Source organism: Toxotes jaculatrix, chromosome 6 (genome assembly GCF_017976425.1).
Source record: "Toxotes jaculatrix isolate fToxJac2 chromosome 6, fToxJac2.pri, whole genome shotgun sequence".
NCBI classification, from domain to species: domain Eukaryota; kingdom Metazoa; phylum Chordata; class Actinopteri; family Toxotidae; genus Toxotes; species Toxotes jaculatrix.
The window spans coordinates 2,423,717-2,484,664 of record NC_054399.1 but is presented as its reverse complement, the minus strand read 5'-3'; the positions used below and the strand labels follow the sequence as shown (position 1 = coordinate 2,484,664).

General features: G+C 42.5%; 2 protein-coding genes across 3 annotated transcripts; one reads left to right on the top strand and one right to left on the bottom strand.

Moving 5' to 3' along the window:
* Positions 1-880: 880 nt before the first annotated feature.
* Positions 881-17,799, bottom strand: gabra5 (gamma-aminobutyric acid type A receptor subunit alpha5). The gene is made up of 9 exons (XM_041040202.1): positions 17,717-17,799; positions 17,382-17,506; positions 15,690-15,757; positions 15,109-15,329; positions 12,077-12,159; positions 5,676-5,819; positions 2,765-2,917; positions 2,193-2,404; positions 881-1,223 (listed from the first exon to the last, which is right to left on the bottom strand). The coding sequence occupies exons 1-9, from the start codon at positions 17,797-17,799 to the stop codon at positions 933-935; spliced, it is 1,380 nt and encodes a 459-aa protein (XP_040896136.1). The 3' UTR covers positions 881-932.
* On the top strand, positions 4,440-40,607 carry gabrb3 (gamma-aminobutyric acid type A receptor subunit beta3). 2 transcript variants are annotated; one of them, XM_041040200.1, is made up of 10 exons: positions 4,440-4,534; positions 20,406-20,453; positions 22,031-22,122; positions 22,242-22,309; positions 30,769-30,989; positions 31,971-32,053; positions 32,691-32,828; positions 34,576-34,728; positions 38,216-38,460; positions 40,260-40,607. In XM_041040200.1, exons 1-10 carry the CDS (start codon positions 4,440-4,442, stop codon positions 40,605-40,607), a joined length of 1,491 nt encoding a protein of 496 aa, XP_040896134.1. The 2 variants fall into 2 exon arrangements, with proteins under 2 accessions (XP_040896134.1, XP_040896135.1); XM_041040201.1 differs by lacking the exons at positions 4,440-4,534; positions 20,406-20,453; positions 22,031-22,122 and adding an exon at positions 39,137-39,223.
* Positions 40,608-60,948: the final 20,341 nt, after the last annotated feature.

Here is a 60,948-nt window from a genome sequence, read left to right as displayed (position 1 = left end):
AAAAGCGTTTCTAAAGCTCAAGCTATTCTTTTTTCAATAGCCAGTCAATGAAGCACTAGACTAGAGTAATACTGTGTATATGCATAACATAGAAGCTAACCTTACTGGCTTAGTGGTGCTTTTCTAAAAGCAGGGCATATATACATGTTTGTTCAACTACAACCATACGTACATACATACAGGATTCCTTTACATGGTCACCTGGAAACAGAAGCTGCCACCATCACTTTAGCTTGAAATCTGTCCCTGTTTAATATCTACATAAACAGAAAAATCAAATTAATGGACAAGTGGCCATTCTATGTCCAGAAAAGTACCACAAAATGAGCACAAAGAGACAACTGTTAAATGAAAGTTTTAAAACTGTCTTCTGAAAAAGTAATTGCAGGAGATTTCAGTGCATTCATAATGAGTTATCACACTCTGAAGGCAACACATTTAGCATGGCTATTCATCTGCTTTTAACAAGGAAGCAAAGTTCCATGTGCCTGGGCCCAGCCTCGCATACCTGGACCTCCAGCCCATTTGTACAAAGTAAGAGTTACAAAGATAAAAGCCGGTTTTGAGTAATAACACAGTAAAAATGTTGTTTTGCATAGCATTTGGCCTTGATTTACCATCATCTACTGTAGACTCAAGGAGAAAATATGAATGCCAAATGCTAATATTTCAAAAAAAAAAAATCTGAATTTGGCAAAAACTAATCAGTGATTGAGTTCTAAAATGAGATAAACTAATTTTCTTAAGGAAAAGTTGTTAATCCTACACTCAAGGCAAACATGGCAACATTTTCCTGAAGCGACAGACGTGCAGTGTAACCCAATGACCTACAAAACAACAAAAAAAAAAAACATCTATGATACAAGGACTAAGTGCTTGGCATTGTTTTTATAGCATTCCAGTTATCAAATGAATGAGCCTTATTGCAGAGCTTACACAGCTCCTTTGATCACTGGTTCCCTATTGAGATACGTGGCCCAGTACACCAGGTTGAAGGTCCCAAACAGCACTGGGAACACTATCCTGGACATCTTGTCAATCTTGCTCACACTGTTGTAAGTCTTTTTGGGGTCTGGGGCCTTGGTTTCAGAGGGTTTGAGCTGAACAGCTGTGCTATTTGAAATGGTGGAGATAGAAGTGTCCTTTGTAAGGTTGGTTGTGTAATTGACACCGGCTGAACAGGTGTTGTTTGGCTTTTTAGACAGAGCCAGAGGGTCTTTTTTCTGTGGAGAAGAAAGAAATGCATCGATTTAGGCTGCGCACACACAACGCTGGGCAAAAACGGTGCTGTACATTCACTGAACACTTAGTTAATAACACATTCGCTCACACATACACAAAAACACAAAGAGAACAATAAGAGATGGCCAGCGAAGGTTGAAAGTGGGGATCAATGTCCTCGGGCAATAATGAACTGGCACTGTGCCACAAAACTGGCAGACTGAGCTGGGAATTTATTGATCCACCCTTTACAAACTTCTACATCTTGCCTAATTCAACTCTTACTTTATTGTCATATGTTACATGGACTTTTTTTCCACTATAAAGTATTAACTCAGAGGAGACAGTAATCGAGCAGAGAAGAAAGGAAGAGAAAGTGGAGTCGATCCTGCTGCTGTGATAGTAATGTTACTACAGTGTTAGAAATCGAAGTGCTAGGTTCTGGATGGCCGAGGTCAGTAGTGATTCTTGGAAATTTACCATGATAATGGCAAATTTCAGAAGTATATGTGTGAATATGCTCGTAGATGTTTGTGTCTGTCTGTGGATGTGATTCAGCTGCTGGGTGAATCACTAACACAGTCATGTACCTGGCAGTGGATGTGAATACAGGCCTTCCTGCCACAGGCACCGACCCTTAGCTCTGAAGATGGTTTCCTCTTTTGTGATGGTGCCAAAGGTTTATTCAGGTTTTTTTCCTTATCAAATCTGGACCGATCAATCTTCTTATATAAACAATGGCTTAAATGATGCCTGTGATGTGTGTGTGTGCAAAGAGCTGCTCAGAAAGATGAACCCACAAAGAGTTATCATCCAACTCTACAGTTCCCCTCAGCTGGAGGGAGCTGTTCAGATTGTTGTAGCTCAGCTCTCATGGCTCTCATCAGCACTGTTCCAGCCACAGCAGGCAGCTGTGGCTGGAACAGTGCGACATCAACAAGGAAAAACACACACAGACCCACAGCACATACCTTGGGCTGTTGGGCCTCCATGGCCTTCTTTCCGTCCCAGGCCCAGCTCCTCTTGGTGAAATAGTTGACTGTAGCAAATTCAATGAGGGCAGAGAAGACGAAGGCGTAGCAGACTGCGATGAACCAGTCCATGGCAGTAGCGTAAGCCACTTTAGGCAGCGAGTTTCGAGCACTGATGCTGAGAGTGGTCATGGTGAGCACTGTGGTCACACCTGGTGGTGGAGAAAAGTGGGTCAGTTTTACTAACCAGACTTCTGACTGTTGTTATTCCAACAGATTAAACTGTAGTAAAAGCAGGGCACATTTCAGAGCATTACAGACACAACATAAGGTTGCGTGCGTGTATTAGTGGCTTGTTTTGATTCCATTTCGACTTTGATTTTTAGAAACATTCAAGTGTCAAGCACAAAATAAAACAGGTAAAGATATGTGATATGAAACCCTTCAGTTATTTACCACATATATTCTCACTGTCTGTAGACTGACTAACGTTGCAGTACCAACACGGTGAAATGTCAAACTCAATCCAAAGTTATTCTACTGGTCAACGTGTCTGCGGTTTCCAGACTCACCAAAGACGGTTCGTGCTGGCACAGACTCCCGGTTGAGCCAAAAGGAAACCTGGGACAGGATTACAGTCATGAAGCAAGGCATGTAGGTCTGGATGACGAAGTAGCCGATCTTCCTTTTAAGGTAAAAGTGAGCCATCATCACGGTGTATTGACCTGTATGAAACAGCAGAACAGAGGAGAAGGCCAGGATCAGTGCGTGAGCACATTGTAATCCCTGTTCTGAAGTTAAACTAAAATAACACACAGTTAAACCCAAGGAAATAGTATCTGGTGTAGATGTCTTTAACATTGTAGTTTTAACATTATATAAAATTAGTTTACTTAACACCTGTACAGCTATCACATCAGTCCCACGCCATCACAGTTCCTGTTGGCAGACTGTTGACACAGGCTTAACTGCTAAAATGCTACATGGGTAATTACAAGAAAACAAAAAGGTTGTGGTGCCAGTGCTGGTACTAGGGTTTACCAGCATAACTGGACTTATAGATAGAATGACAACTCACTGAATTATGGGAATGCTCCTCAGCAGACACAGCTGCATATTTCTCTAAGATAAAACTTAGTAAAAACTCAAGTTTTCAGTTCAATTATCAATTATCCATCAACAGGAATGATTGTTTAACTCATAAGATCACTGCAAATTCACTCATTTCACTTTACAAAACAGCGAGTTTATTCTCATTTTGGGCATCGACTGATGTTAAGTTTTGTGCTGAAATCCATAAACTGAACCTGATAATAGAACTAATGAAGGCACAGTAATCTCACTGAGATCTTTGGTAATTATTATTTGTGTTCTTTAGAAGAGGGATTCCTCTCTCTGAAACTCTTTTCAAAATCAATGTGACGTGCTTGCTGTCATTAAAAAATCTGTTTTGGGTTGCACTGTTTTCATTTCCTTTAGTCAGCAGGTGTCACAAAGTACTCTCAGACCCTAACTGTGATTAAGGACTTTACAAAAGAACTTTAATTGACAACCTCCAGGCCAGACTACAAAATGTGAAAGTGTGAGCTAAATTATTGAAAAACAGGTTGGTGGGGAAATCATCATATCCTGTTAACCAACTGAAGATTGCATTTGAAGGATTTTTTTTTTCTCAAAAATCCTGTCGAGCCATGGAGTCTGATAAACTATAGAAAATCCACAGATGACTGCTGCTTTCTCCTGGCAAAATCGGATTTTTCTGTCTCACTAATCCCTTGTCACAATCTGCATCCTGTATATCTCCCTCGCTCTCTCCTGCTCTCCCTCTGTCTCTGCCTCTCTCTCTTTCAATGTGTGTGAGTGTGTGTCTGTGTGTGTGTGTGTGTGTATGCCGCAGACAGTCCATCCCATTCTGTCAGGCCAGGCCACACTTGATTGGGGACATACATCCTTGCCTTGCCTGAGCTCGAGCACTGAAACAGACCTGGATCAGCGGCGATTACAAGCAGGTGCACAGATGACTGAAGCAGAGGGGGGCTGAGAGGGACCGGAGGGAAAAGTTTGGATGGTCTGTGCAATGCGACGACAATCATCATGTCCCTAATGATAAAGGCACCTGTGTTGCCTTCGCTCCGACGACTACTAGTCAGCAGCCCTGCTCTGTGGTGGCACGACCGGGCGAACCCCACTCTGATCTGACCGCCTGCTGGGTTTGGACGTGGATGGAAATCTCAGAGGCTTGAAAAAATGCGATTGTGGTGGATTTTACTGCTTGGTCTTTGGAGTGCCTGTGGGGAACTGCCATTCATAGCGGAGAACAATGCAGCTATGTTGGTCAACTGGTAGGTACAGATCGAAACCATCTGTTGAGCTTTGCCGCTTTCTATTTTCATCTGAAGGCTCTGATGTGTGTCATGTAATGAAATTGCAAGGTTTGCCTGTCGTCAGTTCAATTCCTGTGTCTATATTTTCATCCTCTTTGGCTTAACCTGTGAGGTCAAAGGTCACCTCACCCCAGTGTGAGCACCTTGCTGAGCTATTCTTGGCTTGTTAAAGAGGGTTTGTACCTCAGATTAGCAAGGCTAATTAAGGCCATGCTGGCTGTGTGTGTCTTCCCTCTTTAACTGGTCTGAGCACGGTGGGGTGGGGACCAGTAAATAGAGCAACCTGTGCGTTAATTAAGAACTTGTTAAGCGTTTTGAGCGTGGGCGTTCCACCAGAGCGGCCGGATTTTCTCCTGCGACGTAAACAGCATCAAGGCATGCTCAACGGCAAATGTTACGTTATCCGGTGTCAGCACCATCTTTTTCCGGCAGGATACACCGACTGTATCTGGATACAGCACAGCTATAGGAACTTCTCCCCTGTAATAAACTCACTCCCAACGAGCAGCAGAATTGTATTATCATACTTCTTTACATAACAGAATTAAGCAGATGCTGTTTGCCCCCTCCCCTCCCCAAACGTGTCTCCGCCCCAGCAGCCAATCCCTGAGCCCTGACGTCACTCGGTAAAAGCACAACTGATGGGCCTGTGTACGGATTAACCCTACAGACCCAATGGCTCAGACCATGGATAAGTGATTTTTTTGCCCCCCCACCCCACCAACCCTCAACTACCCTCTCTTGGCAGCCCCAGAGACAGCTGGCTATGTGTGGGAGGCATTCTCAAATCCTTGTGATTCATTCATTGTCTCTATCCAGCTTGATTTGAAAACATTTTCTTCTCACAACATCTTTGGATGGCACACGCTGTAATAACACAGAGCTGAATAATAGAAGCAGGAGCTTAACATCCCTGCTGCTGCATGAAGCTACTGTATGTGACGAGTGTGGTAGGAGAGAAAGGAACGTAAGGTCGATGCAATGTAAAATCCAGCTAAGACGTAAATGGCTGCGCGTATGATACTGAAGGATAAGTCATCTGTAATCCCAGGCCTCGTCGTCCGGGTTCAGGTGGGAGTTCACTCTCGCTTCACTGTACCTCGGCTGGTGTATATGTCCTCTGTCCCTGCGGTCTGACCAATCAGATGATACTGATTGAGCCGGGAGCCTTCCTCTGCCACCACCACTGACTTGGCGGCTCCCTGGGTCCACGTATAGACCACCTCTGAGACTGGATAGGCATCTAAGAAAACAAGGCAAACAAACAATTTTAATTTGTCCCTTTAATTTAGCTTGTGATATCAGGAGGTATGTCACAGAGGAGCAGATCAATAAATCTCCATTAATGGACACGGCTGATTTACAGCCACACAGAGGGAGTTTGACAGGGAGAGAGTGAGACTGTAGAGACAGACAGAGACAGACAAACAGAGATAAACACAACAAAGATCTTTAAATCATAAAGTACGTGTTGGAAAGAGAAACAGAAACATAATCAAGAAAATAATCAAACATCAAAGAATCATTAGTAACAGCACTAAATTGGACACCAGTGCTTTTAACCGTTAATTGTAGTGTTGGTGGTTCAGTTCCCGGCTCCAGGAACAACACATTGCTCCTGATTTGTGCCGGGAAATACTGAATGTCACTCAGCAAAATGTCAAAACAGAAACACTGTGCCCGTGCACACACATTCACTCACGCACATTCAGACAGCAGTGGCTGAAAGGTAAAAAGCAGGTGATGGCCTCCAGCCTCAGTGCATGTTCAGTATATTATTTTCATGTTCACGGTGAGCTTTTGTTGTTACTTCCTCTCAAGCAAAGATGAGTTTTTATAAACGACATGTTATGTGAGTGAAATTATGCAAGAGTTACATTTTCAGTCGTGTTAGTTTCCAGGTGCAGGTCCTGAACTCTGATATCACAAAGAGCTTCACTGTTGAGCAGATAAACTCACACAGTTCATCGATTTTGCTTTTAGTGCTTAAAAAGCATCGGACACGCCACTTTACTCTTCTTAGCTCATCAGATTCGAGAAGTATAACCATGAAAGTGAACAGCCGAGCACGCTCACTGACCACACAGACCTGACACAGAGATTAAATCATGTAGTCCCACAGCTGTTTCCATATAAACTACACTGTCAGAGATCATTACTAAGTAACATGCCTTTCAACGCAACTGCAGCACGTGACAACAAAAGCTTCAACAGGAAGATTTCCCCGTGGATCTTTTCACTCGTCCTCTCTCATGTTGCTGTTACTCTGCTCCTCATCGTCTCACACGATGCTAGCTAAGAAATGTGGCGTGGCTGTGATACAACACTTGACCTTTCACCCACTTTGCTTCATTACACAGAGATTAACTTGTCACTGTTAAGAGCTCGTGTTTGGATCTGATGTAATCAGGGTGAGTGTATCACAATATGCAGATGTTACTAATGGTATGATATGATGTGTGAAGGTTGGCACAGTTTGCCCACAGGTTTTCACCATTTAGCTTTCTATAGGTAATGTTTCACTGTTAGCATGAGCACAGCTCAGCGAACGCCGATGTGTTTCAAATACACTGTGAATGAACAGTCTTTCATTCATTCAAGTTCATTTTGGAAACCAGTAAGTCACGCAGAATACAAACCACACACATACTGCAGCTGCACTAAATCTGTGTGTGTGTGTGTGTGTGTGTGTGTGTGTGTGTGTGTGTGTGTGTGTGTGTGTGTGTGTGTGTGTGTGTGTGTGTGTGTGTGTGTGTCTCCCTCCCTCAATTGTACTGCAGTGCAGCGTCCAATCTAACAGTATTGCATTAATCCAGCAACTGTGGTGTTAGAAGACTTCACAGCAATTTAGACTGACCCCAGTCAACCAGTCTGTGGATTATTGTCTCAAAGACTCTCCACATTGTCTCAAACATGTCTTTGTACAACTGTGTTACATGAGCAGCTGAATTTTTTTTTTTTTTTTTTTTAGAAACACTCATTACTTGCAGGTTATATCACAAAATTATGCAAAAAAATAAAAATTAAAAATTAAATCACAGTTGTCCAGTAATATTTCTCTTCTTATTAGCTCTTGGAAGTGAAAGTGAATAAGCATATTTCCTAAAATGTTAAACTGTAGTAGAGCCATTGGAAATACAGGAAACTACATCAGGCTGTTACTACAAATTACTGTACTGTACTGTAGTAATCTCACCAGAATACCTTTGTTTATGAGACCTCTCTTTAATAATCTTTATAGTCAGCTTTAGCAAGAAAACTTTGCTGTTAAACTGGACAGAAAGCTGCCTGACATGCCAAACAAAGATTTGAGTCCATGTATGGCAGCACTGACAGCTGGACTAGCCAGACACCAGTAGTAACCTTTCAGTTACTTTAAGTTCAGTTACAGTTAAATTCAGTTCGTTCAATACAGTATGGTGTTCCAATAATGATTAATCATTAGCATTCAGGGACAGTCCCTGATTGAAATGTTGTCTGTGGTGGTTACGTCTACCATCAGTATGTGACCTGACAGACACTGACGAGCATAGTTAGCATATTGTTGGTTATAAGGCATCCTGAAGAGAAATTCAAGGTAAATGTTGCTATGAAGATGATGGGGGTCAGTACTTATGTTAAAGAACCTCTTACAGTAAACACAGGATTAACATCTATATCTACAGTAAACAGTAAGTTTGATATTCAGAGTAAAAGATTGAAGTGTGAGGTGGGTTGAAATGTCAAATGTCTGATCCTTGCACTCTGTATATTTTGGCTTACCAGCCAAAGTGACTGCGAGCACTTACAAATTTGCAGACACAAGCTTTTCCCAGGTCCCTGCTTTATTTCGAGTGTTTCTCCTGCTGTGTGCCTTTTCCTCCGTCCCCCCCACAGGCTATTTCACAGCACTTCTCAGTGACTAGTTAAAGCTGCCTTTGCTCCAGCTGTTGAATGATGATACATGTCTTACATTCCCGCCCACTTTTTCTGTCCATCATCTAGTGCAAAGAGACACATGGGCTGACATACTCAGCGGTTTATCTGGTAAATTTGAGCACGGTCATTTGCAGATGTGCGAGATGGGCTTCTGCTATTCCTTTGTAAGATGAAAGCTATTATTTTTAGCTATGAATCAGCAACCTGCAAGAACACAACATCAAAATTAGCATTTTATTGTGATATAAAAGAAATATAATTCAGAAAAGTCCTACAAATGGACCAATAGGTTAGAAATGGCCTGTTGTGTTCTTATAATTGAATTTTCAGTCAAGAGTTAGATGAGAAGATTAATAGTGTCTGCGCAATAAATATGAAGCTACAGCCAGGAGACAATTAACATTAGCTTAGGTTAGCACAAAGAAGGCAAAGGAAAGTTTTTTCCCCTCATCTGTCTACGCTCAAAACAATGAAGAAGTAAAAACAGAATTTTTGAATTTTTTGCAAATTTAGTAAAAAGGAAAAACCCAAGCCATGAGGCTGAAGGAACTCCCTGCAAAGCTCAGAGGCAGGACTGTGTCGAGGACCAGATCTGGGGAAGGTTACCAAAAAATTTCTGCTACATTGAAGGTTCCCAAGAGCACAGTGGCCTCCATAATCCTTAAACTGAAGATGTTTGGAACAACCAGAATCTCTTCCTAGAGCTGGCTGCTCCCCCAAATGGAGCAATCGGGAAAGAAGGGTCTTGGTAAGAGAGATGACCAAGAACCCCATGGTCACTAAGCTCCAGAGACCCTGTGTGGAGCTGGGAGAAACTTCCAGAAGTACAACCATCACTGCAGCACTCCACCGTTCTGGGCTTTATGGCAGAGTGGCCTGATGGAAACCAGGAAAGACAAGTGAAAGCAACTTGGAGACTGTGAGAAACAAGATTCTCTGATCTGATGAAACCAAGATTCAGTTGTTTGGCCTCAGTTCTAAGTGTCATGTTTGGAGGAAACCAGGCACTGCTCATCACCTGCCCAATACCTTCCCGGTGGGGAAGCATGGCGGTGGCAGCATCACGCTGTGGTGATGATGGGCTGTTGAGGGAAACCTGAAAGGAGCCAAGTACAGAGATATCCTGAAGAAAACTTGGTCCAGAGCACTCAGGACCTTAGACTGTTGGTTCACCTTCATACAGGACAATGACCCTCAACATGCAGCCAAGACAACACAGGAGTAGCTTAATGAGAACTCTGTGAATATCCTGGACCAGCCACAGCCCTGACTTGATGCCAACTGAATATCTGTGGAGAGACCTGAAAACATCTGTCCACCACCGGTCGTCATCCAACCTGGCAGAGCCTGAGAGGATCTGCAGAAAATCCTCAAATCCAGGTGTGCAAAGCTTGTCATGTCACACCCAAGAAGACTCGAGGCCATAATCTCTGCCAAAGAAGGTTCAACTAAGAGTAAAGTGTCTGGATATGAGCACTGAATGTAGACTGATGGGGGTAAAAATGAATTTAAACTATTTTAGAGTCAGGCTACAACATGATAAAATATGAAAAACAAACAAACAACTAAAACCATAATTGAGAAAAACATTGGACTGATTGGGCGAGGTGTAAACCAAACCTCATCATGTCAGACTTTTTCCTGTAAACAAAAGACCCACTGCCAGAGGTTAAATGTAAACTAGTGAATAAAACAAATGTATAGAGCTATTACTCAGACCTAGCTATGTGGCCACCATGACACAATACTCAAATTCAGCAAGTATAATTTTTTGCCTAATTTCAGTGTATTTACATAATTCAAACACGTTACATTCATCATACACTTCCTTTAACTTGTACCAAAGATACAATTATATTTTGTTGCAGACCGTTTCGAGCTAAAGTAAAAGAATCATGAGGCAGAAAACCAGACTGATGGCAGAGTTCAGTCCATGAGAGGTGATTAACACAGCGGCAAAGGGCAGGTCTGCTGGAGCTTTCAAAGCCTTGAGCTCATGGGTGAGTGCTGTCCATTAGGTCAAAGGATTAGCTAGGGTTAATGGAGTCGGAGAAAACAGGATAAACCCCACCACTGTAACTTTTACAACTTATAACCTTTCTGTTTTTTTTCTACTGTCACATTAGGTTTTAAAAGTTGTTTTACGGTAAACAAAGTACTTCTTATTCTTCAGTTAGAAACCTATGTTCCTTCCATTGTAGATAAGAGACAATATTGTCAAACAGTTCATCAAAGCCTTTAAATGGAAATACAAATGTGTCGAATGGCTAAATTGTGTGTTTTTAAATGACTGTATTATAGTACATTTTTGGTTATTTACATGTACTTATTACTGATTCCATGTATAGTTTCTAAGCTTACAGCCTCTGTTTTGTTTTTTTCGCTTTGTGATTAGCATTAGCCGAGTTACCAACCAAATGGTTTCTACTCCATTATGCACAAATCCAAAACATGAATATAAATGGATGGAAATGCACGTCCTGTGTTTTCTTTCCTCCCCTATGTTTGTGCATATTTATTGAGCTGGGCTGTGTGCTTTTGTACGCAACTGCCGTTGTAGAGATAAATAACGTAGTACTGAATTCAAGTATATCAGGCAGCTGTAATCTCAGTCACTGAATCTGCATGATACCGTGTAAAGATGTCTGTATTTAAATTTTGTTTAATTAACTCAAGCAGGTTTTGACTCTCTGGGCTCCCAGCTAAGTTAATGGACACTGAAAGCTTGGTGTCAAGTACAATGTAGTCCCGCTTAGTTGCTCTGATTATCCCTCCATCAAAGGTCTCAGCTGGAGGTTGAGGTGACCAAAGCAGGCGTGGGAATGGCTAAATGTCATGACACAGGGCATGCAGCGTGCTGTCGCTCTGCCTCCGAGCCCAGAGAGTGCTGAGGCCTGAGCTAACCCTCCATACGTCAGCGGCAGGGAAGACCTCAAATGCTAATCTTAAGCTTACATGACAGGAGCTCCCCAGATATTTTCGTACCACCGGAGCTGTGTGAGGCAACTTAACTAGCTTATAAGTCATGAGGAAGGCTAGGCGTAAGCCACAAGTGTGGTTTAGCTGTGTATGTCCAAGGTGTAGGATTAGATTTTTAAAGGTTACCTTGGTGGTAAATGTAGGTTTGGCTGGTGTGTGTGTGCGTGCCCATAGCTGTTTCCACTGTGTGCATTTCAGATATTTCCCATTAAATGTAGCTGAGGCGGTGAAGGATGCAGGAGAGAAGCCCTGACATGTTGATTAATGGCTTAATCAGGAGCAGTGTGTCAGTGTCTACATGGCTATCTCCAGCATCGCCACAACAATAGCTCTGCACCTGAGGGACACAGGCTGTCAAACACACCAAGGTACACTCACTTCTACGTTCTGTGCATGGATAAAGACACTGACACTGATGCCATGTAACTTATATGAAACCCATATACTACTGTAGCCATTAGTGGCCTGATATGTTTTAGGATTTTGTTCATGTATCCCTGATGTCTACGGTTGCAGACGTGAAACATTTACACTGTACCTTTTCCTGCATTATTTAATGTTATTACGCACCGTGTGCACTTGTTTAGAGGCATGTTTACTCACAGCTTCCAAATTTAAGGGGACAAGCGTGGGCATCCATTGGGAAATCCTCCAGCTGCATGGGGCATTCTGCTGATATAGTCAGTCTGAAAGAAGAAGTCAAGCATCCAAAGTCAGGAAATAAATTGACTGTTTGATCATCGTCATCACCACCGTTCACACAAACTCACCGTTCCCTTTATTAAGAATAATTTGTTTCATCTAAGTTCTGCTAAATTTTGTATACACGCACTAAGCAATGAAAATCATAGTTTGTCTTCATTAGTGTGTCTCAGATTATTAATAGCTGAGCAAAATGTGACTTTCCCTGCACAGAGCAATAAGCAACTGAGCCACCAGAGGGACCCATGCTGATATCTGTCTGGGAAAAATGATGCAATTGTGTGTGCAAAAGTGAGCTGAGAACCATTTGAGGAAACACCTGAGGATTATGTTATGGAGTGCGGCTGCCACCTGCAACAAAACGTAAATAAAGCTTTACTGGAAGCAAAACAGAAAACAAATGAGCTCATGTAGTGGAACTAACGTGTTAACACTTCCCATCCACACAGGCCACCGTGAACCATGCAGGCTTAGCTAATACTGCCCTCTGCTGGCAACACTTATAATAGTCAGAGCTGTAGGAGAGCAACACTGACCACAAGTCATTTAAAATGACTACGCTACAACATCACACCAAAATACACCAAAAAAGTTGTGTCCATATTTACCTATATTTTCTAGTTACTTTGCAGATTAAGATCTGAACTGACTGAAATGATGCTGATAACAAAGAGTCAGAGCTGCAGCTAATTCATGTGTTCATTATCCATTGATTTGATAATTGTTTTTTAAAAGTTAATGTTAATGTTAATTATGACATTTAAAGTACGTTTTACTGATAATACTTCTTCACCAAGTAAAAGATTGAATCCAGGATTTTTCCTTGCCATGGAATATTTTCACATTGTGCTTCTGCTGTTTAACTCAAGGATCTGAATATATCTTCTGCCACTGATAAGATCTTATACTATATGACAGTAATACAGAACATACATAAAATTTAAATTGAACACATTTCAGTGTATTAGAGACCATCTGCTGTCTCAGCTGTTTCAGTGAAAATACACACACACACAGTGAAAATGAGAATAGAAATACTGATGAGTCTGGAATGAATGTGTAACACATCATTATACTGTTCAATAACCAGACTTTGCTTACTGGCTCATGTAGTGGGTCTGTGTTATGTCTTACATCACCCCCTACTGGACCATGATGCAAAGCTTAACTGGGAAATTGCACCGTCTTAGTGCTGTATATTACAAACCACGTGCCCCTTATCTAGATTTCCTATTGAAAAATGTGCTGTAAGTCTTAATCAACTGCATCTACATTGTAAGAATGTGCAGCTTTTCCTGTTTTATATCACTGTCAGCTGAGTGTCTGTGCTTGGAACTGATGGTCAAACAACACAAGCAATGTGAACGTGGCACCTTTGACTGTTGAAAGTTATGGAAGGTGTTTTTAACTACTTTTTGACATATTTATCAAGAAAATAATCAGCAGACTAAACCACCTTAGAAAGTATCTGTATATTCTAACAGCACTGCTGTAATTGTGCTGTAATTGTGTCTGCTGTCAGTATTTCCAGTACCAGAGTGGAAGCAGTTGTTTAAAGTTGTTTTATTATTAAAGTGCAGAACTACAGGATGACATCCAGGTCGTCCAGGTTAGTCTAGTCTGCATGACTAATAACCACAGAGGGACTGTACAGTAAATGGGCTGCACTGAATGGTTTTAATTAGTCAAATATATACAGTACTGACTCCTTAATAAATCATAATGACCAATAAGGCTAATGCAGACAAGCAGATGAATAACTCAGTGGAACATAAAAAGGAAAGTGCTGCCATCCATGTTATTTCACACAGGTTAACAGGAAATCATTGTGATCTGCTGTTAGAGTCTGAACTGTGCTGCTTGGACCAAAACTCCTCTGAGAGGAATTTTCATGGTACACCAGCCAGGGCACTGCACACTCACTTGTTCTGTGAACAGCCAGTGTAGGAGAGTAATGCATGCATAAAATGTTTCTCTAATAACCTTGTTCCCAGAACACAAACGCATTAACAGGCTGTTGTGAACCCATTTCTAATGGCTTGTAGTGTTAGCAAATGTACTGTAGATTTGTAGCATTTTTAAAGTCAGTGGATCAATAGTCATTTTTGACACGCAGCCACGTCCATTTCCTCCGACTTCCTTTGTTAATATTTGATTTGGAGGATTTATTGTCCTGATACGATGATGGCACAGCACTGAACTGAAAGTGGATGTAAATGAGATGATTCTATCCAGGATATAAAATCTGTTTCTGCAGTACAGACTGTAATGTTTTGCTCTCAGAAAGCATCCATAAACAATTCTAAGCACTAATAATGAGTGGATTAATATGCTGTAACCTGAAAAAAAATAATTTTTCCTACTCTTAAGTGACACAACCTGCAGCTGAGATGTACTTCACACCTGTCTGTAGAAGCTCAAATGATTATATGTCATTTAAGAAGGCTACAAAAGGTGAAATGGGGACTATGACTGAGTGCTAGAGCAGTGATAAGGTCGTGCTGTTTTCCTGTCAAAGTAAAGGTTTCTGTGATGGTAAATGGCAGAGGATCACAGAGTGAGGAGGAGCAGTGAAACCTGCAGTTTCCTGTATCAGAGCGCTGGGTCAAAGCAAACATTTCAAGTTCCTCTGACCTCCAGTATACAGTGTGAGGACAACATGATGACGCATCAATGCACCACTGAGACATGTAGAACGAGTGCGTGGGCTGTACTGTTGCAGCAGGGGTCGTAAAAACCATTACCAAAGAAGTATTACAGGCTGATGGAGGTTCTAGCCATCTCTCCAGTTCTAATTGGATTATACAACATTTTTAAATAGCACTCGTCAGGTCTGATGACTCAATATTTTAGTTCTGAGGCTGATTGGAAAAGAAGTGTTTATCCTGCTGTAGTCTGACACAGGATTAAAGGTCAGCCGTGGGAGAGCTTACCGCATGGTGTAGAGAAGGGTCCCGTCATCTTTGAGCCGCAGTAGTTTGTTAGGTGTAGTCATGTTATGAGCGATGGATTTCTTCCCGTTGAGGAAGAAGGTGTCAGGCGTCCAGATGTTACTGGCCAGGAGATTGTTCAGGGGCAGCATCTCCATCGGGCCTTTGAAGCAAAGTCTCTCATCTTTCCAACTTTGCCGGAAGAACACGTCGATAGTATATTCCTGCAGAGGGAAATGATCCATGTGAGGCACTGCGATGAAAGTTTAAGGGCTTCAGCTCTTTGTATACATGGAGCCTCATTTAAGGATAAAGAAGAATCTAAACACATTAAGGTGTGTGTTTATTCACTACATAATGAATGTGCATAGTATGTTACAAATGACTGCATCTTCCACATGCTGCAGACTATGTGGAGTCATTTTGCACAATTTACAGCAAGTTTCCTCATAAATTCAGTTCAGAACGGCTTCATACTTTTTTTTAACATAACTGTATCTACTTAAAAATGATTTATAGACACAGAGAGGGCTGTGCTGCTGGATTTTATCTCAAATGTTCTGATCCGTATGGAAGTTTCTTACCATTTCAGTGTCAGACACTGGACCAAAGCTTGTGACAAAGATGTTGGTTTTGATCTCCGTCACCTTTTCTGTAAAAACAGGGTGAGAGAGTAAGAGTATAGTGGGGCCTTTACATTGGCTTTTGATTTTGATTAGTTCATGTTTATTCCTGCGACATTACTTGAAATAACAGTAGGTGCAATAAGTCAAATGTCTAGTCTGAGCTTGGTGTCCCCAGTTAAGCTGTTGTAGTGTCAGACAGATACTCTGTGTGGCTTTACATTGGACCACTGAAGAGGAATACACATACAGTACTGACCTAATCCATACATCAGTTTGGTGACTGGTTGGTTGAAACTCTGAGTTATTTGATGATGATATTTACTCAAATGTAGGTTGAGTTGAAAAAAGGGAGTAAGGATTTTTCCCATTCAGATTGTACTGAGTGAAAAACTCTGCGAGACAAACGAGAGTTGGTTCGATTACAGATATAAAGGGATTCGCTTTCCTAATCCATTTAGACAGAGGTGGATGGATGTAAGGATTACTGCCTGTTAGGAAAAAAAAAGAAAAATCCTTCATTCTGGTCAAGCAGTTACTAAAATGTAGTAAACTTTCACACCAACATCTAAATTCTCCATTGTGTCAGAGTTGATTAAAGCCCCAGCAGTGTATGCAGAATTAAAAAAGCTCTGACAGTGGTGACTCCTAGTGGACACATAAAAAAAGACAGTGACATTTCTTCTGTTCTGACATAAAACTGAGGTTGTTGTGTCAAATACATCCTCTTGAATTTGGACAGTGAGTATTTAGTTTATAAGGGTCCTAACTTTAACAGCCTCACGTTAAGACTGGACACATGCTCGTAGAAAGAATCCTAATTACACTGCACAGATACTGGATTTTGTATTCACTGCTGCACTCCAGATGCATGCAGCATGTCCTAAACAGCACTGGCTCCCTGAAACTATCAGTGCAGCTCTGGACAAACATCAGCAGGAGCAGTGTGACACAGTCAGAGAATAAGCAGCACAGACTGACCTTACATTTTTACCTTCACAGGGACAAACCGAGTTTATGATGCTTAATCATTTAATGCTGTTTTTCTGTCACGATCTGTTTGATAAAATACAGTAAAACTAAAATTACCGAGCAGCAGAAAAGAAACGGTTCCTCTGCTTGTTGCATCGACCAGATTCAGCATCTCTTCATTTCTCTTTCATGAGAACTTTTCAGTTCCCATCTACTTTGTCCTGCATCTGCTGAGAACAATGGAGCTGCTGTTTAATGAGAGCAATAACGGCTTTCTCAAGGTCACACCTATGTGCTTCAGCGTGTGTTTATAGTGCCATTAAATCAGACTTAGAGGAAGTCTACAGAGCTGATCGTGTCTCTTTGTGGAAGGCTTCATGAATACAGACACATTTTCCGTGTCTGTAATAAGCAGAGTGCAGATGTTGCAGTGCAGAGCATTGTTCTCTGTGTGGACGGGGACGCTGTAATCTTTCACCCACAGATATCAATACAGAAGCCGTGCAACATATCGTCCTTTCATTTAAGCGCACAGCTTTCTGTAGTCGTTGTGTATTAGAAAAGAGAGATCCCAAAGATATTGTTCATCATGGTATAATCCGTTCTCACCTCGCATATGTGTGACTGCATTAATTACCTCAAAGACAGAGGTGTTGAAGTTTCTATATTCAGTGAGCTTACCTCCCAGTCCAGGGCGGAGTCTGTTGTCGTAACCATCCAGCAGTCCGTCCAGGATGCGTGTGAAGATGGTAATGTTGTTGTTTAATTCTGCCTCTTTGGGAGTCCCAGTTACATCCTGGGAGAAGCTGCACACAAGAGCATTTTCAAATAATGACTTTGCAGATGTGAATTAGAAAATGAAAGAAAACTTCATGTAACCTAATTTACTCTCAAAAAAGTAAGTTAATCCCTGAATTTCAATCGTTCAAGCAAATATCACAGAAGTAATTTACATTTACTAAGATTATTCAAAATGTGCCTTTCTTATGTCCAAGTTACAGGAGTCAGTTCCTCACCTCAGACGGCAGGTGATGCTCACAAGCAAGACACAGACCCACAGACGTCTCATTGCAAAGCTGTAGCACATTCCATCGCCCATTCCTGAAACAAGATATCCTCACTCTAAAAACCAGATTAACTGAATTTCATTTTTTAAATGCATTTTTTGCAAAGCCTCCCAAGTCCTGGCTGCTACACAGTGCAAACCAAATATTATAATATCAGATAGCACATACTGTATTTATCATTATACCTGTATCAGGTGTACAAATGTTTCTTCTTACTAAGTAAAAAAAACAAAACAAAAAAACAAAACAATTGCTGTGTTAATCACAGAATTGCAGCACTCTCCATGTACACACACGTGCGCATAGTTGTAATTCTCCTTTCTAAACACAGTAACTGGGAAACATCTGTAGGACCTGCAGATGTTTGCTGATGTTAAGTTCCTTTCTCTTAGATCAGCCTTGCAGACAGTGTGTCCTGTCTTTCTTTGTTGGACCCCCCTCCTCGCCCACGCACCTCACGCCAAGACCCTCTCTCCGATTTCACTTATCAATCCTCTCTGTAAGTGGATGACTTCTGACAGGACACAGGCTGAGCTGTGCCACTGGACATCCAGTCAAAGCTAAACGTGTGAAACGTCTCTGCCTGTGCTGTACATACATCTACTCCCCGTCCGAGATCCCTCTCCAGCACAGCTGTAGTCCCGCAGTCCTTCCTGCACCGCAGCTGGACGCTTCGCACACACTGAATCCCCTCAGTGCTGCTGTGACTGCACGCACCCTGCACCGCATCCCCTTCATTCACGACTCACCCAAGCACTCACATCCCTGCAAGCCGACCGACCCCCCCTTCAGCGGGATGGAAAGTGTGAATACCTCTGTTCCTCCGGCTTTCATCACCACCGTCCGCGGGTCTCTAAAGTCTACCCGGTGCAGGTCCTTTCCGATCACAGCAGCAGCAGCAGCAGCAGACCTCGGCTATACACTACTGTAGCCTATTCTCCTCCAATGCCTGCACGTCCCACTACATCTCATACTGTACAGTACACTGGCCTATAACAACGCTCTGCTGCACAGGCGCTGAGCCGCAGTTGCCGAAGCTTACCACACAAGACGATGCGCAGTCAAACTTCTCCCTGCTCCGCAGATATCTCTCACGCAGATTGCACTTTTTAGTATTTGGCATCAATTCCGACGAAAGTCACTTCCGTCCGCGCACAGTAACTGCATGCTAGAAAGAGAGAATGATGGAGGAAAAAAAAAAAAAAAAGACGAGGAGCTAATTTCACTGTCAGCGAGGTTTATTTCGCCCCAGAGCGATTAAAAGGTTGGCAGCGAAAAAATAAAGGCTTCCCAACACTTCTGCTGACTGACCATCCTTTAGTTTGGTCTCTGGGGAGCCGCAGCCACACAGCAAGCGTAGCAAAAAATCCGATACTGTGTCCAAAGGCAAAGTACAATGCAAATACTCTTTGATGTGAATTAAAGAGACGAGCGAGCAGTGTGGCCAGTAAAGCAGGAGGATGTATGGCCAGCAAGTGGAGGAGAGATGCTGAAGAGAGATGGCGAGACAGAGCGGGGAGGGAGGGGGGGATGGAGAGAGAGAGAGAGAGAGAGAGAGAGAAAGAGAAAGAAAAGGAAAGAGTAAAAGGAGAAAGTATCAGTAGTAACAATAACAGCCATCAGAGGGATCTGCACATCAACATAAACCTCTTCAAACCTTTAATAATCATTTTATTAGCAGACTATATAACTGCAAAATACCAGTCTGTGGGTGTAATGTTGTAACAAACCTGGAAGCAGAACAACAGAAGCAGCACTCAGTGATAAACCTGCAGTGATGCTGTATAAAGCCAGCTGCCGTCGTGTCCACTGTGGAAGTGTGGGGGCATGACTGGTGACTCTGAATACAGGTTTCTGTTCTGCTGGTTTATTGGCTGCAGTGAGCTCCGGCTGTACACACTGTTATGTGTATTAAACAAGCTGAGGATGATATCAGCCCTAACTGCACAATATCAGTGCACTTTCCTAAACTCTAAAATATGAAGCAAAGGTAAAGGGGCCATTGTAGTCAAGTTGCCTGCAGTGAGGTAATGTTTACATGGATTCAGAATCTGGGACAAAGTCAGTGTATTTGTGGTGTATTTGCCCTGACTCTGAGGCCTGAGTGTAGATACCCTGCTGCCAGGCATCAGAATCAGGAGAGTAAAAGCTGGATGGCTGCACAAATCACTAGTGTTGTGTCTCCTTTATACACACTTGTTTTCATTTTTGATAGTTCGCCCTCGTGCAGCCTCGACGTAAGTGGGACACAAACCTGAAAAAACAGAGCCCTGATTTTTTTTTGGTTAATGGTCCAGATTGCTGGAGGAGACAATATGTCACACACTTGTGCCAGCAGCACAAATATAACTCCACAGTGTATTTCATCATCCTGGATTCACTTCCACCAGGATCAGGGTCAACTCACTTCCAACTGAGCAGGTTACAGAGGTGGGTTTCTTTCAAGTTGTTTGTGAAACTGTAGCATCTTTATGAATCTGGACTGTGGAAGCGTCCTGGTACTTCTGCGTCCTGACTGTGTGATTTAAAACAGGATACAGAAACAGATTTCCATCATGGAAAAACGTCAGGGTCAGACAGTCAAAGTCTGAGCTGCACTGACACAGAAAGTAATGCCTTGCTTTTTTTGTGCCTACAGGAGTGCTGTTGATGGGAACAAAAAGCTGTACGCCATCTATGACACAAGGTAAGAATCACTCCCTGAATGTTGTTTACGTACAGATGTTAAAAAATGAAAGTAGTGCAGTGAGTAGTGAAAGGTTAATACTGCAATGTAGCCAAAGACCACTGTCTATTTCCTGATTAAACAGAAGAGGAAGTGTGTTGGGAAGAGTCCAGCTGCAGCATACTGTCATTCCCTGCAGTCAGACTGAACTTCTTCCACTACAGCAAATACTGTGGCAAACAGAAAGAAAGAAAGAAAGAAAGAGAAAGAAAGCCTGGAGAAAACGTGCAGACAGATTCCTCACGAAATCTGGTATGCAGCTGGTATGCAGGAACGCAAAAGTATTTCACAGCAGATCCAAACACTCCAAGAAGGAAATCAGGATCATTTCTCAAACAATAAATGGACCCAAATGTTTTTTTATAGCAAAATAACCCTGAATGTATAGTTTTTAACCAGGTGCTGTAGATTTGTCACCTGCTCCCCAAACTTCTCCATTTGAATCTCTGTGAAATACTTGATCTTGAACACCTGGGCTCCTCTACACCAGAGGAAACACGTACAATTTCTTACACTAAGTTCATAGCGAGTTTCTGTAAATATCGCTGCGGTTATTTTCAGGTTGACGATAAATGCTAAAGTGTGTGTAACATGCAGCGTCGGTCTCCGGCAGTGAGGACTAACAGAGTCAGGGGACCGGCTCGGTAATGTCCCCTGTAAAGGCGATAGCTGCTTAAAGCTGGCTAATGTTAGCTGACAGCGTTCAGGGAATCTGCGCCAACCGCTGGAGCGTGTGTGGAGCGACCGGGACAACAACAGAGGCCCCCCTACCGTGGCCCCACTCCTCAGGAAGCCTCCGCCGCTGCGCACGGCTGAACTCCGGCTCTGTGTGGGACGCTCCGCTCAGGACAGCCGCTTAAATACGCTCCTATATGCAGACCGTCACGTGCCCTTTCATCATTACCAGGACAGCCTCGCGCAAACTGATGTGAAGAGTCATTTTCCAAACTCAGAGTCAGGTGGCAGGGGGCTCTGCGGGGGGGTATCCTGAGTCTGGGAGGCAGGTTACGCACGGGGCTCCCTCGGACAGCGGGCTCGTGGATTTCTGTCGCTTCCATGGATGTCTGACTCACTCTGTAGCGCGAGCTAACCCGCGCGAGGCTGGAACCTGCTGACCGGAGGATGGAGGTACGGAGCAGCCCGAACGAGGCTTCGCGGCTCCGGTGCCGTTTCACAGGCGGAGATGAGCACATCTGACAGACAGACAGGTCAAAGCGCCTCTGCCTCATGAGGCATGTTTTCTGAGCCAGGGGCAGACATCATGTGGAAGAGGTCTCACCTGATTTAGGGGAGCTCGGCGCGAGCACCGTGGCTTCTGCGTCTAGTCATTTGTTGCACGCTGGACAGCATCCGTCCATCCAGACACCACGGAAGGGATGTGGGGGACCCGGAAAACAGGGCTCTTTGACATAGTTTCTTTGTCGCTGGCAGTGATGTGCTGTGCCCAGAGGTGAGTGTCTGGGGGCTGAAACCGGACACAGGTGCGGGTGTCCGCCTGTTTAAAAGAGTTACCACCCCTGTTTTCTTTTCTCTTTCAGCGTCAACGAACCGGGGAACATGTCTTTTGTCAAAGAGACGGTGGATAAACTGCTGAAAGGGTACGATATTCGTCTCCGGCCAGACTTTGGAGGTATGTCCGTCCCCACCCACCTTTGGTGTGTTTCACACTAATGGCTCCCCTAATGTTTATTTTTTTTACTGCACTAAATGAATGCAGTCCATTGGTAACTTTACTGTGTGTATTTTAAGGTCCACCGGTTGCTGTTGGCATGAGCATAGACGTGGCCAGTATAGACATGGTGTCAGAAGTCAACATGGTAAGTTGTGTTCAAATCTTCATTCAGTTTTTTGAGTAATTTGTAGCTTTGGTGGATGTTTGTGGACTAATTAATGTAAAGTCTGACAATGAATCTAGTGCTCCGGTTTCTTTAAGGCATCCTTTACAAAATGGTGCTTCATGGTTTTTTTATATTTAATTAATAACTTACTCAAACTTTATACATCAGTGATTTGCAATTAAGACAAAGTTTTGGGTTGTCAGGTCGTGAAAATTCCCTTTTTATGTTTATCCTCTTCGGTAAAAATGCGTTTGTAACTGTTGGTGTCTCAGTAATAAATCACGGTTTTCTCATGTCAGCAGTTATATGGGAGCAAGTCATTAGGTGTTTTCAATAATCCATTCAGAAGGTAAGTGGCCTAACAATGCACAGGAGCTGGGCAACCTTGAAACTGTTATTATGAAAAATCAATAAGGCGTTGGTAAATGTTTTATTAAGTATTAATAAAGCCATTATAACTTATAACTGTTTTTAAATGATGCTTTGTTAGAAAGTAGACAAAAGGAGTAAACACTAGCCAAAATAAATGTTCACAACCTGGCAAACCAAAACCTGTTCTTGTGAATGGGTTATAACTGATCTATAAAACATTAGTAAATGATGTATTATCCATTAATAAAACCAATCTTTTATAAAGGGTGATTTAGGAAATGGTAACTAATCTAAAATAAAAAAATACAATAATCTGTACAACTTTCTGAATTGCTGTAGCCTAGTATGTAAACGGGCAAAGAAAACCAACAACAACAACAAAAACAGTTTATATAGAGTGGTTTGGTCACCTGCTGGATCAGATTATGGCTCCTGCTATGGTTTTACATCCTGGTTCACTGGCTGTGGGACGAGCAGGGATGCGATAATAGTCCTGTTAGAAGATAAGGTCAGTAAGTCCTGCTGCCAAGTCTTCTACTTTCAAATATAAAAAAAAACAAGCGAGACCTTCAGAGGTGTGTGTGTGTGTGTGTGCGTGCGTGTGTGTGTGAGTGTGTGAGTGTGTGCGTGCGTGCGTGCGTGCGTGCGTGTGTGTGGCGGGGTCGGCACACCATGGGTTCTACAGTTTAATGCCTGTATGCCATCTATCATTGGCCTGAACTGCTGACAGAGCTTAATGCCTGATCACACGGTACCAAGAGGAAATAGCCCCTGACATGCTGTCCTGACAAGTGTGTGTGCTGAAATGAATCCAAGGTGCATTTTGATGCATCTCCACACAACAGCAGAGTCGGAGAGAACCACAGAGAAGCTGAACACACACTGAGATTCACATTTTTCGAGTCTAACCTTCGATTCAGTTTGTCATATTAAATATTGTCTATTTGACTATTAACTACTTTAATGTAATTCTTTGATTGCAAGTAAGTAGAGCTGTACACATAATGACAGGAAATACACATGGAAATCTATAATCACTTTCAGCACTTAATGATCCAAACTTAATTTCCATATTAGAGTCCACACTTGCTTTTAACTTTAGAGTTTCTGTCTGCAGAGACGAGATGTATGAAAGCATTCGGCCTCCTCAGTGGTGATCATATCTGTGTCTGTCTGTGCTAATGACTCCAGGCACGCAGATGGGACAGAGGAAACACAGCTCTTCCTCAGGCTAGAGGAGTTTTGGACATCTATAGAAAATAAACACTCCCAGAGGCACTTCAGCATGTGCTAAAAATGATTTACTGATGATGCCATTGATAGGACACTGGGAGCTGATTTCCTTCTGCCTGTGAGGCATTAGAGAAAGAGTCACATGTTTTATTTGTCAGATTTCCAGAAATATCTGCTTTTGAACATGTATACAATAACAAACACTCAGGATCCAAAAGGATCACAGGCCAGGCTGCTTCAACATGTAGTAACCTCACATCACTCCTTCCTTTTTCTTAAATGCCTGGGGTTGTAGATCACCTGTGTCAGGATGTTCTGAGCAGCCAACCGCCCCAGACAGTGGGAGTTTATCTGCGGTCCTGAACAACAATATGTTGTTCCTTTCTCTTCTGTCTGAGCTGCATTCCAGTTCCCCCTCCAGAGGCCTTTGACATTTGTGGCTTCTTCTCACATTTTGCTCACGAGAGCATCTCAAAGCTGCAGCTGTACCTGTGTGATTATGGAGAATCCTCCTAACACACTGAGATGGCAGAGTGAAGCAGATTATATTCAAATATTGTGCAATACCTCACTTTTAAGTAGAACTCTTTGCTCCTTGTAAAATATAGTATTCTGTGACTGGATGTTATGTAGGCCATTTACACTGATGTCATAACATGGTTTCCATATGCCGATTATATCTGGGCAGAAGTAAATTTACCATCGGCCCAAAGCAAGTGTTTGATTCGGATTTACAGGATGTGAAAAATAAAATGTACCTGTTACCTTTCACTCTGTAATGCTGTAATCAGTCTGTCTGCATATTTATAGCCCAGGCCCTCAAAAGCAAACTGAGCCATCTTACTTTGTAAATGTTAAAATATAGACTCACGATGCCAGATTATATCTTACAAGCTCAGTTTTCAGAACCTGATTGGGTCCAGAGAACAGCTGCTGACAGTCAGTTGAGCAGAGATGTCTTTCCAACCGGTCATCAATGTACAGAGAGTGTTCAGCCAATTAAAACATAATTCTGAAACCATATGGCATATTTTATTAAAAAAACGTTTCACTGTGAGTGGTTGGTGGTGTAAAATGGACATTTCCAGAATAGCTGCCATGTCTTTCCAGTTTAAATATCTGAAGCAAACACTAATGACAGTCCAGTGAGGGGGATGTCCAGTCAGATCATGGAAGGCTTCATATTGATGTCTGAGAGAAAATTAGATTTGTCAGTCATCGGTTATACAGTTTGACAGAAGAGACATCTGTCCTGTGCAAATGCTTATGGAACCTTACGAGACGGCATTGAGACACGACTTTGCCCTGACATGAAAAAAAACAACAAAGCTAAACTAAACACAATGTAATCTGTCTAAATGCAAAACTATTTATTTGTTTGTTTATTTATTTATTTATTTATTCATTTATTTATTTATTTATTTATTTATTTATTTATTTATTGTTCTTTTTTCTGTTCTTGTTAATGTGAAGGGGAAAAGAACAATCCTTTCGTTACTGCTGAACACTAACTGCAAAGCCTGAGCTTGAATCCTGGGGGCGGAGTTATTTGCCTCCCTTTAAACATCTTGCTTTTCACTGGCTGCTTTAAAAGTGTGTGTTTGTGTGTGCGCATGCATGTGTGTGTGTTATTTGCGGTAACTTTTAATCTGTTAATAGGATCAGAGATTATATTTAGTAAATCAGTGTCAGTTGCTGGTGCTGAGTTTAGAGTTGTGCTATAAGAGAAGAGTTAAGTGGGAAACACACAGATTAGATCTGCAATGCAGCGTTGGCCTCTTTTCATTCTGACGTTCGTTTGTTCTTCTTCATGTCGTCCGAGGGAAAAATAAAGTCATGTCTCTCTTCTTCTATCTGCAGTTCAGTCGCACTTTTCACACCCTGAGCTGTGATTATCGAGTGATGATCAATGTTTCTCGGGTCATCGCCATTTCACTGGGTCCTCTTATTTTGAAATGTGACATTACAGCTGTGGACAGTGAGTCTTCATGGACACTCTCGTAACAGTGTCAATAAATTCTAATTAAATAGCGATTGATCGATGAAAAGGTGTTTGTGGGAAAGCATTTTATAAGGCGGCAAAACTAGTCTTACAAAAATGACTAAACAAATCATGATTTAAAGATGTGTCTTTAATGTGTGCGCTCTGTGACACTGTGCTCTTCTGCTGCAGTGTCAAACAGTATTAACCCCACATTATTACCTGACACAGACACACAGATTATAGGAGAAACCTTGGCTCACGATCAGGCTCATCTCGCTGACTTTTCAATGTGATACACAGCTCTGTTCCACATACCTCCCACTGAGCAAGGCTGTCCTTTACTTAGCTGAAGTTTTCTTCTACTGGGAATTGTTTGATATTACCAGAAGTTGTTCTAGAGCAAAACCCAGTTATGTTCCTTTTTTGTTGTTGTTGTTGTTGTTGTTGTTGTCGTGGTGGTGGTGGGGTGTGGGGGGCGTGGAGTGGCTGTAACTTCCAAAATGATAGATTTGGCAGTTTAAACAATCTGATAATTTTTTAGAACACATCAATAACAATCCTGATATAGACTAGTTATACTGTGTCTCAGTTTGGATATTTCCATTAGTACACCTGTGTGTAGTACTTTGTGTACACGACATACTGTGTGACTTTCGACAAAGTAGTGTTGTCTCAAATCAAACACAGCCTTTGTGGAAGGCTGTGTTACTGGAAATAACAGTCGCAGCATTTGATCGCAGATGTCGCTGCCACAATATTTTCCTTCTGCTTTGCTCATTTGACTCAAAAATGAAAGTTTCACTCTCTTGTGTTTTCACTCTGTTTCATGCGACATGAAGATCACACAGCCAGTGAATCGTTCAGCTCAAAACTAACTACGACATATTCAATAACCATCGCAATGTAAAGTCAATGTAAAGGACTTTGATGACTACTCATAGTATTTGTACTCTAAAGACCAAATAAGAACTTGCTCGCTCTCCCTCAGAGACGTGGAGGTGTTGGTGGCATCCTTCGAAAAAGCCAGAGTCACACAAGGTATTGGCTGATTATAGCCTGTGTGGGCGAGCTGCAGGGCTTGTTGTCTAGGAGATGAGATTATTAATATATTTCTGAGTTTGCTCGCTCCACTCCTTTATTTTTAGCTTGTGTGTTGAGATCGCTCTGTGTCTTTTTCCATTCTGTTGTTATTTTTAAAAATCCTTGTTATCCAGGCGTTCAGTGCACTCCAGGAACAAAATGCAATATATGTGTATTTATGAGGAATCGCTCCCAGTGTCGTGACCCCGCAGAGTTTCCATATCTTGCACAGAAGCACCTGTCCAGTCACATGAAGCAGCTTCAGATATAAAGCAGATCCTCCCCCTGTTGTTTTTACACATTTGTTCAGCAGCCACAGTATGAGTCAGCTGGGTGGCCACTCCATCATAGTGCTTTTTGACACTTTAACACTATCCACCTTCTGCCTGGAGGAAGTGTTACCCTTAAAAATCTCATACTACTGATGTTCTCCCAGATTTATGTTGAAGGGCTTAGTTAATAAGTCAGCCACACAACACACCCAGAAGCCTCCGGCCTCAGATACTCACAAGGTAAAGAGAACGCAGCTAGAAATACTGGAGTTCCACACTGTGCTGGAACGATGTGCAGCACTGTTCCAGTTATATACTACAGTGAGAATGTGACTGTACAGGAATATAACTCCTCTGTGCAGCAGGATCATTTTACTCGTCACTCTAACTGGGTGCTTAAAATAAAAATGGAACTTTTGGGCTTTTATTGGGCAGAACCACCTGATTCCAGGTGAAACTAATTGTGTCTGAGGAACTTTTGATTAATGCAGTCCGTTACATTTTCGGCTGTGTGTTGAGAGGAGGTGCTGGCATACTGTTCCTTCATGGTTTTAGGGCAGCAAAGATATTTTAATATATCCTGTTTTACACTGTGTGTGTAGAAGATTCACACGCCTTATTATATATTTAAATACCTGTTTAGCATGAATGATTTTACATACCTGTTAGCTAAAACAACAACGCTAACAAGACACTGTTGTTGACACGTTGTCTTTCAGCCTGTCCAGGGTCCAGTGTGAACTCATGATCGCTGTGTAGGGAATCATTTCAGACCGAACACCTCTTATAATCAAACAGAGAAGAACTGTTCTCTCTTGATCTCTCTACTCCACAAAAATAGCTCACCTGCGACTTTGCTCTCACAACAGCACTCACCAGAGCCTGTTTTTAGGATTGTGGATGGAATGAAATCATTTAATGAAAGGTTTGTTACGTGCTGTGTGGGAGGATGCAGAGACTGAAATTATTAAACGTACTGTTTGTAAAACATATAGTAGACTCTGGAATCCTCCTGGGAACACTCAGCTGTCCTGTGGAGTGATGGGGGAAGCATCTCAGCACTATTCCTGTATTCCCAGCAGAAATCCTGGTGTTAACTTGACGCAGACAATGTTTGACTGGCGCACAGTAACCGTGTATGAGTATGAGACCGTGAACTCTCCGAGATGAAGATGACACGACAGTGTCATCCTCCCACTGGGCCTCATTTACTCACTGGTGCTTAGAACAAACCTCTTTCTGTCTCTTGTGGTCTGCATATCTGACAACACACAACAGTCTATACTGTGCCCGAACACAAAAATCAGTCAGATCTACAGGTTTCTTTAACATTTTGTTCTGTCGTCAAGTGCTGAAGATCTGAACAGAGGCTTAGTCTTGCTCCATTAACTAGCCTACCCCCAAACCATGTGTTCAGACCTGGAAATAACATGTGTCTCAGGTGATCCAGTCAGAGATGGACAGCTCTAAATACAGGTGTGAATGCATCCAAGGCGCACTGAGGACGCATTTGAGATCTGATCTCTCAGACCACAGTCGGTGGTTTGAGCTGCATGTGGCCACATTCTTTTAGGAGTGTGAACGTAAATGTGTCCTGGGCCACGCTGAAGGACCGCCTGCTCAACTGAACTACGTACTCATTTATAAACAAATACAAGTCGTACAAATCACGTAAGCAGACACCTGAATGCCTGAAAATATAGAAAAGCCCACAGAGACATATTACGAGTGCGTCAGATGTCTTGGTCGATTTATTTTGCCGGGAAAAGGCCAAGGAACAGACCCAGTTTGTTCTGTTTTCACTCCTTATTCTTCTTCTTTTACTTTCTGGCGGACTAGGCATGGGAAGTGCATTGTGGCCTCCCACTGCTTAAAATCAAGAACGTTGCAAACAGAGCTGATGTATGTGATTATCTGTAGTGTGAGGAAGTGAGATCTGATCACAAGTGGTTACTCGAGACGCGAGGAGATCCGTTTTAATGACGTACTCTGAGTTGTCCGTTTGTTATCGGATCACCCGAGACATATGTTAATTCCGGGTCACAGGGCCCGTGGCTGGTAATCTCTGTAGGAATATTTTCTTTTTTTCAAGATCAGATTTATTTTCTTACTTTATAAACAATGTTAATTGTACTGTGGTGTTGTAGAGAGCTAACACAGGGTACTGGGTGCAGGAGGGTGTGCTGCCCAGTGTGTACATTGAGAGTGATCGAGTATAGCATTGTTTTTGAGATGCTAAAGCAATGCAGTCATAGACGACTGCTGGGATGGGATCTGAAGATCTGAAACAGATTAAAATAGTTCCAGTCCAGACACTGAGTGAGAGGGCTGGTGCTCGAGATGGGCTCCATCTCTGTAGTGTAAGAGCTGTTGTGTAAAGCTGATTCACCCAACCCACACCTCTGCTGTGTGTGGGAGGGAGCGTAATGAGGGCATCTTCTGTTCACGGGAGGTGAAAGAGACTCGGGAGGGTGAAGGCATTTCTAAAGGATTTTCTGGAAAGATGCTCAGTGTATTACTTACTACACAAACTTAGCCTCCTCTCACGTTTGGAAAATATGTCTGTGGCCTTGTTTTTTTTTTTTTTTTTTAATCTTTTTTTTCAATTTTTCATTTTTAAACTGGCAGAAAACTTTCTACAACCAAAAGAACATTATATGGATGAAAAGCCAGAGTTTTTAGTCACTAGAAGTAACAGTTTAACACAGCGAGTGAACAAATACCTATTCTGAATGTGCAAACACACTGAATTATTCATCGGAGTAAATATTATACTGTCAGTCATATTACATAATGAAATTCATTCTAAACACAGAACAACGCTGCAGCGTGTCAGCCATGCATGATGCAGCTGTCCCTTTGTACCAGCCTGTGTTTGGTGTTGAGTAATGAGAGCATCAAGAAAACCAGTGCAGTTTTTTTTTCCTTTGGTCAGAATCAGGTCAGCAGTTTCCGAGGTCAAGAACCACACAGACCAACTGGTAGTAATTATTAGTTCAGTGTTGAAAAGGGAGATATTGATTTTTATGTCCAAAGGAAATCCAAGCATTTTTGAACACTTTGTTATGAATATGCTTTTGCACCAGAGGATTGAAATGTAGGCATTTTCAGCGCAGCCAAGTTTTTGTTTATTTCCTCAGACCTGCTTATTTATTTAAGAGAACATTAGTCAGCAGAACAAAGCCAAGTGAGCTAGTAAAGAGCTCCATTAAAGGCCCGGAAAAGCTTTTGTGTTTGATGGATCCACTTGTAAATTATTGAAATAGCTTCGTGTCATAGAATGTATGGCTGGTAACATGTCAAGGAATCTATCTACCTATCGTCACTCACTAAACTGAAGCGTATTGTTGATGTTGTGCCTGCAGTAATGGAGATGTATATTACTGTACTAGTGCCAGTCTTGTACACAGAACATATGTCTGCTGAGGGCAGACTGCTGAGAACCACCTCTCCTTCTCAACGACAACAACATGACCATACTATTTTACTTCCCACAGGACTACACGTTGACTATGTACTTCCAGCAGTATTGGAGAGACAAGAGGCTGGCCTACGCAGGGATCCCCCTCAATCTGACACTGGACAACAGAGTAGCAGACCAGCTTTGGGTCCCTGACACCTATTTCCTCAATGACAAGAAGTCCTTTGTGCACGGAGTCACCGTGAAGAACCGTATGATTCGACTCCACCCTGACGGCACCGTTCTCTACGGCCTCAGGTGAGCGCTGCTGTTACCACAACTTCTGAAACAAATAGCAGCCATTTTTTTCACCCCAGTGGCAAAGAGAACAAGGCCTTTACTGGGGATACATCAGAGATTTCCTGCTCCTGTGCCGTTTTTCATGTTTACAAACCTCAGACTGTGAAAAACAATTTAGAAAAACTAATGGAAATATGACGTTCATGTTCGTTTCATCTCCTCATTACTTCACACAGATCTGACGTTTCTCGTCTGCCGCTGTTTGAGACTCAGCCGTTATTTGAATACTTTAATGTGAGAATTTACTGTACGTCTACATTAATTCCCATCCCAGCATTGTAATGGAACAACTACTTAAAGGCAGATTTAAGCACCGACTGTTGACAGTTAAAGATTATGTATACAGCTTGGAGAACTTTTCACATTCAGCATCTCACACCACCTCCCAAGATGGTTTCCATAATTAGCCAGCCATCCATCTGTAATGCTTATTGGCTGTATTTACCCGTGGCTTATATGCTATCACATGACTATCCAATTTGCCCAAGTCATTTGAAATGGCTAAATGTTTTGTTTTCTTGAAGCCATTAAACTTGCATTTCTTATAGCTTAGTGCTAGCACAGCAGGCCTCATATCAACGCATATCTCATAAATCATTTCATGTTCATTTGAACTGCTCCTCAAGATTGGATTCTCAATATAACACTGCAGCTCTGGGAAGCCTGGGAGTGCCATTAGCAGTAATTGGCAGGGAATTTTACTTTCAAACAAATAATAATGAATGTCATTGCATTGCCAGGATGTTTGTATCTTACTGTAATCATTTGTTCTGTTTGATATTAGCTTTATCTTCATTCTAAATGGACAGAAAGGAAGCATTTCTCTGTTGTTCCTGCTCTATTATGTTTCAATAATTAGTCTTGATAAATGAACCACAACATTTAAAGCACGGTCATCTAACTAATGTGTATTTCTCTTCTGGTTTTGTCTTGATTCAGAATCACGACGACGGCAGCCTGCATGATGGATCTGAGGAGATACCCCCTGGATGAACAGAACTGCACTCTGGAAATTGAGAGCTGTAAGTTTATGTGCCACGTCTTGTGCTTGGTAAAGAAATACAGCGGACGGCTCTACTTTTTCATCACTTAAAAATATGAACAGCGCTGTGATTCTCATAAAAAAGTTCTCACACTCCTCATCTCGTGGAGACAGAAACTGCACCGACTGCTGAATTGCTTTGGATTTATTAAGCTGTCGTATCTCAGTGAGATTGCTTGCTTCATCCTCTGCAGTTAGAGCTACTTCATCTATACAGAAAGGTTTTAACCACACAGTGATTTCCACAGCAGAGCACGGTAATAATTAGTACAACTTCATACATCTTCATGATTTATTTGACTATCTGTGTTGCCATAAAGTATTGACAGTCATGGATCCCATGCATGTGGTGTAAGTCTGTCTGCCTGCAGTGACACACGTCCACATGAAGATTTACATCTCATGCAATCAGCATTTACAGCCAGACGAGTCCATGTGATTCATAGGATTTATTATAAATCAGCTGCAGCTATCAGACACGCAGATTTCACTTAAACAAATAAAAATACATTATTCAGTTTAACCCTCCGGAAAATTCAAATAATTGCACTTTCAGTGTCATTCCACTTATATCACACCTTGTTGTGTTTTCTGTGTTCACTGTGTTCTGTTTGCAGACGGTTACACAACAGATGATATAGAGTTCTACTGGAAAGGAGGAGACACTGCAGTGACCGGGGTGACGCGCATCGAGCTCCCTCAGTTCTCCATAGTCGACTACAAACTGGTCTCCAGGAATGTGGTCTTTTCCACAGGTGAGCACAGAGTCATCCCGGAGGAGGACGGATGTCACACCAATGCTGTTCAGTCAATACATAGTTGTTTATATTTCTTATTAAATCTAAAGAAATAGCATCCTCAGGAGTATGTTTCTCACTTGTGCTAAAATATTTAATTTCATAAAGTATTTCTCCCTAACATGAAATATTCCTGACAACACCAAGCATATAAACATGTTTCATTCATTAAGAGTATAATTCTCCATAACTCAGCTTATCTGCTTCATAGAAAAGTTTCACGAGGCACCCGGATATCATCGGATCTCATGCATCTTGTTTTCCTGTGAGAGAACATATTTTTAATTACAGTGTTTGCATCATACCGTGACCTCTCACTAGAACACAAGAACTGGGAATAATAAGAGAGAGGCAATTACCCCTTTGTTTCTTCAAGCTCTTGATAAAAAGACTGGTGGCTGTACTTACAGCAGTATAATGTATTCATGAGACAGAGCGCCGACAGCATGAATTATTCTCTTATAATACAAAACCACAGAGGCACCAAAGCAGTGATTATTCCCACTGCTGAATTAGTGACAAGAGGGATGGATATTGTGGTGTGGAGTGTTATTAGAGCTCATTACAGTCAAATCTTGATACAGATAAACTCTTAGGAACATCTGCAGATGCTGTTAACACCTGACATAACGCCTGGCACACAATAGTCACTCAGTTTACAGAAATAACCAAGGTCACATAGTGTTTGCATGGACTTTGGTGTCAATCTGAAAACATTCTTGTCCCGGTTCAGCTGTAAATGAGCACGAAAATAAAATATTATCAGTCTAGCAGCGCTGCTAACATTAAACATAGTTAACTGATGTGTTGGTGTATCAGTTAATAACATCTGTGGCTGCTAACTGCCTAAATAACGTAGCAAAGAAATTATTGCCATTCTATTAATTTCTTCTGTAATAAATAATAGTACAATAATAATAATAATAATAATCATAGTACAGTACAATATTACCCCCATAAATCTCTCATATCACTCTGGCATTAGCCACAGGTAAAGTCATAAAGCTAATCTTCATCAGTCTTTATTTCTGAGAGGTTTAAAGTAAAACAAGTGAGCAGAGTGATTTTTGTGTTCGTTCATTTGGTAAATTATACAAAAACGTTTTAGTCAAGTTAAAGAAATAGTTTGGGAGATACACGTATTGGCTTTCGTGCCGAGATTTACACGAGAAGACTGAGACCACTTATATCTATAAAATAAATATGAAGCTAGAGCTAGCAGCTAGTTAGCTTAAATTTAGCGTCTCATTTGTTTTAAACCGAAAAGTAAAACTGAAGAGTAAAAGCGACAGAGCCAGGGTAGCTGTTTCCCTGTGTTCAGTCTTTGCTAAGCTCAGTGCTGTATCTTCATATTTAAACGGACTTTAGTGTGGGATCAGTCTTCTCATGTCACTGTTGGTTAGAAAGCAAATAATTTCCCAAAATAGCAAACTCTCCCTTTTTAATTGGGTGTGTGCAAACATCCGTTTTATATTTTGCTCTGCACCGCGGTGTTTGCACACAGATAATCTCAAGGCTAAATTTCATCAGATGATTTGCAGTTTGAACCAGACTTGCTTGTTTCCATGGTGATGAAAGCAGTTCATGAGACCATTGCCATAGGAACCAAAAACAAAATGCAGAAGACATCCCCGTGTTCCTCTTGAATTAAGGAGAGCTGTTCCCCCTTCCCCTTCCCCTTCACCTTCCCCTTCTTCTCCTGCAGGTGCCTACCCTCGACTGTCTCTGAGCTTCAAGCTGAAGCGAAACATCGGATACTTCATCCTACAGACGTACATGCCCTCCATCCTCATCACCATCCTATCCTGGGTGTCGTTCTGGATAAATTATGATGCCTCAGCTGCCAGAGTTGCATTAGGTATGATGTGTCCCGTGCAGTAGATTGACCTCAGGTCTGTAGTTTCACCTTCAGATAGATGTGTTTTATGGTTTGGCTCTACAGGCTTGTCGACAGTGACGGCCTCTGTCCCCACAGCTACAAACCTGACAGAGGACAGAAACTATATCACCACAGGCAAAGTGATTTTCTTGAAAATCAAAACACATCTCACTATCCTTCTACACATGACCTGATGCTTTGCTCTGGTCTTTGTGATTGCACCTCTGTAGGAGAATTTGATTTAGCACCCACCAGATTTCCTAGTTACTTGATTACCCTGCAGCTGAAGTTAATTTTTACATGCCTGTGGCAGTTTGGTCGGCGTTAATTTCGAGCCCTGTAATATTCTGTATTATGATCCTGGGAATTCTCATAGTGTTTCCTTAAATCATTCTCCAAAACAATACCTTACATGATAAAAGATGTGTAATTTTAACACACCTGGAGGGCAGGACGATTGGCTCTCATTACTTTTAGATTTAGTCATTTGCTATGCAGAAGAAGGTTTTTTTCACATTTCTCTTCAGAATGTGATTTTCAAATCTCTCCTTTCATTTTCCTCTCAGTCAGTTCCGAAACTCGTAAACCACCAAACCGAAGGGGCTTTGCTGCAGTTGTGTAGCGTCTCTCTCACACAGGTTGTAATGGACATATAAAAAAAACAGGAGACGGAAAGAAAAGAAAAAGACAGCATTCAAGTGGGAGGTAATGAGGGTGCTCTGAATGGATGGCTACACAGCAGAAAATGTGACAGTGTTGTTACATGGGATATGTTTATGATTGATGGCCTCTCTTCCCCCTCTGAGACTTTAAACAGTAGAAAGAGCATTTACCGTTAGATCATGTCAAACTAGTGAAACTTACCACACTGTGACCTGAGAAGACGATCGGTCGGATGTTGTTGGCCAACAGAGGACAGGGGATGTGTGAGCTTTCCAACATGCTTTTATTTACGTTTTTAAAACTGACTGGAAGCAATATTTCTGTGATAGCGTGGAGTCTCTGAGGTACTGCGGACGACTAGTTAAACTATTATTGTATTATTAGACTCCAGATGTGGAAAAAGTTTACCATAGGTTTTAGGCCTCGGAGCAGTGCAGCGTTACGAGTTATAACTCTCCACTGTGTGGAGGTTTTTAGCCTCTGTACCTCTGTTCATTCAACATGGCGGAAAAAATGATTTGACATCACACTGCACTAGAGAGGAGCACTATTGGTGGATTCCTCACACATTTCAGTCATATGTGAACAGATAATTATTAGATTCAAAATAAAAGTACTGTCACGACTGTGTGCTCCTGTAAGTCTGTTTGAGGCTGCTGCTCTGTGGTGTAACAGGAGACTGAACTGGATCCAACACTCACATCTTCCACTGGCCTCTGGGACTGAAACAAAAATGTGAGTCAGTTCACCACTGGAAAACACCCTACCCCTTCAAACTGCATTGATCTCTGCTAAAATATTTGCCTCAATGGAAATCCTCATTCAGCATCTATGCACTCAAGCACTGTGTAAGAAAAAGCTCCTTCTTGCAGCATTCATTAAACATCGTTTGTGCATAGACTGTAATAAGATATACACAGTATGTTGGGGGGGGCTATAACACCTTCTCATTCAGAATACCACTGTCTGAGACACTGGGAGATCAATGCAATTTAGAAACCATTTACACTTACTGGACTATCCAAATCCAAATTCAATTCTGTGTATGTGATGATTCACTCTGGGTTTCCATCCTCTCTGCCATTAAGGTGGCATGAAGATCCTGAGCAAAACTAAATTTGCCGGGATATCAGCCTTCACGTATGAGCAGTGGAAAATGGCGTTTGATCAGGATTGGGACGGGATGGTACAGGACGGGTGTGAGCTGCCTACAGGAGAAAACTGTTCATCATTATGATCCTTGTTCAAATCTTCTTCCTGAGGGCAGGAGTTCAAACAAGTGCTGGGCAGGATGTGATTGGTCTGTGATGATGCGACGTAGCGGGACGCAGCGGGAGGTGTCAGTCGCTGTCAGGCCCATGAACCTGAAGCTGGCAACTGCATTGGCACTGGGATTGTTGATGCATGCAGGGACATATGATGAGCCTCTGTAAGCTGATCCGCTCGGTGTTTAGGGAAACGCCACACCGTTTGGTCCAGGCGGTTTCCCAGAGCTCATGTTTTGTTGGTTGTTGCTGGTAAGTTAGTTAGGCCGGCATGGCAACGATTTCAGCATTCACGTTTTTTGGTTTTGAAATGCTAATGACACTTTGGACAATGTGGACTGTCAGTAATCCGTCCCTGTGCTTTTTACTGATGTAATGTCAGAGACAACTGTAAAGTCTCCAGCGCTGCAGAGAAACATATTTTGGGGTTTGTTGAGTAACCCTCTCCTCTGAGCTCTGAGAGAGTTCAGACTCTTGTTCTTCCCTTTGTTATGCAGGAATCGATGCCATGTACCCACAGCGCTCTCGACACCCTCACACATACTGTACAGTGCAACATTTTCGGTTTAATTATGTAAGCCTGAGCCGACAGAAATAGACTCACTGTCCAGGTTGGTGAGCCATCCAGGAGACACGAAAACAACACAGGCACGTTTATTGTTGATGGTGCGCATCATTACCAAGAGACTTACGGCACTGCTGTTTATTTAGCTGCTGAGTGTGTGTTCTGCAGGAGCTGTAAACCATAAAGTGGAGGTGAAGTCTCTGCTCATCCAAACTTTGTAAATTCAAGAAATTTCATGTGTAGAAATGTGAAGGTTTTTATGTTCTTTTTTTTTTTGTAACTGTTAATAATCAGGTTTGAGGGGAATGTATCTGCAGCAGATGAAAATGACTCACGTTTAGCCCTTGACAGAAAGATGCAGTGTTCTCTCTCTTAATGAGTTAACAGCAGTTTTATGCACATAGCTTCATTTTACAGATTAGCTTGTAATAAATTATTCTACCCCTGTAATTTAATTTGCTATGCAAATTCATTTTAATTAAAGTTGTAATTACAGAAACTATTTTGTTATCCTAGCAAGCTGGACTTGTTTACACATCGAGGTATATCAGCAGCAATGTGACCTTTCAATACACCCACACACACTCCACGCCGTGAGTGGTATGACTGACTGGTTTGTAAATAATTTGAATTCGCACCACAGCGGCTGGTGTCCACTCTACTCTGACTGTCACATCGCTGATATCAACAGACAAATGTTGATTCAAAATGAGTCGTCAGAGTAGAATAAGATCTACTTTATTATTTTTTTTTCCATGGATATCAGTTGTATATAATGTGAATATAAATACAGATTTCCAAAGTCTGAGAAAAAAAAAAACCTCAGATGAAGTTATCAGTGTCTGTCTAAACCGAGGCTCACAGAACATCTCTGCCTCAGGAAGACTGCACCTGTGCTGTTAGCTCACATTTACGATGACTTTTCTTTTCATATTGTTCAACATTCGTGACTCTAATTCATTTTTTCTTTCAGGGATCACCACTGTCCTGACCATGACAACAATCAACACCCATCTGAGAGAGACTCTGCCCAAGATCCCCTACGTCAAAGCCATCGACATGTACCTGATGGGCTGCTTCGTCTTCGTCTTCCTGGCTCTGCTGGAATACGCCTTTGTCAACTACATCTTCTTTGGAAGGGGTCCTCAGATGCAGAAGAAGCTGGCAGAGAAGGCACAGAAGGCAAATAATGACCGGAATAAATTCGACAGGCCCAAGGTGAGAATCACTGAATCGACTCTTATGAGTATATATTAAGTAAATATAATGAAGCCAGTGTTTATTCTAGACCCAGATGTTATGGCTGAAATCAGTATGATGAAGTTAAGAGCAATAACTATATCTATCAAAAATAGATATATGCATATGAAATGACTAATTCTACAAATGAAACTGATGAAAAATGTCAGAGTTTTAAATGATTAACTGAACCAAAGAACTGGGTGTGATTTTATACTGTACCACCACTTAACAAACAAAAATACACATGAACTATGAAATATTCATGCAGTATTGCTCATTTATATTTTACATTGCAGTCAAAATTACAATTAAACTGGATGCTCCAGTGGTTTATTATTTACAGTGGAGTCAATAAAACCATATTTGAAATTCTTTGCATTTGCATTTTCAAACATGGAAATAAAAATAAAAGTTGGAGGTTTTTTGCTTTTGTTTTTTCCTGTATAACGCACACTTGGGTGGAAATGGAAGTTAAATGTGAGGAAATTTTAAAAATAATTTTCACACCGGGACCTGACTGGTCCATACATTTGAACAACTTCCTGTCTGAGACGTTTGTGTCCGCTGTTCCTCCTTCTCCTTCCCCTGAACTTATCTAACACCTGACCAAAGCTCAGACAAAGGGGTTTGTGTTTGTGTCTCTCCTGGCTAGTCCATTCTGGAAGGAGGCAATTGCAAGTCTTCGTCTGTTAAACAGTCCAATCAGGTACAAGAGCGTCGTCACTCACGGCGGGTGAGTGTCTGTCACTGCCTGTTGTGTCACATCTGTGAAACCTCCACTGAAACTTTGCTGCTGCAGGGCAAAGTTTGACCTCCTCATTTAACATAGGAACATTCTTCATCACAGCATCTCCAGCAGCTATTCCTGTCATCCTCACCATCACATATAAGTATATTCCTCTCAGCACTGACTTTTCCTCTGTGGTGTTTCACCTTTTTGTTGTTGTAAATGATAAAAATGTCACATCTTTAAATAAATGAGATGTATGAATTTTCCCCTCAGTGTTACCTAAATATATTTAATATATTACCAATTCAAATAAGAGGGCCAGACTTTTTCTAACTGTGAGAAAGAAGAGAGTGATTCAGGGTAATTGAAAGCTGAACGATTTCTGAAACCAAACACTGTTTAAAATCAATGGATCAGAGTTTCATTCAAATGTTAAAGATTTTATTCTTCAAATGCAGATGAGGATTTTACCTGGTTTACGATGCTGTTTAGGAATCAGGTAAAAAAACATTTTGATCATTTGTTTTGTTTCCATGTGCAGCTCTAGAAGGAATCTGTGGAAAATCTTAATTATACCACATAAAAGACGTCTGAGGTGTGTTTGCGTGTAAGTGTGAGCACGCATGTTGGACATAAGGATTTCATTAGTTTGCACCAAAGGCGACAGTAGGAAAATAAATATTCACCTTGTCAGTTCCTCTCATGGCTTGTGACCACAGTGTTTTATGACTGTGTACATCCTGTGCCTCTATTTTTGCCACATGGGTCTGAATGATTTATTTGTTTTTGTGTGGGAAGAGCTAGCTGTCATGACATTAGTACCAGAGCCATCCAGTCCAACCTTGAGCTGATTTGTGAGAAGTGATTTAACTTTGGGACAGGAAACCTGCTTTTGAAGGCCGTGCTCTGTTTCCCAGGCTGTAATCTGTCAGCCTGCAAGAAGACGCCGGCCCCGGGGCCTGATGCACGCTGCACATGTGTCATCAGTCACCGAAGCCTCAGCTCACTGCCCGTTTTTAACGCTGCTCCTGTCTGTTGTGCCTAGGTCGACTCCCAGGGGAACATTTTGTTGACAACCTTGGAGATCCACAACGAGGTGGGAGGGAATGAGATCACAACCACCGTGAGCGAGACTCACAACTCTTCATCCACGGTGTTTGACAACTCGGGGGTCCAGTACAGGAAGCCAAGTGGGCTGCGGGAGCCGGGCCGACTAAGCCTAGACAGGGACGCACATCTAAAGAAGACCCGTCTGCGGAGGCGATCCTCGCAGCTCAAAATCAAAATCCCAGACCTCACCGATGTGAACGCCATCGACAGATGGTCACGGATAATATTCCCCTGCACCTTCTCCCTCTTCAACTTAATCTACTGGCTTTATTATGTCAACTAATGCACTGATGTTTTTTTTAACCCATCTCTGTCTCGTTCTTGTTTTTGAATGAGAGAAGACGATATGGTACGACCCTAATGAACTTTTTTTTTTTACCACAGCAAGTGCAGGCTTGGACGAGTCACTCAGGCAGTGTGTATCTGTACATGCTCAGTTACAAGGATTCATCTACATAACATGTGTTTTTCACTTTCGTGTAGATGAATGGGTTGATGCAAAGACTAAATTATTTACACTGATTTAGGTCAATTATTACAACCATGCCAATAATTTCACTATAAAATATGGTCAGTCTGTTACAATGCAATGACAAGGTGACTGACAAAGATTACACAGCATTAATATGGACAAATATGACCTTATGCACACAGGAAAACTCTATAATAATAATTTGTACTGAAACCAGACTTTAAGAAATAGTTCAGAATTTTGGGAATACATTTTTTTGCCACGAGTGAGATGAAAAGACAGATGCCACTCTCATGTTTGTACAGTAAATAGGAAGCTACTCCCAGCAGATGGTGGGCTTATCTTAGCATGGAGACTGGTAGCAGTGGGACACGTTTTTTACAAAACCCGCTAAACTGTTCCTTTAATTCACCTTGGAGCTGACACCACCAACTGCTCACTTGCTGAAAGTGCACACTGGAACTGCTGTGGCCTCACTCCCATGATTACCAGGGGCTGAAACACTGTGTAAAGATGTCAACAGTTTAACTTGTAAGTTTGATTTCAAAGCCCAGTTTTGGTTAATTAGAGAGCGGCTGATGGAATCTGCACCAGCATTTTATAAAATCAACATCATGTCATTCACTGACTCTACTTAAAGGAACATTTAGACATTTGGGGAAATTTCACGTTCTTGCTGAGAGTTAGATGAGAGGATTGACACCACCCTCATGTCTGTTTGTTGAATATGAAGCTAAAGCGTGGTGATGGTTAGCTTAGCTTAAAGACTGGAAACACTGGGAAACAACCATCCATACACAAAAGAAATATATAAGCAGCTAATTGTGTTGCTGGCTGCTGCCTGTAGCTTCATATTTATTGTACAGGCTCACCTAACTATCAGCAAGAAAGTGAATGAGAGTATTTCCCAAAATATCAAACAACTTCTCCAACACTTAGAATGACCCATTTGCTTTTGCTTTTCAGTGGGAAATGTGTGTGTGTGCCACATGACCGTAGGAAAAAGGTTCCCAGGCTGTTGTAGTAAACATGTAAAATATCTTTACACGTTTTCTTTTTATGCCGCTGCACCAGTGACAGTCGTGGCCAAAGGCGTTTACGTTTTCAGGTTGTCCGTCTGTCACAGCACGTCTCTGCGTCCATCCGTCTCATTCTCGTGATCACGATATCTCAGGAACGCCTGTGAAGGAATTCCTTCAGATTAGGCACAAACGTTCACTTGGACTCAAGGATGATGGTCAAAGGTCGAAGGTCAAGGTCACTGTGATCTCACAAAACCCGTTTTTGGTCATAACTCATCCATGTGTATGAATTCAATAATTCATTGTGACCAAATTTAACACAAATGTCTGATGGGATAAAATGATGAAGTGATGACATTTTATATCCCAAAGGTCAAAGGTCAGCTTCACTGTGACATCATAACGCAAAAACAGAGAGAGATACAAAAACACTTTTCTGTCCATTATTCAACGCCAAAGTTCAGGAAGCGGAGATTGCAACCGTATTTCACATTGGGTCGGATGCAGCGGTGACACTAACGCTGGGCGCCCGTCTTTAAACTGTGGTGATTGAGTGGATCTTCTTTGCTGCTGGGTTGAAAATTGTGAAGCGTCCATGTTTTAGAATTTGTAGCTTCTTTGCAGGAACATCTGTATTTGAATGATTGTTTACTGTCATGGCTACATGGCCAAGCATGAGAGAGGCAATGATACAGCAGAACAAGAACATCAACGCTTAACAAAGTCAAGTCAGATCAGTGTTATTTATAAATCCCTAAATCAACAAATAAAAAAAAAAAACACACAAGACCTTTTATGAAATTCATGTGAAGTCTTCACTACACATATTATATGAGTCTGGACAGACATAGATGTAAAGTACAGCTTGACTGCTTGGCGGAGGCAAACATCCATGAGGTGGTAATTATAGTGGGGTTTTTTTGTTGTTGTTTTTTGTCATTGTGCTTTCAGGACTGCTGTCACAATATTTTATTGACTTATTATTAACACAGCATCATTCACATGGCAACTTCCTTTTTTCTTTCAGACTGCATGTTGCACTCGGGACTGAGTGCAGACACATTTTTGCTGATCTTATGTCAGATTTTCTCTTCACGCTCAGATTTCTTGATCGTCCCTGAAATTTGCTGTACATACGGTAACTGTGCACATTTTCTTTCAGCTCATATTAATTACATGGCTGTGTTGTCAACGATGTCTTGCTCAGTGAATTCTGGCCTTGCTGTTTTGTTTTATTAGTCTTTACACAACATTATAATTTCCTATTTGTGTTGTAAATATAAAACACAAAATCACAGCTTGTATTATTTCCATTCTTTCCTAAAGGAGAAAGCAGATCATGTGAGATACTATCTGTGAAGACGAAGCTGGGGGATATATACTGTACTATCTCCAACACAACAACTGTTGGCATACACAGCTCGCAGCGCACCATCTGCACCGTTTGGTTGAGCGACTTGCAGCGCGTAGGAGTGACACCACCTGTCAGGAGTCCACTCAGCTTAGCGACACCTGTGCGCGCCCGCTTGACAGAACCCAACATCCCGTAACAAATCAAACAGAAAAGCATTACTAATGTACCGCCACTCTGCAACACTCTCACAGCAAGTGCGAAGGCTGCATCTGAATTTCCAGCGTGCTCCTTTAAAATTGTAGTTCAGTTTGTTTTGTTGTTGCAAAAAACACTGAATCTACTTTTATTTGGCTTCAGTTTGCTGGTTTACCGATGTACATTCCTACTGCGCGTCACATGTACAAATTATAACTTCACAAAGGCTTAAGCATTGAGTAAAGATGTAATAAACAGTTTATTAGGGCCCGAGCACCGAGTGGTGCGAAGGCCCTATTGTTTTTGTAATGTTTATTATTATTATTATTATTAGGGCCCGAGCACCGAGTGGTGCGAAGGCCCTATTGTAATTCTAATGTTTATTATTATTATTAGGGCCCGAGCACCGAGTGGTGCGAAGGCCCTATTGTAATTCTAATGTTTATTATTATTATTATTATTATTATTAGGGCCCGAGCACCGAGTGGTGCGAAGGCCCTATTGTTTTTCTAATGTTTATTATTATTATTATTATTATTATTATTCCTCCCAAACAACTGCATTTTTCAACCCCTTCCCATGCTCTAAAACGCCTGAAATTTTGCACACTCATCAGGTCTGGTGAAAAATTTGATATTTTGTGGTCGTTGTAAATGGGGGGGGCCAAATGGCTCCGCAGCGCCCCCTTGAAATTTTCAAAACCCCCCTCCCATTGGGCTTAGTTTGTCATAGGTGCATGAAAATTGGTACACATGTTGATCATACCGAGACACACCAAAAAGTCTCTTGACACCATGACCTCAACCCAACAGGAAGTCCGCCATTGTGGTCGGAAGTTGGCGATTTTGGCGAAATACACCATTGGTATGCGGACGAACTCGTGCTAGGGATTTCACCTGATCCACTTCATATTTGGTGGACCTCACCTCAAGACTATGATGATCAAAAGTTATCAAAGGCTTTTCTCTAAGTTAAAGGGCGTGGCCTCTGTGGCCCGCCAAAGTTTGGTGGCGTTTGGTGAATTTGCCATGACATTTTGAATGGCTCTCACGTCCACATACTTTATCCAAACATCTTCAAACTTCATGAGCTTGATCAGGGCTCTGCCCTGAACGCCTCCATATGTCAAACTCCCGCCTTACTCGTGGCGTCCCCTGCTGGTAACAGGAAATGACCTATTTTTACTCTGAAGTGTACTGCTCCTTAATAGTTGACACCATCGGCTTGGTTTCTGCTCTACAACCTTCCCAACTACTTGGTGAAGCTACATTATAAAGGCCGTGAAGCTGGGTGCAATGGCATCTGTGTGGCGGCGCGGCAACTGACGATCCCTCGCCGTGAAATTACGTTTGGATTTGTAATGACCTTAACCACCTCCTATGATCCTAAAAATTCATACACACGTTCTTGGGGGCTGGTCCTAGACTCTGATGGGGTTTTTGTAATTGGGCGGGGCAAAATGGCTCAACGGCGCCCCCTTGAAGATTTAAAATACCCCTCTCCATATGGGTTTTTTTGGAGTACGAAGATGAAAATCGGTACACATAAAGAACACTTCCTGACGCACAAAAAAGTCTCTTGACACCATGACCTCAACCTAGCAGGTAGTCGGCCATTTTGTTTTTGGCGGCCAAATTTCAGTGCTTTCCACCATTGGTATGCGGACGAACTCGTGCTAGGGATTTCACCCGATCAACTTCATATCTGGTGGACCTCACCTCAAGACCATGATGATCAAAAGTTATCAAAGGCTTTTCTCTAAGTTAAAGGGCGTGGCCTCTGTGGCTCGCCAAAGTTCGGTGGCGTTTGGTGAATTTGCCATGACATTTTGAATGGCTCTCACGTCCACATACTTTATCCAAACATCTTCAAACTTCATGAGCATGATGAGGGCTCTGCCCTGAACGGCTCCATATGTCAAACTCCCGCCTTACTCGTGGCGCCCCCTGCTGGTAACAGGAAATAACCTGTTTGTACTATGACGTGTACTGGGGAGAAGAGGAGAGGACATAGGAGGACTCTGGTACTCTTGGCTGCGCCGGCTGCGACTCCCGCGGGTCGCAAGGGGTGCGAGGGCCCGTCATCGCTGCTTGCAGCTTTAATTAGGGCCCGAGCACCGAGTGGTGCGAAGGCCCTATTGTTTTTCTAATGTTTATTATTATTATTATTATTATTATTATTCCTCCCAAACAACTGCATTTTTCAACCCCTTCCCATGCTCTAAAACGCCTGAAATTTTGCACACTCATCAGGTCTGGTGAAAAATTTGATATTTTGTGGTCGTTGTAAATGGGGGGGGCCAAATGGCTCCGCAGCGCCCCCTTGAAATTTTCAAAACCCCCCTCCCATTGGGCTTAGTTTGTCATAGGTGCATGAAAATTGGTACACATGTTGATCATACCGAGACACACCAAAAAGTCTCTTGACACCATGACCTCAACCCAACAGGAAGTCCGCCATTGTGGTCGGAAGTTGGCGATTTTGGCGAAATACACCATTGGTATGCGGACGAACTCGTGCTAGGGATTTCACCTGATCCACTTCATACTTGGTGGACCTCATCTCAAGACCATGATGATCAAAAGTTATCAAAGGCTTTTCTCTAAGTTAAAGGGCGTGGCCTCTGTGGCCCGCCAAAGTTTGGTGGCGTTTGGTGAATTTGCCATGACATTTTGAATGGCTCTCACGTCCACATACTTTATCCAAACATCTTCAAACTTCATGAGCTTGATCAGGGCTCTGCCCTGAACGCCTCCATATGTCAAACTCCCGCCTTACTCGTGGCGTCCCCTGCTGGTAACAGGAAATGACCTATTTTTACTCTGAAGTGTACTGCTCCTTAATAGTTGACACCATCGGCTTGTTTTCTGCTCTACAACCTTCCCAACTACTTGGTGAAGCTACATTATAAAGGCCGTGAAGCTGGGTGCAATGGCATCTGTGTGGCGGCGCGGCAACTGACGATCCCTCGCCGTGAAATTACGTTTGGATTTGTAATGACCTTAACCACCTCCTATGATCCTAAAAATTCATACACACGTTCTTGGGGGCTGGTCCTAGACTCTGATGGGGTTTTTGTAATTGGGCGGGGCAAAATGGCTCAACGGCGCCCCCTTGAAGATTTAAAATACCCCTCTCCATATGGGTTTTTTTGGAGTACGAAGATGAAAATCGGTACACATAAAGAACACTTCCTGACGCACAAAAAAGTCTCTTGACACCATGACCTCAACCTAGCAGGAAGTCGGCCATTTTGTTTTTGGCGGCAAAATTTCAGTGCTTTCCACCATTGGTATGCGGACGAACTCGTGCTAGGGATTTCACCCGATCAACTTCATATCTGGTGGACCTCACCTCAAGACCATGATGATCAAAAGTTATCAAAGGCTTTTCTCTAAGTTAAAGGGCGTGGCCTCTGTGGCTCGCCAAAGTTCGGTGGCGTTTGGTGAATTTGCCATGACATTTTGAATGGCTCTCACGTCCACATACTTTATCCAAACATCTTCAAACTTCATGAGCATGATGAGGGCTCTGCCCTGAACGGCTCCATATGTCAAACTCCCGCCTTACTCGTGGCGCCCCCTGCTGGTAACAGGAAATAACGTGTTTGTACTATGACGTGTACTGGGGAGAAGAGGAGAGGACATAGGGGGACTCTGGTACTCTTGGCTGCGCCGGCTGCGACTCCCGCGGGTCGCAAGGGGTGCGAGGGCCCGTCATCGCTGCTTGCAGCTTTAATTATTATTATTATTATTATTTGTCCTCCCAAACAACTGCATTTTTCAACCCCTTCCCATGCTCTAAAACGCCTGAAATTTTGCACACTCATCAGGTCTGGTGAAAAATTTGATATTTTGTGGTCGTTGTAAATGGGAGGGGCAAAATGGCTCCGCAGCGCCCCCTTGAAATTTTCAAAACCCCCCTCCCATTGGTCTTAGTTTGTCATAGGTGCATGAAAATTGGTACACATGTTGATCATACCGAGACACACCAAAAAGTCTCTTGACACCATGACCTCAACCCAACAGGAAGTCCGCCATTGTGGTCGGAAGTTGGCGATTTTGGCGAATTACACCATTGGTATGCGGACGAACTCGTGCTAGGGATTTCACCCGATCCACTTCATATTTGGTGGACCTCACCTCAAGACCATGATGATCAAAAGTTATCACAGAGTTTTCTCTAAGTTAAAGGGCGTGGCCTCTGTGGCCCGCCAAAGTTTGGTGGCGTTTGGTGAATTTGCCATGACATTTTGAATGGCTCTCACGTCCACATACTTTATCCAAACATCTTCAAACTTTATGAGCATGATCAGGGCTCTGCCCTGAACGCCTCCATATGTCAAACTCCCGCCTTGCTCGTGGCGTCCCCTGCTGGTAACAGGAAATGACCTATTTTTACTCTGAAGTGTACTGCTCCTTAATAGTTGACACCATCGGCTTGGTTTCTGCTCTACAACCTTCCCAACTACTTGGTGAAGCTACATTATAAAGGCCGTGAAGCTGGGTGCAATGGCATCTGTGTGGCGGCGCGGCAACTGACGATCCCTCGCCGTGAAATTACGTTTGGATTTGTAATGACCTTAACCACCTCCTATGATCCTAAAAATTCATACACACGTTCTTGGGGGCTGGTCCTAGACTCTGATGGGGTTCCTATTGTAATTCTAATGTTTATTATTATTATTATTAGGGCCCGAGCACCGAGTGGTGCGAAGGCCCTATTGTAATTCTAATGTTTATTATTATTATTAGGGCCCGAGCACCGAGTGGTGCGAAGGCCCTATTGTAATTCTAATGTTTATTATTATTATTATTATTATTATTATTATTATTATTATTATTTGTCCTCCCAAACAACTGCATTTTTCAACCCCTTCCCATGCTCTAAAACGCCTGAAATTTTGCACACTCATCAGGTCTGGTGAAAAATTTGATATTTTGTGGTCGTTGTAAATGGGAGGGGCAAAATGGCTCCGCAGCGCCCCCTTGAAATTTTCAAAACCCCCCTCCCATTGGTCTTAGTTTGTCATAGGTGCATGAAAATTGGTACACATGTTGATCATACCGAGACACACCAAAAAGTCTCTTGACACCATGACCTCAACCCAACAGGAAGTCCGCCATTGTGGTCGGAAGTTGGCGATTTTGGCGAATTACACCATTGGTATGCGGACGAACTCGTGCTAGGGATTTTACCCGATCCACTTCATATTTGGTGGACCTCACCTCAAGACCATGATGATCAAAAGTTATCACAGAGTTTTCTCTAAGTTAAAGGGCGTGGCCTCTGTGGCCCGCCAAAGTTTGGTGGCGTTTGGTGAATTTGCCATGACATTTTGAATGGCTCTCACGTCCACATACTTTATCCAAACATCTTCAAACTTTATGAGCATGATCAGGGCTCTGCCCTGAACGCCTCCATATGTCAAACTCCCGCCTTGCTCGTGGCGTCCCCTGCTGGTAACAGGAAATGACCTATTTTTACTCTGAAGTGTACTGCTCCTTAATAGTTGACACCATCGGCTTGGTTTCTGCTCTACAACCTTCCCAACTACTTGGTGAAGCTACATTATAAAGGCCGTGAAGCTGGGTGCAATGGCATCTGTGTGGCGGCGCGGCAACTGACGATCCCTCGCCGTGAAATTACGTTTGGATTTGTAATGACCTTAACCACCTCCTATGATCCTAAAAATTCATACACACGTTCTTGGGGGCTGGTCCTAGACTCTGATGGGGTTTTTGTAATTGGGCGGGGCAAAATGGCTCAACGGCGCCCCCTTGAAGATTTAAAATACCCCTCTCCATATGGGTTTTTTTGGAATACAAAGATGAAAATCGGTACACATAAAGAACACTTCGGAACGCACAAAAAAGTCTCTTGACACCATGACCTCAACCCAGCAGGAAGTCAGCCATTTTGTTTTTGGCGGCCAAATTTGAGTGCTTTCCACCATTGGTATGCGGATGAACTCGTGCTAGGGATTTCACCCGATCAACTTCATATCTGGTGGACCTCACCTCAAGACCATGATGATCAAAAGTTATAAGAGACTTTTCTCTAAGTTAAAGGGCGTGGCCTCTGTGGCTCGCCAAAGTTCGGTGGCGTTTGGTGAATTTGCCATGACATTTTGAATGGCTCTCACGTCCACATACTTTATCCAAACATCTTCAAACTTTATGAGCATGATGAGGGCTCTGCCCTGAACGGCTCCATATGTCAAACTCCCGCCTTACTCGTGGCGCCCCCTGCTGGTAACAGGAAATAACCTGTTTGTACTATGACGTGTACTGGGGAGAAGAGGAGAGGACATAGGATGACTCTGGTACTTGGCTGCGCTGGCTGCGACTCCCACGGGTCGCAAGGGGTGCGAGGGCCCGTCATCGCTGCTTGCAGCTTTAATTATTATTATTATTATTATTATTATTATTATTTGTCCTCCCAAACAACTGCATTTTTCAACCCCTTCCCATGCTCTAAAACGCCTGAAATTTTGCACACTTATCAAGTCTGGTGAAAAATTTGATATTTTGTGGTCGTTGTAAATGGGGGGGGCAAAATGGCTCCGCAGCGCCCCCTTGAAATTTTCAAAACCCCCCTCCCATTGGGCTTAGTTTGTCGTAGGTGCATGAAAATTGGTACACATGTTGATCATACCGAGACACACCAAAAAGTCTCTTGACACCATGACCTCAACCCAACAGGAAGTCCGCCATTGTGGTCGGAATTTGGCGATTTTGGCGAATTACACCATTGGTATGCGGACGAACTCGTGCTAGGGATTTCACCTGATCCACTTCATATTTGGTGGACCTCACCTCAAGACCATGATGATCAAAAGTTATCACAGAGTTTTCTCTAAGTTAAAGGGCGTGGCCTCTGTGGCCCGCCAAAGTTTGGTGGCGTTTGGTGAATTTGCCATGACATTTTGAATGGCTCTCACGTCCACATACTTTATCCAAACATCTTCAAACTTTATGAGCATGATGAGGGCTCTGCCCTGAACGCCTCCATATGTCAAACTCCCGCCTTACTCGTGGCGTCCCCTGCTGGTAACAGGAAATGACCTATTTTTACTCTGAAGTGTACTGCTCCTTAATAGTTGACACCATCGGCTTGGTTTCTGCTCTACAACCTTCCCAACTACTTGGTGAAGCTACATTATAAAGGCCGTGAAGCTGGGTGCAATGGCATCTGTGTGGCGGAGCGGCAACTGACGATCCCTCGCCATGAAATTACGTTTGGATTTGTAATGACCTTAACCACCTCCTATGATCCTAAAAATTCATACACACGTTCTTGGGGGCTGGCCCTAGACTCTGATGGGGTTTTTGTAATTGGGCGGGGAAAAATGGCTCAACGGCGCCCCCTTGAAGATTTAAAATACCCCTCTCCATATGGGTTTTTTTGGAATACGAAGATGAAAATCAGTACACATAAAGAACACTTCGGGACGCACAAAAAAGTCTCTTGACACCATGACCTCAACCCAGCAGGAAGTCAGCCATTTTGTTTTTGGCGGCCAAATTTGAGTGCTTTCCACCATTGGTATGCGGATGAACTCGTGCTAGGGATTTCACCCGATCAGCTTCATATCTGGTGGACCTCACCTCAAGACCATGATGATCAAAAGTTATCACAGAGTTTTCTCTAAGTTACAGGGTGTGGCCTCTGTGGCCCGCCAAAGTTTGGTGGCGTTTGGTGAATTTGCCATGACATTTTGAATGGCTCTCACGTCCACATACTTTATCCAAACATCTTCAAACTTTATGAGCATGATGAGGGCTCTGCCCTGAACGGCTCCATATGTCAAACCCCCGCCTTACTCGTGGCGCCCCCTGCTGGTCACAGGAAATAACCTGTTTGTACTATGACGTGTACTGGGTAGAAGAGGAGAGGACATAGGGGGACTCTGGTACTCTTGGCTGCGCCGGCTCCGACTCCGCTGGGTCGCAAGGGGTGCGAGGGCCCGTCATCGCTGCTTGCAGCTTTAATTATTATTATTATTATTATTATTATTCCTCCCAAACAACTGCATTTTTCAACCCCTTCCCATGCTCTAAAACGCCTGAAATTTTGCACAGTCATCAGGTCTGGTGAAAAATTTGATATTTTGTGGTCGTTGTAAATGGGGGGGGCAAAATGGCTCCGCAGCGCCCCCTTGAAATTTTCAAAACCCCCCTCCCATTGGGCTTAGTTTGTCATAGGTGCATGAAAATTGGTACACATGTTGATCATACCGAGACACACCAAAAAGTCTCTTGACACCATGACCTCAACCCAACAGGAAGTCCGCCATTGTGGTCGGAAGTTGGCGATTTTGGCGAATTACACCATTGGTATGCGGACGAACTCGTGCTAGGGATTTCACCCGATCCACTTCATATTTGGTGGACCTCACCTCAAGACCATGATGATCAAAAGTTATCACAGAGTTTTCTCTAAGTTAAAGGGCGTGGCCTCTGTGGCCCGCCAAAGTTTGCTGGCGTTTGGTGAATTTGCCATGACATTTTGAATGGCTCTCACGTCCACATACTTTATCCAAACATCTTCAAACTTTATGAGCATGATCAGGGCTCTGCCCTGAACGCCTCCATATGTCAAACTCCCGCCTTTCTCGTGGCGTCCCCTGCTGGTAACAGGAAATGACCTATTTTTACTCTGAAGTGTACTGCTCCTTAATAGTTGACACCATCGGCTTGGTTTCTGCTCTACAACCTTCCCAACTACTTGGTGAAGCTACATTATAAAGGCCGTGAAGCTGGGTGCAATGGCATCTGTGTGGCGGCGCGGCAACTGACGATCCCTCGCCGTGCAATTACGTTTGGATTTGTAATGACCTTAACCACCTCCTATGATCCTAAAAATTCATACACACGTTCTTGGGGGCTGGTCCTAGACTCTGATGGGGTTTTTGTAATTGGGCGGGGCAAAATGGCTCAACGGCGCCCCCTTGAACATTTAAAATACCCCTCTCCATATGGGTTTTTTTGGAATACAAAGATGAAAATCAGTACACATAAAGAACACTTCGGGACGCACAAAAAAGTCTCTTGACACCATGACCTCAACCCAGCAGGAAGTCAGCCATTTTTTTTTTGGCGGCCACATTTGAGTGCTTTCCACCATTGGTATGCGGATGAACTCGTGCTAGGGATTTCACCCGATCAACTTCATATCTGGTGGACCTCACCTCAAGACCATGATGATCAAAAGTTATAAGAGACTTTTCTCTAAGTTAAAGGGCGTGGCCTCTGTGGCTCGCCAAAGTTCGATGGCGTTTGGTGAATTTGCCATGACATTTTGAATGGCTCTCACATCCACATACTTTATCCAAACATCGTCAAACTTCATGAGCATGATGAGGGCTCTGCCCTGAACGCCTCCATATGTCAAACTCCCGCCTTACTCGTGGCGCCCCCTGCTGGTAACAGGAAATAACCTGTTTGTACTATGACGTGTACTGGGGAGAAGAGGAGAGGACATAGGGGGACTCTGGTACTTGGCTGCGCAGGCTGCGACTCCGGCAGGTCGCAAGGGGTGCGAGGGCCCGTCATCGCTGCTTGCAGCTTTAATAACACATTATAATGTAATTTTGAGCAGATCTAAGTATTAATATATTTGTCAACAATTATAACTTCTCCTACGAAGGAACTATAACTGGTATCAGTTAATGAACGACTCATAGCACAGTATACCATAGCTGTAATCATTTATAGTGATATACATGTGTTTATTAACATTTATTAACTGTACAAATCATTCACAGGTGGGTTTAACACTGATTATAAATACCTTCATAAAGACGTGTTGAGCTTTAAGGTTAGCTTATGACATGTCTCCCACCTCTTTCAGCTGCATCTCAGTACTGATAAATACATAAAAACTTAATTAGCAAATATAAATGTTAAAACATAGTCAATAAATTCTTGTACAACTACAACTGTTACACTGTAACACACTAATTACCTTAATAAATCAGTGACGGATGCTTCACAGGAGGAGTTACATTAACTGAGGTATTAAACTGGACTGGACAAAAAGCTCTTTTCAGAAGATGTGGGGCTGTGTAACATTTATTCATTTTTGCTGGCTTGAGATCAAATGAAACGCACGGAACAAAAACATTCTGTGTCAGATAATAATGAATAATCCTTACTATGGTTTTAACCTGCTCAGTGGCCAAAAAATAAAGGCAGCCTGCAGCCATGCTCTGTGACGATGTGACACAGCGGTGCTTTGAGCTAAATGCTAATGTCAGCACACTAACATACTCACAGTAACCATGCTAAGCATGCTTATGCTTAGCTGGGATAATGTTTGCCATCTTAGTTTAGCTTGTTAGCATGCTAATCATGGCTAATTAGCTGAGGCTGGTGGTTTGAGACAACTATGACAAAGATATGATCCCTGTTTTATTGTCATTGAGTTCATGGCACAGCGGCTCTCAAACGAGCAATGCTGGTCTAAATTTCATAACCTGCAACCATGACCTTAATCCTTCATTAGTCCCCTACATTCTTCAGTCATTCTTCCCGTCCTTTCTCTGCTATGTTACATTTCCACAAACGTTTGTCATTCTAATCTCATTTCTGTCTCTACATCTGTTTGTTCCTTCGTCCCCTGCTCGTGTTAATGTTGTGATTGGTGTAGTGTGGGATGAATGGATTGGAGAATTCAGTAGCATGATATGCTGGAGCTGCAATAATTCAATCCACAAATTACATCTGATTTATAGTGCTGCACTTCAGATAAATGAACAGCAGGTGTGTACTTCGCTGTGCACTCCACACATTACTATGATGTGACACACGAGCGCCAGATTTTAGGACTGAAATCTTTTCTCTTACGTGAAATCCTCCAGTCTGCACTCTGATTAAATGCCGTTGTTCTGGTGACAGATGAGATTAATCAAACCTCTGGAACAATTCTTGGATGTAATAATTAATAATGATGAAATAGGGATGTTGTGCCTGTTGAAGTCCCCTGTCCTTTGTAATACTGCAATATACAATCATAGTTTAGACAATAGTGTGATTCCAACTTTGTGTCAGCCACCTATGAGCCATGTCTCATCGCACAACATCAGTGACCAACCTCACTAATCCTCCTGAGGCTGAAAGGAAATCCCTGCAGCTAGGTTCCCACTGATGGAAAGAGTGACCAGTAAACTGTTGTGACTTGGGTTAAATGTAAATAACACAATCGTCACTGAAACAGAACTTTTTCTGTATTAAACCAGATCTTTCTCTAGTCTTAACCAAGTGCTGTGAGTGCCTAAACATGAGCATAAAAAGGTGTAATACTGCTGTACAAGTGTAGGTGTTGTACTGGAAGATCAGATGTTTTGGCAGAATGTCTGTGAACATTTTACTGATATTTTCAGTATCAACATTTCTGCATCTTGGCAAATAAGTAAATTAATGAAATGTGCCTTCATCTTTTTTTGCACTGCAGCCCTACCATAATATCCCTCTGCATGTAAGTGTCGATAGATCTCTTGCTGACACAGTCTGATCACATCCTGCACTGAAGAGCTGCTCTGCCATCCGTGCCCCAAAAATGAACCGTCTTTCAAAGTCACTTTTGGGTTTAAAGTAGCTGTTCTCTCAAGGAGACCAGTCACTACCTCCATCCAACACAACTAACACTACTGTAACTGAAACAACACAGAACTTGTTTTCTCTGTTTTTCTTTTAGAACCAAGTTATCTCTTGGACACTCTTTGTGTCCCTTTTATTCGGAAATTAGGAAGTTCTGTAAAACTAAAGCTCTACCAAACAAACCTCGTAAGCTGATTTTTGCCACCCTCTCATTTTTAAAATTCATTTTAAAACAGAGAGGTACATGCTGCCAAACACGTCTCCAAACCTCTTGGTACAAACTATGATTTAAGGACAAAACAAGCCTTGAAAAATGTCAACCAATTACTGCACGATGACAATGAAACTGCAATAAAGTCGCCACATCAAAGCAGGCGTGCAGTATATTCAGAAATGACAAGTTTTAGAGGAACACAAAGCTTCCTGTCTGATAAAATCCCTGAGGATGCTGGACATTAAACCCTCCTTGAAAAATGCTGCTTTGAGGATTTGACTGTATAATTAGGGTTTTTACAGGGAAGCTGTCAGATGGGCGGGTGAGAGTGTCAGTCAGGAAAAAAAAATCATCAGGCATTACAAATTTGTTCAGTAATTGGCATGTAAATCAGGGATCAGATGGTACAAGGCTAGTAAAAAAGAGAGTGCTCCCCTCAGGGAGTCTTAAAGGAGTACGGAGGAATGTGATGACTGAAGTGACGCAGGACGGTATTTTTAACCATGAGATAAGAACATAAGACTATAGATTAAGGAATAAGTGAAGTAGTGTTGGAATGAAAAAGAAGTTATTTTCCTCGTCTTCAGATTCTCAGATAATGAACCTCAGTGTGTGTGTGTGTGTGTGTGTGTGTGTGTGTGTGTGTGTGTGTGTGTGTGTGTTTGAAATAAAAACAAAAGAAACAAATCACAGACTTGATTGGGCTTCTTTGGTTCTCTGGGAAACTGTGAGGAAGATAATTAGACCGAGGCAATAATAAATTTCTGTTTGTAATGAGACAGTTTGAATATCTGTACTTTCACAAAGGATAATTAGCCTAAATGAGTGATATTAAAACTGGAGGCGGGAGCAACAAAAGCCGCGCTGTGAGTAATCCCCTGAGAGCAGGTGGACCAATAACCGGGAGCCAAAGTTGCCGACACAAATTGGATCTCCAGGTTCATCAAAGAAGCTCTTCATCACCAACGGAGTGTGAGCACTCAACAGAGAAGATGTATGATACTGATATCACCACAGGCAGCCTCATTCTGCATGTCCCAGGACACCTCATGGAGCATTTTTAGAAAATCTGTCCTGTGAGACAATACCAGCCACGTGGTTTAAAATTGTTCCCAGTAGTTCAGAAACACCTCTTCAGACGATTCACCCTCAGCTCTGTCATCTCACAATGGTCCAAACTCGTGCATCGGGGAGAAAAGACATGATGGAAGAGTCCTATCAAAGCTTTGATAGCTTTTTTTTTGGACACGACTGTTATATATTTGTGCACACAGTCAACTCTCCATAGAACGTCCATCACACCAGCCGCTGTTGCTGTTTGTGACGCAGCGGTGTAGACTCCCCATGAATAAAACTGTTTGAAGCAGCTTATACTCTATTTTTGGAATTCACTTTCTAATTCTCTTTCTCAGTCTAATTAGCATCAAATCTACATGTAAATTTCATGTCATGATTGTACACTAACAGAACACCACTTCAAACATGTCAGAAACACTTCACATCTAACCCAAAATGGGTATGAGAAGAAAAACTGTTTGCAGAAACTGCACCGTATTCTGTACAAATACTTATTTGGTATGTGAGAACGATTGTCAGCTTACCGTGTACAGTAGGTCTCATGTTTCTAAAATACACTCTCTGCAACTGCCAAATGACTAATCCATGACTCTGTGTTCATGGGGTAGAAATCACAGTGAAGCAGAGCTGATCACAGCGTTGTGTTTTAATCACAAATATCCAATATGCTCAACATGTGCGCTCCCTTTCACAGCCCTTTCCTCTTATTACCAAAAACACCATTAAGCTGACAAGAAAATAAACTATTCAGAGGAATGTACAGCAGATTCACATCATCACTGTCATGCTGGTTACAGCTAACCACCTGAACTCATCATTTTTATTAGCACACCTCAGCTGGCTGTGAGAGCGCAGTGCTGCTCACCAGCTGGGCTGTGGTGTGTCCAGATGGTGCTGCTGCATTCGTACCCAGATATATGGTCTATTGTTATTATGACACATTATTCTAATAAATCTTTCGTATTATCTTGCAGAATAATACAGTGTGAGACATTTAATGTTGCATCTATGGGTTTCACTGCAATGGCAGGGTAAAGAAAATGACTCAAACTAACTTGAAACAATGGTGAAGGTGCTTAGTATTTATTAAACCAGTCAAGTTCCCATAACACTCTTTGATCCTTTAAACTATGAAAACCCAGGAGGAAATTGTGCGACATGTAAAATCCTTGCACAGTGTTTTGTGTAGCGTCAGATAGTCAACAGTTCATTAGGCTGCTTCAGAAAAAGGCTTTAAACACGTATTAAGTCTTTAAAAAAGGAACTTTGGAAAAACCAGTTCTGACACTGTCCAGCCTTAATGTTGACTTCTCGTCAAGGTACAAAATGACATTCGCGCAAATGCAGACTCTTAGTTCTGGTGTCAATAGATCATTGACCATCTACAATGATTTTTCTTTTTTTTTTTTTTGGTTTGTTGTTATTAATTCAACATTCAGACTCTGCGTGCTGTAGCAGTTGCTTTTTATCCTTTTATCAGCCTGCAGTGAAAAACATGCTGATTATACTGAAAGGTTAAAGCTGAAGTGAAATGGTGTGGAATTAAAACACAACTGTGCAGTGCGGCTGAAGTGTTCTTTTGTGTGTGTGTTTGTGAGCACAAAAAACTAAATATCCGTGGTTTTCAAGTTCCCGTCAGTTATAACCACGGAGTTGAAAAAGGCTTGGTAAGCAGTTGGTGCGCTCCAGAAAACTCGCCATTAGTTCAAGGTCAGTAGCCAACATAAGAAGTGGACTATGATAGGAGATATTTTTAATGAATTCTACACAATTCAGTGAGGAGGAAACTTGAACAATGATCATTTATTGTAGAATTTAGATTGGATTATAAGACATTAGACGAGAGTAGCTGTGTTCTTGTAAAATTATCTCTAATTTTTGCAAAGTGAAACTACTGTTAAATTTCAAGTGGAGGTATGAGGAGATAATCTTTATAAAGGAGCCAATATATCTCCAACCCAGTGCTGCTGTGATGTATTTTCCCCTTTTTCTTTTACAATTGATTAGATATCTCATAATGGAACCTTTCTGGGCTGTGCACAGTCAGCGGTCTCTGGAAAGCACCACGTCTCAGCTTTTCACTGCATCCTTTCTATTGTCTTTGTCTCTCTCCCACTTTCAGCTCTACAGTCATTATTACACTCAGCAGTAAAGCCCGGTCTTCGGCCTGTTTTGCCCAGACGTTCATGTTTGTGTCAGTGGCCTGATTCTGGCAGGAGGTAAAATGGATGCGATTAGTCAAGTGTTACTAAATAACCAATCACGCAGCCAGATGCACACCCACATTCCACAATGAGTTCAATTATTCACAGCGTTGTGTACAGTAAGGGCTGCTTCAATCATCAGGATAAAAGGGAATAAAAAATACAAAATTGATTATTTATGCACATAGCTGGCATAGAAATTGTGTTAATGATAAACGATAACAGCAGTAAACTGATCTGACTTTTTCATGAGGAATAATTCTATGATAATGTGAATGTGGTTATGCAATAATAAACTGTGGGGAAATCAATAACTGAGATCTATCAAGATTAATCTGAAATCATTTTCTAATCAAAGTGTCGTCGACTGAACTTGAATTGAATCATGCGGCCACAGCCTCTGTTAGTCTCCAGTCAGTTTCCCAGTCAGTTAGCATTGGGCTAACCATCTTCCTGTGCCTGCTCCCACAAGCTCCCTGTCTGATCTAGACCCTGACATCCAGCAGTCCCGGCTGACATCTTGTCTGTCCCTATAGTTGGGGTCCTAGCTGATACCTCGTCTGTTCCTTAGTTGGGGGTCCAGGTGGACTCGCCAGTTCCTCACTCGGCCAACATTAAATGTTCTCCTGATCTCCAGTAGGCTGTCCGGCCGATATCTGCTCCTGTTAGGGGTTCGGTCGACAACTGCTCCTGACTTCCTGCCACCAGCTTAAGATCTCCTGCTGACAGTTCCTCCTGATTAACTACCTCCTGCCCAGTCTCCAGAGAGGTCCTGCCAAGGTATCACTAAAGTCTGCTCGAAAACCCGCTGAATGTCTCTAGATGACATGATACACAACTTAGTGCTACTTAACACTACTCAGGATGTCACCACATCACAATTGCATTCTGCCTAGTGTCAGCTGGTTTGGGCCCTTTATGTGTTTGCTTCTCTCCTGCTCTCACATATACAGTGATTTAATACAAATTCCCAATAAAGCTGTTCTCGTTAGCTTGTTTTTTCTGTTTCTTTTGTCAGACAATGGAACAAGTATAAAATACTGACTGAAACTCTGCCCATTAAGACGACATGTTAACTAGCAGTCATTTCCAGATCATTTCCAAGCCGCTGCTCTGCTAACATCGTGATTTTATAAGTGTGATGTCTGACAAAACCACCAGACAAATCAGTTAAAGACAACGGCTGCGCTGTGAGTTATCACTCTGAGAGAAAGTTAGAAGCTCATTCATGTCCATGCAAGGGCACATAGGGTGCTGCCCTCCTTGACCCACACGAAAAAAAGTTTATTTTGCAGTTCCAAGTCTGAGCATCATTGTCCAATCAGCAGCCTGGACATCACTGTCCAATCAGCAGCCTGGACATCATTGTCCAATCAGCAGCCCCTTGGGGCGATTTCAGTCAGATTGAAAATCGCTCTCATAGCCTAACAGTATTTTTTCAAACCGTAGACCCTGCATTGCGTTTCTCTGGGCTCCGGGAGGGCTTGCCCCCAACGTGCTTTCGTCATACGCACTGATAAAGTCACGTGCGCGTACGCGGCGCGTTCACGTTCAAGATCAACATGGCTAGCGTTGCAACTCAGGGGAGCAGCTCCATTGCGTCATTGCGGGAATTAGCATTTTGTCGTCGGAGCAATCAAGGTAATTTGGCTACCAAAGAATTAGGACCACCCAGACCAAATTCAGATATCAAGCAGGTGTCTGCAAAGGCGGGGAAAACCTACAGCCGCGGATTTTCACGGAGCTGGTATGAGCGGAAAACGTTGCTAGCAGGAAGCTAGCTAGCTAACTCGATGTTCTGCTACCCCTGCCCTCTGATTCACCCGGATGGAAACACAGACACCGACATGCACCATCTCTCAGAGGAGGGGAGAAAACATGAAACATCGAAGATGCATATGGACAGCTGCCTGAAACTTTGGTCTTCTGGAAGAGTTAACATCGCTACACGGTTGGATGAGAGCTACATGTTAGCTGTGTGTCGTCACAGCGATGAGGTGAGTAAGAACCGCCATATTCTAGGCCGCCATGTTGACTGTGTCAGATTCTGTGGCGTGTTTGAGTTAGCCTTGGAGGCAACGATGAAATCGAGGGGTCCGGCAACCCCGAGATTTTTCGTAGATTGGCCGATTTAGTGGCGTCGCTAGACGAGGTGTTAGAGGAGCACTTACAAACGGTCTTGTTATTGTTCTCTCTAAATGTTGAATTGTAAATAGTTTATTGATTGCCAGCTGAATATCCCTGTATATACTGAATATGCTCTGTGATGATTTGATTTTAGTATAATTTGATTTACAGTATGGCATCATCCTCGTAATTGTGTTATCATGGTTACTGTGATGATGACTGGAGTCTTGGACTGAAATGTGTTCGAGCTGAAACTAAAATCGACCAATAGACTGCTGGGTCACTGTGCCATTCTTTGTCTCTGATTTTTTTTTCCCCATAGTTTGTGTCCGAGAAGAGCACTTACATACTTGTGA

Coding starts and splice junctions, on each gene's coding strand:
- gabrb3 (XM_041040200.1), top strand. CDS start 4,440: ATGCGATTGTGGTGGATTTTACTGCTTGGTCTTTGGAGTGCCTGTGGG. Junction 22,310..30,768: donor TGGTGTCAGAAGTCAACATG/GTAAGTTGTGTT, acceptor TACTTCCCACAG/GACTACACGTTGACTATGTA. Junction 32,054..32,690: donor CACTCTGGAAATTGAGAGCT/GTAAGTTTATGT, acceptor TTCTGTTTGCAG/ACGGTTACACAACAGATGAT.
- gabra5 (XM_041040202.1), bottom strand. CDS start 17,799: ATGGGCGATGGAATGTGCTACAGCTTTGCAATGAGACGTCTGTGGGTC. Junction 12,160..15,108: donor ACCCTTCTCTACACCATGCG/GTAAGCTCTCCC, acceptor TTCTTCTTTCAG/ACTGACTATATCAGCAGAAT. Junction 5,820..12,076: donor TCCCCTTAAATTTGGAAGCT/GTGAGTAAACAT, acceptor TTGTTTTCTTAG/ATGCCTATCCAGTCTCAGAG.